Below are 72,089 nucleotides of genomic sequence, written 5' to 3' on the forward strand. Positions count from 1 at the left end.
TGCCACAGCATTCAATTCCATCTGCAGAAATGTAGTATTCCTAATGCACAGCTAATTGAAAACAAACCTTTTACACACTTTCTCAAAGCAAATATGGTAGAAGCTATTAAGATAAATGTTGAAAAGAATAAGTACGTACTTACAAGTGATAATATTTTGTGCACAGATAATCAGTGTACCCTGTGAATGTGCATATATGTATCATTTTACACGATTTTGATATAACACGGTTTGAAAATCAAAAATTGCATATACAAGTATATTTCTTTAGAGATAAGGAACCAATCACCTATTTTTGCATATGATCAATGTCTTTTTTACATGGTTGTTTCTGGAACCATTTATTTATTTTATTTATTTATTTATGTCCAAAAATAGATGACTGTCGACATAGAAGGAGAATATATAAAACGCATCTTATAAGCTAGAAAGGCGTAAGAAGGAGAAATCTAATCAAATTACACTAATATCTAATTAATTAGTTCTAGGTTCTTACTTATCAGGACGAGAGATCTCGATCTAGCCAGCGCTTATTTTATTTATTATTGTTCCTCTCCAGTTACATAAACCAAACTATACCAACTTATTTAATATACAATTATCTTCTTTTTAAAATTCGTTTTTAATATCATCCTAATCGGTTAATTCTAAGAAAAGATATTAGTTAAATAATTTTACTCCATTACTATCGTCACAAACTGCATAAGGGGGTTCGCTCTTCTTCTTGCTTCTGCTATTATTTGCATATAACTCAGCGCCTGAATTTCATTGTCGGCTCGACTGTGGCGTTCTCTCTTTGTTTTGAATATGTATTGGTAAGAATATAAAAAAATACGCGTACATAATAGATGAAGAGACCTCTAAAATGTAATGAAATGTAAATGATTATTCAACCTCTGATCTTAGGTATAGGAATTTTGAATAGGGAATATCCAGAGCCATTCTTATACTTAAAAAGTTTACTGTGTTCCAAATATACATGTTCGAACTAGCTTTGGCTTATATTTCCATTATGCGAAGCTTCAAGCCTAAGTATACGAAATATTTATAGTTTGGAATCAAAAAAATTTTAATTATACCTTTTTAAAAACTTGCAGACTGAATAATATGCAGAAATAAATAATCTTTTTACTCAAAATTATAAATTATTCTATTCATTACAATTTTCTAAGGCTACGTTTTTAAATACAACTTACTTTAGCTTTTTTATATAGCTTTTAACTAAATTTTGTTTTTATAGGTATATCTTATCTTCATAAAAATTACATATAATAAATGTTTTTATGACGATTTTATACAAAGTATAAAATTTCACAAAAGCTCCTACATAAAGAAAAAAGAATTGTAACTGTTGAGCGATTTTGTGTCGTTTAGTCTTTTTCTTTAGTTAGTCTTTCTTGATCAACATCTTATTAATTAGAATCTGGTTAGACAATTGATTAATTTAAAAAATAAACTAGCTTCAGGTTATGATAGTGAATTAATTTGGTGCCACTGTGCATCAGAAAAAATTGGGCGTTGCATGCGTAAAGGTACGCACTGGGTAAAAGGATATATTGTAATCAAGCTTGTGTTGGTTTTGTTTGTTGTTGCTTTTCGGCTGAAGGCTGAATGACATGGACAGCAGTCAGGATGGCAGGCAGCAGGCAGACTGGCAATGGGAGCAGGAACTGACTGACTGGCTGACGCTCTGGCAGTTAGTCAGCAAGACAAGCGAACATCAGCAGCAGCAGCAGCAACAACAACAATAAGAACAACATGGACATGAGCTGATGGATGGCTGAAAGCAAGCCTGCAAAATGTATGAATGACATGGCGCTTTTGCAACCATGCAGATAGCCAAGGAACGATGGCCCGATGCCCAGACCCGGGCTCGGGCTCGGGCTCAGGAGCTCTCGGACCGACGCACGCAATATGTTCAATGATGACCAAACACAAACACGTAGCACAGCTATAGGTGTGCGTGAGTCGTGAGGTGCGTGACAGGCTTACTAAAGTATATGAACAAGTTGAACAATACACAAATATTCATTTAAATGGAGACACATACATAGGTGTAGTTATATAGATATATGCATATTTTATATACAAATAATAGACTAGCATAGAAAGTTGGAGAGAGTTAGGGTAGAAGTGGGTTCGGTGCTCATCCCTAGACAGAACCAAATGCTCGATAAGAGTTGGCTGGTCACTCAGTCCGCAGACATTGGGGAGCTACCAAGTTGACTGACTGACGGACTGACTGACTGGGTGAGTGAGTGACTGCCTGCCTGCCTGCCTGTCTATTCGTCCGTTTGTCTATCTGGCGGCCTGTTTGTCAGCCAGCTGCATTTGCATATGCTGTGGCTGCGGGTTCGCATGCAAAATTGCTTTATGAATTATAAACAATGCAGCAGCAGCAGCAACAACAACAACAACATTGGCAGGAGCAGGAGCAGGAGCAGGAAAGTTCGTTAGGTGTCTGTCTGTCCGTTCGGTGCAGTTGCCAGTGGACGGCCGGTCGGCAGCTGCTCCCTCAACATAGATAGTATGTTATGTATAGTATATGAGTGTGTATCGTGTGTTCAGTTGCGTGTATATTTGTATTTACTGACAGCCCTGCCTCATTGCGCTGACAGTGATTATGTCGCCAAGTGACATCTATCAGCAGCAGTTTAATTTATTGCTGTGGCTCGCAACTCAACCGATTGGACCAATGTGTGTGTAGAGGACTTCATGTCAAAGACTACTACTTCGGCCAATACTTAAGGCAGTCGAGTTTTCGTTTTATCGTAAGCAGTCCACTTTGTTGTTTGTTTGTAAATAAGTTCCAATGTTGACTTTTTCTACCAACTGGCAAATATAGCCATCCCTAATAACCTAAGTGGAACGACAGCATTTTTTACAAGTTATAGTAAGTAAATACATTGTACAAATATATAAGCTTGTATCTTATTTCCTATAATACTGCTATTTTTAAAATGTAAGCATAAGATTATAGTTCAAATGGATTTCGTGCATTTTTCCCATTTCGATTTACCCTTTTTTAAATAAAATTTTAAACGTATTTCTTTTTTCTATAAAAAATTTTTAACAGAGAATAACTGTTACCCAGATGGATATATTATAAAAGCCCAGTTTGCAATATAAGTAATTATATATTATAATCAAAAATCTATCATTCTTATTACACTTCAATATAAATATGTCCTTCTAACCCTATAATTTTCCTTAACAATATTATAATTCAAATGGATTTTTATATTTCCTGCATTTTTTCCATTTCAATTGACTTTTTCTTTTAAGCAAAATTCCGTTTTTATTTTATAATGTTTCAATATAAATATATCCTCCCACTCCTACAATTATTCTTTTAATTAAAAAGAACATAGAAAACTCAGAAAATAAACGATTTTTTCAAAAGAAATAAGCAGAACTGGTTCGCAATTAGCTACTGAAGTATTCAACCCAGTTCACCTAGCCCATACTATATACATATATACTTATGTATAAGACTATAACTTTCCATCAACCTCTACCTGTCTGCGTGTGCAGTTAATTACATTATAGCTCAGGTGCCTCAGATGGCAGCATACTACGTTCAATGTAAATCTTGCCACAGGCCTTTGCCGCGTTTTCGTTGCCCTCTTCTACAACATCAGCTCGTATATATACCTATGTATATAGTACCTAGCGTGCTTAATTGATTAAACAGCTACTCGCTTGTTACTATAATACATAAATTTTCGTAGAGCAGAGCTACTCGTAGAAGTATCTAACGAATCGTAAATAAATCAACTGGCACGGCAGCGACAGTTCTTGCCTCTGCAACAGATACATAAAGTGGCAAAGTGTGTCTTTTGTCGTATAAATTACTTTATCAAAAAGTCAATTTAGTTGGCGTTGACTGTTGGCTGTTACTTTTAAACGGGCAGCAAGAAGTGACTCAAAAGTGTACTCAAGAGATGGAGGGTCTTCTTTCCAGCTGGCCGATAATGGAATAAAAGTAAAACATATTTTTTGAACGATCAAGATGATGATTATTGTGAGTGTAGAATAGAATATTGGCATTCAGATATTGTAGTATATAAAATGTGTTATTATATAAATATATATATTTAAAACAATTACGTTGCATAAATTATTTTCCAATTAAACCTGTACATTATATACCAATCCATGATAGCCGTATTTTTGCAGAAAAAATGAACTCAAATAAAAATAAATGAATCAATTTAAATATAAATGCAGATATTACTTGTAAAATGCAAGTGGAAAGTGGAAGATCTAAATCTTAAATAAATTTTTAATACGAGAACAACTTCTAACCTATCCATTTTAATATTTGTTTTCACAAAACATAAAGCTTTAAGGAAGCATGCGGATTTGAATCTTTACATTAGAAAGGAAATGTATATTTTGTATCTAATTTTACATTAATGCTAACAAATTGACTAATTTTAGAGGAATTTGAACCCAACAACCCAATAGCTGCCAGCTTCAACTGAGAAAAGCCCCTCTACCTATTCCTTAGTCATTTCTAATTTTTTCTATTTTCCACTGAACATATTCAAACAAAGAAAATCTCTCATTGCATTTGAGGACAATTTCTGAAGAAAAATATATACAAGTTGTCTGGGAAAATTAGAAATCATTGCTTACATGTAATTTTACAAGCACAGGATCAATGGGAAAGGTGTTCGTGCGGGAACAAACCAAAGAAACATTTGCACAAAACAAACGACATATTTGACAGGCAGTGTTGTCATTATCCTTTGTCGCACAGCTACTAGAGTCAGAGGACCTGCTGCTAATTTGTCAGGGGGCAGGATGCATGAAAATGCAAAATCGATAAAAACAAAAGTGCCGCAAAAATTATGAAGAAATTTTCTCCTGTCCTCAAATATTTGCACATTTTGTGCCCCGATCCGAACCGATCCGTTTAAAAATGAATGAAACGAAATTTTTGCAGTCGCAACGTTTATCAATGTCGTCGGAAGGCGGTCGGACATTGGTCTTTGGACAGCGGACGGGTCAAGCCGCCTTTGAAGTTGTGTGAGTTACCATCGTCATGCCCTTGGGTTCGAGGGATCGAGTACCCTGCTGTTTGTCTTTCAGTTGACAGGGCAGAACCGCTTAGCAATTCTGTTTATTTTTTGCTTCTAACTATTGTTTCGATTCGTGTCATTTATATAAGTGCGCAAGCTATATGTATATAGAGTTCTAGGAATAGGTTTGGGACTGTTTTTGCGAATCGGAAGTGCTGATCACATTGGCTCTTTAATGAAACCGCCTTTCAACTAAGTGCGAGTATTTAAGCGACACTTTTGGGCGTGTGAAATGGCCAGGAACCAAATATTATGGTTTGACGCATGATTGAGCAGCAATGTTTCAGTTTCAGGATTAGTGATATAGTAATTCTAACATCACTAGCGAACATATATTCACTATTTGATATGTGTGCATTAATACTATAAATAAGCTTGAAAGAGTGTAAGTCAATATAAAGCTGGAGATAAAACAATTTTCTTTCTTAATTTGTTCAACAGATAGAGTCCATAATAAGACTCGATTCTTCTCTGAAATAATAATCACAATTTATGTTCACAAATGGCATCTTTCAGTGGCTCGGACATACAGATTGGACTTGTAAAATGTTGAGATACATACAACATCTCTTCTAAATTCTAGCTACAGCCTTATCCACACTATCAACATTTTCACTGATGCGTGTAATTACTTATCTATCCGTTCTACCCTTATTTCGAGTTCGAGTCCCCTTAATATAAATTAAATAGAGCTGCATATTGAAAGCCGATCAAAAACTTTCAGTCATGCAAATACACTAATGCTCTTTAAAGTATACCAGCCGTATAGGGATATATGCCAATCATTCAACACACTCCCGACTCAGGACAAAGTTAGACAACAACAAATCATTAAAAAGAGATGCACACACACACACACACACCAGCAGAGATCTATCCGAGGGTAGTGTGCTGATAAATGCGCAGATAATGCGACACTTGAAAGCCTTCAGGCTGAAAAAAAAAAGAAATCCTGCCAGGCAACGTAGCTTAATGGTATTGTTAAAGGATTTATGACATCAAACATAAAACAGGGAAAATGGGAAATTTATTCCGCAAGCAAATATTTTTGTGTCGCGCAACGCGAGCGATTTTAATTGTTTTCACAGTTACAATTCAAAGTTTAATATTGAAAAGAGGGTTGCTCCTGTCGTCAGTCAGTCAGGCAAGCAGGCAGTCAGTCAGTCAGTCACTCGCTCCCTCACTCAGCAACTGAAAACCGCGCTTAAGTGGCGTTACTTTATTGCGCTGCTTATTTTGTTGTTGTTGTTGCTGTTCCTGTTACCCTTCTCAGGGACTCTGGCAACGTTTTTGATTTTATTTCAAGTGCGTATGGCAAAAAATGAATTGAAAGGGCAACGGGAAAGGGTATGCGGATGGGGGAAGGGGCATAAGGAAAAGGGGTGCGCTTTCTTTACAATTTTTTAAAGCACTGCAAAACTTGACACAATGTTGCCGGCAAAGACGATGACGGCCTGAGAACCCTCTTCAAGGATATACGCCACGATAATGCCTCTTCAATAGCATCGCAAGTGCCACACACACACACACACTCATGTCTATACTTATATACCTTTTGCATGTATGTGTACGTACGTAAGTGTGTGTTGAAGTGAGTGTATATCATTAACTCGAGTATTGCCACTGTTGTTGTTGCTTGGTAAGAAATCCTATTTGAGAATTTTTCAAGTGGCATAAAAAGCACGGATATTGCTTAAAAGCAAAAATGCGTTTTAATTTTATTTTTTATGCTCAGCAAAGGGATGTGTGAGTAACGCTTTGTAATGTATATTCCTTGATTTGCAAAGCTTCTTTTTTCATTGTCTTTTCGTACGAGAAACATTTAAGTAGTGTAAATATTCAGCACATTTGTAACATAAGGATCAAAGGGTATGTTAAATAATTGAGAACGGTGTTGAATACACAAAAGACATTTTGTGGCAAGCTACAGCGAAGTGCAATCGCAGAGATAAAGATCGCCTTTAAAAAGATATATATTTACAAGTACATTTCTAAGCTAAGTCAAAATGAATATGCTCTGACCGGCCAAACTGTTCGCCTAAAACCGTACCTGGTATTTCTAGATATGTACTTTTAAATTCATTCGATAAAAATAAATATATTCACTTTTGATATTATATTCGATTGACTGAACAAGAAGAAAATATAATTTTTAAAATCAATCAACTTATATATGTATTTCTTAATAGCGCCTAAGAAAATTGTTTCGATAAAAATGAATATATTTATTTTTTATATCATCTTAGATTGCCTGAAGAACATAAAGAGATAATTTTTAAAGCAATAAACTGACTTACAAATGTATATTTGTAGTTAAACCATACTTTATATTAAGGATTTGTGCCCACATCTTACTAGACATGGCACGTGCAACTAACTAAGTATAGTTAGGTTAGTTAGGAAACCAATTCGCCCAATGACAGGAACTTTCTCAACCCTAAACCTATACTGTTGAGGATTTTTGAACACAACAGAGCTGTCCCTTTCGAATTATTGCTCAACATGAAAGCTATTATTATTTATTTATAATTTCAATTTTAAATTTGATGGATAGTTGCCACATATTCCACAAATTTATTTGAGATTCACTCATCTGCAGCAGCATTAGTCTGTATCGATAAATAAACGTTTCAATCACAGCAAATTTGCAAAACATGAAACCAAACAACCCAACCCGAAATTCAAATTGGACAACAAAAAGGCAACAACAACAACAAAGAGCGTTTCCGCCTACACGCGTCTACACACCTTGCTACACCCAAAACAATCAAATATCACTCATACGCCACATGAATTATTCATATGGCAGCAATGTACGACTTAAAACAAAGCCAGCAACAGCAACAACAAATGCAAAGGCATTCATAAAATTATACAATTACAAAATATTAAAACCAAATTATGGTTAATAATTTTCAACGCATATAAATTGAAGAGGGCAAAAAAAAAAAATGAAATAAAGGAAGAGAAACATATTACGCGTATTTATATGCAAAATGTATAAACAGCAAAGCAAACCCCAGGTCCCCCTCCCCCCCTCCCCACTCCCCCAGTCCCCGACGATGGCGCATCAAAATTAACAACCTTAGACCAACCAAAACGAAAGTCGAGAAATAAAGTGCCGACAAAGAGAAGCGCGCCGATCATTTTCCATATATCAAAAACCCATAAAAAGGGGCACGTTTCAAACGAAATTCATTCATTTTTATGCATAGACGCGCAATGCTATAAAAACCTGAACATTTTCATAGCAATACTTGGTGTTGTTTTTGTTTTTGTTTTTGCCATTGCTTTTGTATTGTTTTTGTGGCCGATGTCGGTGGCAATAGCGATGGCGATGGCGTTGCCGACAACAAATAGTTTACGATTATTGCAGGTCATTTTTGGTAGAGCTACATATATACTCGTAGGTAAATATATTCGTAGCTGGAAGGCAAAAGACCATCGGCTATCAACAAAAATGCCATTGGCTGACACGATTAGTGAAATGGCTTTGATCTTTTGCCGACCGACCCGACTTATATGCATTTCTAATTAGGGGCAAAGGCAAACGCACCCATACACATACTACTATATATACATATATAACAGAGTGCTGATAATCGTCGAATTTATCACCTGTGAACTTAGAGCATAGACAATAAACACTCTGAGGTCTTTAGTTGTCGGCTACTGCCTCTGCATAACTAGTTAGAAGATAATTCATAATGTCAGACACATCGGTTATCTGCGCATTTCGAACTCTAGTTTCTGTGGCACTTTTGTAATTAAGGTACTCCAGACTTTTATTTTGAAAATAGTTATTTATATTGTGTATACTTTTTTATGTATTTGGTCGCTGTGTAAGTTTTCTGTATGTAAAGTATATATTTGTGTTAAAAAATCTTTTTTCCAGTCATATTTTTACGCTTTTCTCTGAGCCATTTAAAATAATTATTTATACAAGAATGAAGAACAGAAACTGAAGACGGAAATTATATAGCAACAGTATAATTAAAGCATAATAGTATAATAATAAAAAAAGAAATAATAATATGAAACATAATAAAACGTTTCTAGAGAAAAACACATATTTATTTTGGTTTAAATTGCCAATCTGTATAATTCTCACGACATCTAAAGCTCACAAAGGCTAATATTGACAATCCTTGTATGGCTAATGTTGTTAATATACATTTAACAGCATTGCACGTTATGTCTTTAATATTAAAAGAAGAGAATCCATAACGGAATACGCAAAACTAATTTTTAACTTGACTCTTAACTCCTGGATTAAACTTAGGACCCTAATTTTTATACACAGAACCATTACTCGAAAAGAGCCGAATTATTTGTATGACAAAATTTCATTTACCTCTTCAAGAAGAACAAATAATATAGTCTGCATAAGATATAGATTATCTTGTTCCGAAAAACACTTTTTTATATTTGCTGTTCGTCTGTGGAACGAGTTACCGCATGGCTTAAAAACAATCAGCAATGAAACGCATTTTAGAAATAGAATTCACGCGCACTATCAAGAAAATACCTAAATGAAATAAAGTAAGAGCACAATATTAATACATTTACACTTAGTAGGCAACATTTTTGGTCAGATTATAAAATAATAATAATATTAATAATACGAACCAAATACACTTTAAATTTATGTATAATTAAAATGTATCTAATATAAATAGGTTAAGTACTTGAATTTTAATAATATCTAAGGAAATTTAATTAATGTGACTAGTGCATTAATTTATAAGAATCATTCTTGTAGCACTTGGAATAAATAAATAAATAAATAAATAAATAAATTGTGTAGAGCCAGATGATCGTAATAAAATGAATCCGTATCATAACTTTAATAACCTTAAATAATTGTTAACCCTAAGTACAATGTATTTTAAGAAAAAACAAGTTTTGTTATGTAGAAGAAATATTCTGAAATATTCTTTAAGTAACTGTTAAGCTTAAGTACATTCTATTTTGTGAAAAAAACATGTTTTGTTACGTAGAAGAAATATTCTGAAATATTCTTTAATTATTGAAAAAGAAAATAGCCCTTTCCTGGGCTTGCCAAGCTAGCTAGCAATAAACTGGGCAAATGAACTTTTTCTGAATTCTATAAAAAACGTTTTTTGCAGCTAGTTGTGCAGTGCAATTTTCGGAGTTCATGTCAAGTCCAACTCAAGCCGTCTGAGCTCTTGTTAAAATTTACGCTCGAATGCGTGCAAAGACAGTCCCCATCAGTTGCTCCACCTGATGACTACAATCACATGCTCCTTATATAACTTCTTTTTTAGCTGTTGTTGTTGTTGTTGTGGTATTCATTATAGCAACTCATCATTGTTGTTGTTGTTGTTATAGCCGCTCATGTCAAAAGTCCCTGGCTACCCGGCCCCATAGTTATTGTGCTTGTCATATAAAGTTGTGTGTCAAGTTGTCATTTAATGTCACGTCAATCACTTCGTTTCCACGTCACAGGTTTTTCATTCGATGGCAGTGGCAACTGCAGTATTTGGTGGTGGTTGTTGCTATTGTTGTTATATTCGTTATTGTTGTTGTTGCCACATAGTTTACTTCAAAAATGTGTTCATTGAAAAGCCACTGAGCAACATTTTTTTCTCAAAACTCCGCTAATTGGAGTGCATACTCGTGGATGGATTGTACATAAAAAGCAAGCCAACATTCATCGTCAATTTTGTGAAAACGAAGCGTCTAATTGTACTAAAGTGGGTGACTTAAGAGTACTGAACTAGGGTTACTTTTAAGAGACCCCAGAGGGTCAAAGTTCAGTGTGTGATCTTTTGCACCAATTTGTACATTTTATGACAACTTAAGATCCGTGCTCTTTTGCCGCTGTGTAATTAAAATTATTTTGTTAGTTTAAATATGCTCCCTCTCTTCCCCACTTTATTCCTCTCTCTTTTGTAATTTATTAAAGCCTTTAGCCCTTCTGACTTACTTATGTATATATCTTTTAAGAACCAAAATTCTCGTACATATTTTTGGGTAGACCATTGTTAAGAAGATAAACTATCAATAAAATACAATTTTAAGTAAATAACCAAAACCCTTTTTATTTTTCAGAAAAAACCTAATGCTTTTCTTTGTAAAAGCAAGTACAAACGGAGTTAAATTTTAATGTAAGTATGTTTCTTAATTATTCAAATGCCTTCTAGACTCATTTAAATACGTTTTGTTGTTGGCGATGATTGTGCTTACAATGGGTTGAATGTAGGTTCAAGTCAAGCCAAAAGGTTCTTATTCTACTTATTTATCGAATTTTTGCCATATATTTTGAGTTTTTCATAAATACTTATTTATTTTAATATTCATGTTAGTATGTAATTTTTCAAACTTTATATATTATTCAATGTTAACATTTTGCAATCAATATTAATGTTTGTAAAGATCAAAAACTTATTAAATCCATGCACTTGACTCCTATCTTTTTTAAGTAGTCTACCATATCTATGAAGAACATTAATTTAATATCTTCGTGTTTATGCCACAAAACAGCTTAAAACCTTCTTAATTGAAATCCTAGAGTAATTTTGTTTCTATTTATATTTGATATTGATTTTTGCCAAGTAGATGTATTATAGAAAACTAAACTACGAAAAATACGTTAAAATGTAAAGTAAAAAATTGCTAATCAATTTAATAGTTTGTTGTTGAGTAAACTTTTAAGATGATAATTGAATAAATGAATTATTGAATTCAAATTAATATACGTTTCCAACTATAATTAACAACATTACAAATTACATTACAATATTAATAAATATTTTTTAGACAATGACATGACATCAAATCAAACTTAATTTGAATTAGAAAATTTATACATATATCTGCTTAAAGGATTATAAAACAAATTGTTTCGACGATTTTAATAATAAAACCCTTGAAAGTAATAAGCAAATCTGCTTGAATAGTCATTAATAATTCTTTAAGAAGCGAGCAACAAATATGACAAAGCAACTTGCCTATTTACCAGCGACCGAAACTAATAACTCATTCCGACTATTCCCAGAACTAAGTCTGGCCAGAAAACGCCATTGTTATAATTCGCGAAACAATATGATTGTCGCATAAAGAATGCATTTCAAACTATGTATATTTTTCGTCGTTTGGTTTTTGAAAACCACACGCCTGCCTGCTCTTTGAAGTCTGTGCGACGTCGTTGTTCCTGAAAATGCCCAAAAAGGAAATCAGCTGCCAATACTTTCAGAGCGTATTTGTGTGTGTGTGTCAGTGTGTGTGTTAGCCCAGATCTGAGATTCAGGAGGAGAGTTTAGCCTGCGTTGACATGACAAAAGCACGTGATGTCAACAAAAAGTAAGAGAAATAAGAAAATCGAGTAAGACGAAGACGAACGAATGTCGTGCGACTTCAAAGTCGGTCTGTGGGTCTCTCTAGCTATCTACAGTAGCTGTCAAAGATATTTGTATTTCATTTTGATGATAGCATGAAGGCCAGACTGACTGACTGACTGACTGACTCACTCACAGACAGGCAGACAGACAGACAGACAGGCAGAGAGACAGACGAGCGTGCCTGGCCTCTTCCTCTTGTTTGGGAAGAAATATGTCGTTGAAATTCAAACGAACTTGAGCCAAAACAAACAGCCAACAAACCCAGTAGCTGCAGCCTAAACAAACGCAGACCAATCAGTTACAATAGTCGTTGGATTTATCCTTTATTTTTGCAGCTGAACGCACAAAGTCGACAGCTCTTCTGGCCCAGCAGAGCCCAAACTTCTTTGGCTGGTGATTTAAAATAAATATTGGTAGCTGTCACATTGACAGCAAACGAAATGTGATTGTTCCTTGATTGTTGACATTTTGTGCTACTGTGCGAGACAGCAGCAACAACAACAACAGCAGCAGCCCCAACCAAAGGGATTCAAGATATTAAATTGTCTGGCGGCGTTCACGTCTTCGTCGCATTAATAAGCAAAGCCATGGAACCATACAAGTAGCTCTCTGCTTTTCAATTGCCAAAAAAAAAAAGGGAAAAAGAAAAAGAAGAGCGACCGAGTTCCCCGGCTAGTCGCATAACAATGAAAAATTTCAAGCTGTTTTTAAATGTTTTATTGGTTTTTTAATAAATGTGTGTGCGAGCTTGTTTCAAAGGAGCCGCCGTCGTCGCGCATGCGCACTCAACAAAAGCCAAAAAGCCGCCACCGTTACCGCCAGTTACCGCCATTTGCCGACAGCGTCGCATTCTACCAAGTTACGCGCGCCCCGATCTAAAGCCAAAGGAAGATATAAATCCTCAAGTGACATGAGTCAAGTTCTTTGTGCGCTTCGTGCAAAATTCTGTGCTTGCCTCTCTCTCCCTCTCTCTCTGTCTGTCTCTCTGTTACTAAGTATATATCGAAAGGGGCACAAAACTGTTGCAATGGATTATGTTTGCTTGATTTATGTGACAAAACCGTTATAAATTATTTTAAATTAGCGAGGATATACGATGCGGAATACTCGTAGCAACGAATGCCAGCGCCACTTTTTAACCTGGAATGTTACTTTTTGTTTATGGCAGTAGTTAGTAACATTTCTTGCCCAACTAATAAACAGAATTGAAAGACTGATGGAGTGAAATATTGTAGCTGGAAACGTACTGAACATTCAGATAAGGCGTTGATTTTATTATTCGCAATATTGTTTTAAATATTATATGCTTTCAAGCCATTAACAATGTAAACACGTTTTATCTTTTAATCAAACGGGTTTTCCCGATCGTTGCTCAGTTAAGTGTAACAAAATTATTGGAATATTAAATTAATTAAATTTGCATTCAATTATCTGGTTTTTGAATATGTTAATTCTTTAATTTATGGGTGAAATCTAATCTTAAAATCAGTAATAACTAAATTTGTATTTTGTTTCCAATAGTTCGCTTCCTAATTAATTAAAAAAATTTCGATCTCTTGACTTTTGTGTTTCTTTTTGTGGCATATCTCTTCTAAATGCAATCGTTTGTTATATATTTTATTCACATATTTGCTTGAGATGTCGCTTTTATTGTACCCTTTCTGGTTATAATTATTATCTAATTATGCCGTGCATTTAAAAACATTTAAAATAAAACGGGGTTTCTCGATTGCATCTCAGTTGCTCTGTTAAGTGTAACAAAATTATTGGAGTATTAAATTAATAAATTAAATTTGCATTTAATAATCTTGCTTTTGAATATCTTAATTCTTAAATTTATTGGAGAAGTCGCATCTTAAAATCAATAATAACTACATTTGGATTATCCGACTCGATGAATCTTAACTGCTCGTATGTTACTAGCAACATATCTTTCCAATAACTAGCTTCATTATTATTTATATAGTTTTCGTTCTCTCGACTTTTGTATTTCTTTTTCTGGCTTATCTCTTCTAAATACAGTCGTTTGTTATATTTTACTTCCTTGAGATGTCGCTTTTACTGCCGAACAGCTTCTTTATAGTCCATTTCTTTTGAAGTCTCATTATGTCGTGCATTTAAAAACAAAGACATTTACATCTTAATAGATTCAATTTCGATATTCCAACCTTGAAGGCAAACATAATATACAGAAAAACATATCGTGATGTGATCACAAGTCTTAATATTTTGTTCTCGTTATTCTCGTTTCCGCAGCCGCTAAAATCGTATGCTGCTCTAATCAAAAATATCAATAAGCAGCCATTCGGAATAAATCAATAACCTGTTTTGAGCTGTCAAATAGAAATCTGTCGATGCACACCTTTGCTAACACATGAACTGATTCTTCCAAGCCATAGTACATTTTGACAGCTACCACTTCTTCCTAAACAGCCAAACAGTTGGCAAATAAAATGACAACCTTGCCCCCCAAAAACCCATTCATTGAGTGTGTAGCTTCACGATCCGATGCTAATTGATTCTCCACACACAGTTTAAAAATTGCTCGTCCGAACTGTTACTTTTTAAGCATGTCTGCTAATTTATGTGAAATGCATATTCAAAATAGTTGCGGGTGGTCTGCCACTTCTCGCAGCCTTAAGCTTAAACGACTTTCAACAATCATCTCAGTTTGCGGCCGGTTATTCAAGTTGATCAACCGAGTTGACTTATTAATGTTATGGCTTTAAATTGATTTTCACGACAGCTCGCTAAGTGTTCAGTCAAATCAAATAGAATTTTGAGGAGTCCGGGAATACCAAAAACTGCTGACAGCTCCAAAAAGAAAAAAAAAGGTAAACAAAAGTAGTTGTCATTGAACAGAGTTTCTAAGAAGAGCTATTGAAGTCAATAGATTTGATTTACTTAGGCAAGTTAAAGATGATTATACGACGATCATATGAAAGAGTTTAGAAAAACTATTAGTATGTCAAGAATGTAGACTGCGAGTACTCGCTAAAGCCGCTAGAAATGAAATCACAATTTATTAAAAACCATAAAGCAACCTCTAATGCATGGCTGTGCAGTGACAGCACATGACGCATTATGCCAAAAATATATAAAACTATTCGTACATATTAAACACTAAATGCCACACCCATAAGCCAAGCCTAAGCCCTTGGGGAAGAACACAACATACGCGTACTCGTACACCCCAAAAAAAGAGATAAGTACAAAACGTTGGCCACATTTTATATGGCTGCGTGCAGGGCGTGCTAAGTGTAATAGAAATAGTTATTAAAAGCAGTCAAGGCAGCGACGACGACAGCTGCTGACTATCACAGTTTATGGCTCTGCCTTTACATACAAACATACATACTCTATATAGTTCTAAGCATATACTTATAAGGAGTTAGACAGAGAGAGATAAAGCTTGTTACAATTTATGTGCATGGCATGGCACATATGATCCATGAAATGTCATAAAACTGCAATTGCGGCCAAAAATTATCGAACATTTAGCAAAAGCGCCCTGGCCATGCTAGCAATGGGTGGTTAGTTTTTATGACCCACAGCAGCCAAAAAGGACCTTTTGTTTTTTACGACTTTGCCACAACAGACAAGGGACGAAGATGGGAAACTATGGAGCTTGTCGCAAAGCAATTCACACGTACAACATTACAGACACTGATACACTTTTAATAAAGCATACTCGTACACAGAGCCATGACACTCCCTCCTGCGGCTTTTGGCACAACGCACGTCCTCTCAGTTCTATCACACAGCAGCTTCCATCTATGTTTATTAGTCGACAGACAGACAGACAGACAGACATATGTATAGTCTACTATATACTCGTAGTTCAAAAACGACAGGAAGCCGGAAATGATGCACACTGAAATGACCACCATATTTTATTTAGGCGGGGCTGATAAGTGGCCAGCTCTCTTGTGGAAATAAAATTGCCTTTTCCTCGCAAGTGCCTGGATGTGTGCTCTAAGTGCGGGAAACATGTGTGTAAATGAAGTGTCATTTGCTGTCAGCAACTCATTTGAAGTTTTGGGCTAAAAACCAGTGGGGAGGATTCCCCTAAAAATACAACGTCACTTCTGTGAAGACCTGCACTGAATTGAAATTTCATTCGAAGATTGCCAAATAGAAACCTTAAGAGATAAAACTCGTCGTGTACAGTCTTCAATAAAAGGAATTCGCGTCTAAAATGGATCTCTAGTCGTTCCAACACGATACAGAAGCAATGCCGCCTTAATTTTATAGAAAGTTTATATTCATACTTGGTATTCGTTGTGGTAGCCCACTATTAGAACTTCTCTTCTTCTTCTAGTGAGACAAAAACAAATATTAGTTTTATTAAAGTTGTCAAAAACTTAATGCCAAATGACATCAGTATCCTGAGCTCCGAAGATTGAACTGGAAACCTGTACTGAATTGAAATTTCCTTCAAGCATAGCCTAACTTTAAACTTTAACTTTTCTCATACAGTCTTCTTTAAAAGAAAGTCTCGTATAATATGGATTTATAGTGGCTTCCTACTCACAGCCATTTTTACAGAAATTATCTTTTGAGAGCTCATACTTTTTGGCAAGCCACTAGGTCTGCTGCTCTTATAAGGTCTTCTCTTCTTATTCTGTTAAGCAAAAAGTAAAATCTATTTTTATGTAAGTTGCCAGCAACTTAATGATAAATGACAACAGTATCCTAAGCTCTGAAAATTGAAGTGAAAACCTGTTCTGAATTGAAATTTCATTCAAGGGTAGCCAAATAGAAACCTTGACCTTTTTCACTCCGGTCTTTATTAAAAGAAAGTCTCGTCCAAAATGAAGAAGCAATGCCTAATTAATTTTACAGAAATCCAACCCAATACATCAATTGTTCTTCTTCGTCTGATGAGCCAAAAGTAAATAATATCTGAAGTAAAGTTGTCAGCAACTTAATGTCAAATGACACCAGTATTCTAAGCTCCGAAAACACAAACCCAAAAGCCAAATCAATGCATTTGAAGGGCCTGTCAAAAATGTTTAAAAATTCCAGCACCGTAATACTAAGGTGAATTCGCTATGTGTGTGTGTGTGTGCGTGAATGTTTGTGTAAAACAAAAGTTGAAAATTTTGGTGGTGAAAAAAAAATAAATGTTGAAGAAATACGCAGGCAAAGGAAAACCGCAAAATTGAAAATACATCAAAGTTGTCTGCGGCATAAACACAACTTCGGGCATGAAAACAACAACAGCAATCATAAAAGAAATATGGTACGCACACACGAGCCATATTCAATAACGAGAGATGTCAAAAAGCCATCATAAACAGATGACATTTCCCATATAGAGTGGCGAAAGTAAAATTTAATAATAATACGAATACAACAACGACAACGACAGCGACTACGATGACTATACTATGACGACGAGTCAAAGTCGGGCGGGCTTTTCATCTGACTGCTGCTGTTGCTGCTGCTGCTGCTCTTGTTGTTCTTGTTGTTGTTGCTGTTGTGATTATTATTATTGTTGTTGTAGTTGTTGTAGAAGGCAACACGTCAACAACGAAAATTGACACGCCGACATAAACACTCGCCTTCGCACATGGAGCTCTTTTGGCTCCTGTGTGGCACCACCATGCGGAATGTATAGCAAAAATGTCAATATGTAGTTGTTGCTGTTGCTTTTGAAAGCTAGCCAAATTAATTTCAATACAGAGCAGAACGGCGCCAACAGGCTACACTGGAAAAAAAAAAACAACGAACATTTGAAATGGAACTCGGGCAAATGAAAACGAGAATCTATAGTCCGCCATCTAGAGAGCACTTCAAATATTTTTAACTGGCTTTTTGAAATATAAATATCACTACTATCGTTGAAAGCTATGTTATCATAATTACGGCAGATATTATTCGGCATATGTTTATGAGCTTTAGATAAATCGTTTAACCGAAATACTTCTCTACTTTTCGGTATATACTATAAAGTTATATAAGGAGCCCTCCCGACCAAGTGTACCTCAGCAAACTGAGGGACTATCTCTACTTCATCAATTGTTCTTCCTCCTAAAATTTACTTTAGTGCTGTTGTGCTTCAGCTTCCAAATATTTTCAGAATGTGAAGCTAAAGAAAACGTTTTCAATAATACTCAACAAGGTATCTACCATCTAACAAGGATCAATCTTTATCATGATAGCAACGCCATAGAGACAGCTGCATTTACTTGACCAATTGCAGAAATAAATAATATTATGTTTAGCTTTTCAAGCAAACAGACTCACTTAATTAACCAAATCTAAGTCTCTGTTATTAAAATAATCTAGATAAATAAATAAGTAAATAATTTATTCAACAGCTTTTAAATACAGACTCTAGCAGACTTTGAAATTCCATAAAAAATTAAAAAATATACTCTCTGAACAAACATATCTCAATTCATTGCTGCAACTAGGGGCGCTACTCAAGTCCTCTATTACCTTGTAAAATCATAGATTAATAATACCATCTATAATCAAAACAAATAACGAATCTCTTAAATGAGTTCATAAAAATATTAATAGCTTGCTCTACAACTCACCTTCAAATTAAATTATAAGAATGCTTTTATCTGTTCATAAATATTATTCTACCTCAAAGCAACTTTCTATTGTAAAACTTGCGTAAAAAGAAATTTTGTTCAGTGCATAGCTACGGTGTAGTATTCTAGAGTCCCCCCATTCTGCTTAGCAACTGACTTTTCACACATGAGTGGAAGTTGTAGGGCAGTATGGGTGACCAGACAACACCATCTTGTTAACAGCAAGCGGCGGCTTTTTCACAGCTAGTTAGTAGTTAGTCATTGCCATCGTCGTCATCACCATCACCATCACCGTCACCATCACCATCGCCATCAAACGTCATTCGCGTTTGAACGTTTTCCATGACATTTTTGACAAGTCACCCACCGCGAACACCGAAAACACTTTGTACCTCTCATACTCCTGTACTCGTATATGTTCATACTGGTGTGCCCGTCACACGTTTATCACGACATTTCTCTATTAAGCTGGAGTAGTATTGGACTCTTGTGAAATAAAATATTTGGCTGCTTGTGGATGGAAGTGATTGTATATTTGCAGGTGATATTTCTGATGCAACAATATTGATGCCTTTAAAAAATCAATTTCAAATCTGTCAAAGCCCGCTTCAACGGCTCGCGTGTCGAACAGTTGGGTAGAATTTTGAAATGATTATTTTATATATTTCAGCATTTCACTAGCTGTGACAGGCTTCTGCCCTGTGACTGATGGATTTACGTATTTTTGTCAAAACAATAAGGAAGACATATATTAAAATATTAAAAAACACAATTTTTCAATGCAAATGACGATGAGTCTGTTTTAAATTTAAATGTCTGTTTTTTAAACAAATTAAATTAAAAAAATTCCATAACAGTTCTTGACATGCAGTTTAGGTATTTAGAAAAGCAATGCGTATTGCCACAAAAAATATGGTTTACACTTTTTTCATATCATTCATAATTTCGAAGCATTTTTTAAATAAAAGAACAATACTAGCTTTATTAAAATTTAACAAAATATTCTTTCAATATACGGAAAGAATATGAAACAAAATTATAAACAAACATTTTTATTTGGCGAAATATTTTTTAAGTCAATCAAATTGCAACTACATAGCTAGTTAATTTTTAATAACTTAAAACTTAACTTGCAATTTATTTTAAGAACATATTCTTTAAATTTATGAAACTTAAATTGTACAAGAAATAATAAATATTTTAGAATATGTAACCTTATTATAAATATAAACAGGGTAGCAATAATAAATATTTTAGAATATGTTACCTTATTATAAATATAAACAAAATGACTTTTAAATTTTGTTTTACATTTTTTAGTCCTTAAGTCATAACCCACGCACAAATCACTGAGGAAATCCATTTGATTCCTTTAGAATCAAGTGGCCGAGATGCAAACATATGTGTGCATTAAAGTGTTTCGCCACATAATGCCAATTACTGACCTCCTCTATGCTTATAAATCAAGCCAGTGTCAAAATCTTTAGCAACGAAAACGTTCGAAAGCCAAACTGTCAGATAGCTGGCAGCAGCAAGGCCCGCAGCAGCTACTTACTGTCATGAAAACATCAAATTTACTGTCGAAACACATAAAAATATAAAATTTGACAGCTAGCCAGTGAACCGTGGAGCCACAAAAAGAAAAGAAAAGAAATACAATAAAAGGCAACAAACAGAAAAAAAAGATGAAATCAAAGCGAAGATAAAAGCAGCTTGCAGGAAGTGAGTTGAAAAGTGCGCAGGTCGAATGTTCAGGTTCTCCTGGTCTCTTGGGTATGCGTCGCACAATCCGAGAAGATATAAAAAATACATTTTATTTAGAAAATTGCATTAAAATTGTCATAAAAGTAGAAACGGCTGACTGGCGAGAAAGCGGCAACCCAAATCAAATATAGAAGCTGACAAAATGTGACAATTACTGAGGACAGGCAGAGCCACATGGACGGACAGACGAACGGACGGACAGACAGACACGGTCGTAAAGTAAAACAATAAAATTTGTGTACACACTTGCGGGCACAAGTGGTCCCAGGTCTCTGGTCTCTGGTCTCGGGCCCGGGTCCCAGGTTCCATGTCCCCGACAAAAGAACACCGTAGTCCAGTAGTCACAAATTAGATTTTGGTTCACACTTTGATGTGCGGTCATTCGCTTGAGTGGCTTAATTATTGAGTCATTAAATGACATGATTTTAAATTTTGTTGCCTGCAACTGTATTTCCACAATACACACTCGTATACACTAGAATTATGGCCAGATGTCAGACAGATCCCTCTCTTTATGGGCCACTTGAAATGTATTACAAACACCTGATTTCGAAACGTATATAAATTATTTAACTATAAAAATAAAATGTCTTAAATGTTATCCCATATCTAGATACCTTGGCCCTGCCATAAAAACAAGCTCGATGAATTAAAAAAAAAAAAACTTTTTATGTTTTCGAGATTATTTTCGACATTTTTATGGCATTAAAATCAATTTTCAAATCGTTACTCTCGTAATTTATGCATGCCGGATGTCATTTATATATAAGTATATAATTGTTTGTGTGTGTGTGTGTTTTGATTATTCCCCCCAGTATTGTTTGTGTGCTTTCGCCACAGCAGTTTTTCAGGTGGGCGTTACGCCTGCCAGTTTATCAACCTGTTTCTGTCAGCGACACTTTATGGGAGTGGGGGCTCAATCTGAAAAGTGTGTAATACTCGTATTTACTAGCCAATGAATGAAAATGGTTTTGTTTGAAGCGCTGAGTATAGGCGGGTCATAAAACGTCACAATTATGTCACACAAAGCAAATATATGGTCACTTTTATTCACCGTTACACTGTCTTATCTATCCCAAAAGTATATAGTATTTTCTGACTTTAATAGCTGAGCTATCATTGTAGAAGCGTTAACGCCGTTAAACTATAATGAGATTAAGTTCTGTTGCTGATAACAATAAGTAACATGAAGTAGCTCAGCTTCAGTAGCTGTGAATTCCAAAAAAATTCCAAACTACCTCAGATAAGGTAGTCTAGTTAATACAATATTTATCGGTAGCATAAATGTTCCATAACTGTTCCTGCGCATATATTGCATTCATCCAGAGCTAGGCCGCTTTCTGGACAATAAGTTTGGAAGAAAATATGCTCCTAAATATCGCCTCTACCTACTGAAAAAAGTCCTTGTACTGAAGCGTTAATAAACGTTAATAAATCCGCAGTTGGATGTAGTTTAAGCATAAGTTCTTGCAGCGATACTACAATAATAGTTCTGGTGCTATTTCGTTAGCAGATCTCGTACATAACTCTTCTTCTGTTTGTCTCAATATGCAATTGTGGAGTTATTTCTAGAAAAAGAGCTTAAACAATAGCAATGGGTTGTGCTTCTAAATCCTTAAGCTCCTTTGCTTAACCACCTGCTTAAAATTGCGCTTCGCCAATAAGAATTGAATAATGAACGGCTATTTGCAAAAAGGGAAGGCATGACAATTCCGACCCATGTCAAAATTGAATAAAATGAAGGAGACGAGCCCAAATGACATAAATGTCAAAATCATAATTGCTCACATGGCAAGAAAAAAAAAATGGAAGCGCAAAGAGAAACGAATTTGTTGGCACGCATGAGTACAAAAGAAGAAAAGCCAAATGCAAACAAAACGAGAGAAATAAAATAAAAAGTGAAATAAAACGATTCCACACACAAATGAAAATGACAAACGACAACTTCAATTATGGCGGAAAAATGCACGGACATTCTCATACTCGTACCTAAATGCAAATACGAGCAGCAGAGGAAACCGGTCGCAAATACTTAACTACACAATTTACAAAAGTGCAAAAATGTTCAACCACAAAATCTGCACACACACTTACACACACACACACACACACGCACTCGTTGACACATGTAAATGCGTGCTGACAGCACGAAGGAAATATGCACACAAAAGCAGAAAAAAGGAATATAAAAGAAAACTGTCAACAAAATTAATGTCATGCGTGCAATGCAATGAAAAATTATGGGCCGGCTTTATGTCAATAACAAAGGCCACAGCGACGGCGACGGCGACAGCGACAGCTTCGAGGCAAAAAGAAATCGACATGGACGAGAAAAAGAAAAGCCCACAAAAACCAGAAAGACAATGATTGATTTGACAGGACGACAATAACAACAACAACAACAGCAACGTGTCACTTGGGCGTTACTTGGGGGTGCACGTCCTACATCCTCTATTGAGGGTCATGCAAATAGTCCAAAAACTACAAATAGAACCTGCTGTCAATGGCAAGAGTGCAAAATTTATAATGGCCTCAGGTTACCAAGCACTAATGAAGGCAAACATGCCAATTTAACCCCAACAGCACCAAACATTTGGCACACAGTAGCCGATACAGGAATACACTATATCAAGCCAAGCTTAGGCAGTATATGAACAGCTGAAAAAATAAAGCAAACTCTCATCAGAACTGTTTCAAAATCTGCAAGCAATTTGTTGTTGCGTAGCACATTTATTTGGACGCCTAGTTTTCACTACTAAGTCTAATCTTTCAAACTAATTAATTACTATTAATTTTATTCCTAGCTTATGTTAATTAGCAGCATTTTATGTAAATAATTTGGTCATAAACTGACTTCATTGCTGGCACTACATTATCACAAAACAATCCCTAATACTCCTTCTAATCAAAACAATCTTGCATAATATATAAAAAGCCAATATATTTTACATAACCTGATCAAGAAGGCTTTATACAATAAGTGGAGCAGATTCTGTTGTAAACGTGTCGATCTTATATGGATAAAAATAAATTTATAGTTTTGAAGAGTTCGACTAAGCCCTGCAGGTTCCATTCATAATATTAAGAATTTAAAGACCGGATAAATTCTTTGATTGAAGATAGAGATAGAAGACAATCAGATCAAAATGTCGCAAAATTGAAAAATTGTGAACAAATAGAATTGAAAAATGTAAGAACGTCTTAATTAAATATGACAACGATCGGAACATTCAATTTTTAAAACTGTTTACTGTCTTAATCAATAAATTTTAGAATATTTGTAAGTAGAAGAATTCTTAAATATGAATAAGCTCGCACTGATCATACCGATAGCAAGTTTATAAAGAAGCAAATAAAATTTAAATTGATAAACATAATTTTGGCATCTGAAGCTCGTCCTACTTACAAGTAATTTGTGTTCATACAGACAAACAGACGGATGGACAGATAAACATGCCAATATCGATTTATTGAGTCATGCCATTGAACACAGTATAGAAATGTGCTCTGTAAGATCTTTTCTAATTCAATTTTCGAGAATTCTGGTATAGTATATATTTGAACCCTTTTGAGAAAGGGTATACAATAATACACACATATGTACATACATATGTGTATTGACAATATGAGCAGCGGCTTGTGTGAACGCCAAGAAAATATTATTTTCCACCATTTGTCAACATTTGTCAAATATGTCAAATTTGACAGCTCACGCAGTGGCGTTGTCAGCTCCCTGTCGCACTCTTGTTACCGCCTGCCACCCACCCTTAACCCATAACTTAACATACATCACATTTCGCCCCCTTTCAACATGCCATTGTTGTTTTTGTTGTTCTGTCTGGCTGGTTGGTTGGCTGGCAGCAAAAAGCGCCTTTACGCAAAATTAATAACATGTACAAACAACAACTGAGCTAAAGTACATTTCATCGCGAAAGGGCGCTGAAAATCCAGAAACAAAATACTTACGTACATGTGTACACTCAGCGAAAAAACATCGATGTATTCATATTAGGTATATATTAGGTTTAAATGTATTCCTTTCTTCACACTAATTTCAGTTGAAGTATTAATTCAGTATTAATACAATTCACTACAATTTTCGAGTGGTTCTTTGTTCTAAAGTTATGTGAGGACTTGAATATATATCAATAGTATGTACATGGCTTTTTAGAGTGCTAGTGTTAAGAGAAGTGAGTTGCTTCTTTTTTCATTAAAACTAAAAAAAAAAACGGGAATATAAATTAAAAAGTTCGAATAACAACTGTCTAGAAACCGTCTAGAAACCGTCTAAGAACTGTCTAGAAACTGATCAGTTATAGACAGAAATAAAAGCATTAGATTCCTGAATCCTTAGAATTCTGACACGAATCCGTCCTCTCTCAGTTTCTTTTAAACCACGATTTTCAAATTAGTCTAGGTTCTTAAATAAATACTTAAAACTGCTTAATTGCAGTAATTTCTATTGAAAAGACGTATTGCTGAGCTCATCCATTTATTGACGCCAATCGTACTTGATTTTAGAAGTAAGTGCTCGCATTTTTTCCGGGTGTACTTACCTATATATAAATTTAAGAGTAACGAGGGTGCTGCTGGAGGCGTGCGCCTGTCGCCCGAGGACAGATTTCGGTTGTTGCATTTGTATTTTTGAAAGGACGAAATAAAAAGTTATGCGTCTGGTAGAGCTGTCAGCTTTGAAGCTGTCAGAGCTTCTGTCAACAAAAAGGAAACTGTGACTAACCTTTTACAACAAATTTGCAACAACAACAAAAAAGTTGGCGACAAGTTACTCCTGTAACAATGTTTTCTGTAATGTGTATATAAACTTTTATATTAGCCCCAAGATATCCACAGCAAAGATGCAGAATTTTGTGATTCCTTTGCCATATATCTCTACCGTAGACAAAAGCTCTTCCTATATGAACATTTTTTTGTAAATATCAAACTTATTAAAATAAATACCAACATATTATAGGCAAAATTTGAATATTTCTTTGGTTAAATGTATACCTCATGCTCTCAACTAACAGGACTAACAAACAATAACTCTTTCTATCTTGCTACGCTTGAAATGTTTTTGGCTGTTTTACGGGTTTATTGAAAAACTCGGAATAACTAATCTGTAATAGTTTTAAAAGCACTGTGCGGCTTCATGAACTAATTTGTATATTGTACTTAAAAAGGAAACAAAACTATCAGACTACAATCAAGCCACTCAACAGCAGCACAGCCTGCTTGCATTACAGTTGATGAAGGCAACCCTAGAAAGCAGGGTTAACCCAGCATCTCTTTAACAAAAATCCACACTCACAATAGTAGTAGACTTTATGGCCTGCCACACATATCAGATTTCAAACAGATTTCAATTTGATTTTATATGCCTCCGGCGATGGTGACGACAGCAGCGGGCACGGGTCTCTCGCCAATGTCTAGTGTTTGTCAAGGCGGAGAATCGGAAACAAAGGGGTGTGTGCGTGCAGAGCCTGGGGGTGTTTCTGTGGCAAAGCTGCGACCGACTCTAATTGCCGTGAATAAAGCGATTTGTGTTCTCTGTTGTTTACGTTTGGTGTTATAAATTTTGCTGGCTTTTCGGTCAGAACACCGCATGCCGCATGCCTCATGCCCCATGACGTACTACGGGTACGACATGAAATTGCCTAAAAATTATTTGCGCATAACAAGGATAATCATAAATCTGGCTAATTGCAGTTTATCGGTGGTCCCTGGCCCTCTGTGCATTGTGCACTTCTGGTGGTTGTTGTTATTGTTACTCTTCTAAGGGTAAAATTGAATTTGACGTGCCATTCACATGCATTAAATCTCAAATTTATGAGCTAGGCCAACGACGCACTCATTTCGTACCATTCTGCAGCCTTCAGAATGATGCACAACATTTGATATGGCGCACTAAGTGAATAAATTGTGTTAATGACCTATTGATATAACTTCAGGCTGCAGAGCCCATGGCAGATGGCAGATCACAGATTGACAAATGTATGACACAAGCCTCTAAGTCTGCTGCACATAATTAATGAGCCTTGGCAGTTCTAAATGACCGCTGTCTAGTGATATATAGGATATATAAAATGAAACAGATAATGCAGAAATCAATCATGAAATGCTCAAGCGAATCTCATTTATTCATCGGCAGATGCACTCTTGAATACAAATTTTTAATAATCATAGCTAGAATAAAACTGCAAAGAAAGATTGAAGAAAACTTTAAACAACTATATATCAATATTATATAGGAATGGGTGGGTGAATACAAGACTTCTTACATAAACAGTGCTTTTTGTTGGATAATGAAAAGAAATAAAAAAAGGCGACTTCAAACTGACTAGAGTTTGTTGAGAAATAATTCATAATATTTGAAGCATTCATAATGTTCTACAAGCTATATGCTTAGTAGAAAAGTGCTGTGCCTAGAGACAAATTGGAAGGCACACAAAAACGAATATTGCACTGGTCAGCTGAATAAAGAACTAACGAAATTAGGTGTTTCAAAATCGAAAGTGATTAGAAAAACAGAGTGTAAGTGAATAAGTGAATCACGTTGTTGAAACTTCTTCAGCACTCTCTAAAACTCACAATACTTAACAATTTGCTAGAACATTATTAAACTCTCATTACTAGGGCTAGCATGTTCTTCTTGAGAATGATTGTAAAAAAAAACAACCAAGTAGTTAAAATGAATCATGTTTGTGAGTCAACTCAAATACCCACCAACATTTACCAAACATTGCACATTACTTTTAAAGGAATAACAAGTAAATAATATTTGAAGCACCTACTGTAAGGGTCGTACATAGGCAAGACCAATTTCAATGACAATGGCAGTGAATCCACTTATTGCGCGCCCATCTCTAATGTAGGGAGCTGGAGAGACAGAGTAAGAGGTAAGCGGTAGGAGCGTGGAGCAGGCATGGAAACATGCCCATTTCCCATAGCTGTTGAAAGCCAACTAAATTGTCGGCAACCAACAGATTTCTTTTTAATGAATTTGAAAATTGAAATGAGCAACGCGGGCCCGAGAGATGCCCCATGCCCCATACTTGTTGCTGCTTGTTGGCTTGGCGCGGGCGCAGTGCCCCAAAGAGCGATCGTGTGCAGCAATAGCAGCAGCATTTGTAGGTATCATGCTTTTGATCTTTGTTGCGTTTGTTTGTATACAATTTGATGGCTCGTGTTGATGGATCGTAAACGTAAAATGATGTTCGCGCTGCCTCCACTGCCTCCGCTGTTGCTGTTGCCGCTCTTGCCGCTGATGTTGCTGCTGCTGTTGTTGCTGTTGTTGCTGTTGTTGCTGCTGTTGATGACGATGACGACGATGATCAACGCAACGATGACGGCAACAACACAAAGTGTCTTTGATCATTTGCCGCGCCAGTTGGCAGTCAAAATGTTAATTTATATGTTGCCTCCACCTACACGCCAGCAGTTGCTCTAACAACTTTACAAACATGTTTGAGATTTTTATTACTGTGTGAAATTCTCAGCTCTTCCGTATAAAAATGTGGCAAAGAAAAACGAAAGGATCAAACAGATTTATGGGTGGGCGGCGAGGAAGAAGCAGCAGCAGAAGCTTACGTGTGTGATTGATGCCCCATGCATACCAAAACACAAGCAGTAGCAACAACAACAACAACAACAACAATAATAATAACAACAATAAAAACAGCTTTTCATTTCAGACAACTTGTCCGATAACCAGTGAATCGATCAAAACCACTTGAACTTGAAGCCTGATCAAAGCAATATCCAAATTTTTGTTTTCTCTATGTCAGCACACGTATTTTATGGGCTGCAGATAATGTGTGTCGTAATTCCCGACGAGCATCTAATGTCTGAATCATTTTTAAGTACTTATGCCATGATCATGAGAAACGCCATTTTGAACTTTCGAGAGAAAAATCGTGTACAGATTTGACGACTGAGGTAAAAAGCTGCACGTGGGGGATTTATCTGTCTCTAATAAATGGGAAAAATATCTTAATTAAATTGTGACTGATTTCTACTATTTATTAACTCTCTCCAGTTGAAACAGATACTATAAATCATTTAAGAATTCCATACCCAAATATAACATAATTCTTGAAAAATGTCACTAAAATCATTTAGGTATTTAGGCATGGTAGACAGGGATAGGTCCTTGACTCACTTACTATAAGCAGATTGGCCAATTATAATGCCTCGTGACTATTCCACTTCCATCAGCTTTTCCGCATATATTTAGGTCCACCCAGAAGCCTGAATTTTTTTTAGATGGAAATAATAATTTTCTACATACTTGAGATTTATAAAGTTTTCTTTTTGCATATTCTTTCCGAAAGCGCCTAACTCACTAGACATAGATAAGTATGGACTAAAAATATTTTAAACTCGACCGGAATTATTCTAAATTCATTTCTTGATGTCTGTATTGAATTTCTTGTTTGTTTCTTGTATTTTTTTCTTTGAGCCTTCTTCAGAAACTATATGGTTGATAGACCTAGTTTTCATTCTTAACTCCCATATGATATCGCAGCATAGGCTACTTATTAAATAGAATTGTATAGCATTAGTAGTATTGTCAAGATTAAGGGTGTTTAATCGCAGAGCAATGCTGCTAAATAAGCCAAATGTGTTTTCAAAAAGCTTTAGGGCTAACAGAGCAATAAGTCGTTCATATCTTAAAATGCCCTTGCTTACTATTATACTATATATAGAATAATATATACATATGTTTCTTTTTTTATTTTTATAAGAATTTGTCGTAAGTAGTTGCGAATCGAATTAAAGTTCATTATTAAACTCAGTTTCTTTATTTTCATTTATTTCTTGTTAAATTCTTGCATTCCGCTGCATTATTCTTGCCATACAACCTTTATATGAAGTCTTAAGTTTTACGCTTTATTCATTTTGATAACAACAATATTTTGATAGCAGACAAAAGTGGGTTTATTTAAAGTTAAAATTGAAAATAATTAATTGACAATGCCTGAAATAGATCGAGCAACGACGGAACTCAGAACATTAATGAATAACATTTTGAGCAGGCCAAAAATCGAAATCGCTGGTTAACAATTCCATGTAATATTTTGAAGGAATTAATAATAGAACTAAAAAGTCTATAATCTTGGAATCGTTGTCAACAGCTATTTGTTGGGCTGCAGCTAAATTGAGAGCACTTTTTAACTAAAAACGCATCGGAAATGTAGGCACTTATAGTATTATTTTCATAGAAAGACTGTCAAAGGTCTAACCGACCAACCCACTGAGTACATCTTCTTTTCGATGGCTCCGACAGCCGCTAAGTGCTCGAAGTAATAAGGCAGAGTTCTTGGCGACTACCGCGAGCCACACATGCCAGCGAAAAGGAAGCGCGCCAACAAATACTCAAGATAAATTCTCTCACACATATGGACATGAACGGCAACGGCAAAGGCAAAAACATAAGAAAAAGAGGCACAACAGGAGGAGGCATGCCTGCCACATACATACAAGTATAAGTCTGTAGTAAAAAGAAACATTTGTCTCGCTTAATTTAAACAGATTTGCGAGATTATTGTCATGCCGACGTTAAAGCAACAATTTCAATTTTGCCACAACACAGAAACAACAACAAAAACGAAATGGAACGGAACGAAGGACCAAAAGTCTCCCAGTCGAGCTGCTCCATGGAGGCCCCAAACACACACATACATACAAACTCGTATAGATTGAGAAGCCGCCAGTGAAGGCGACTGAAAGCGACAGGGAGACGGAGACAACCCGCAGTTTTCAGCTGACAACGCAAAGAGACGCGAGCGAATTAACAACATCGTGGAAGTTTCGGACACGGGTATTCGGCGGGGGCTTTTGAGAAAGAAAGTTGCAACAGAGAAGAACGATGCAAACGCATGCGAAACTTGACAGCCGGCAACTTTTAATGTTGCCACCATCAACCCAAAAAAAATAAAAATAAAAGCGAATCTCATAAAAACGCGGCAGCAACTACAACTTCAGTTCCAATTGGAGTGGGTTGTTTGATTCAAGAACGAATTTGCAACGTTGTGATTTTTTTTCTACCCGAGCCCGGGCCCGTCCTGCCCGGCTCTGTCACTCTGACAGACAGACATTCTGCCTTGTTGTGTGTGTAGCCCCAAGAATGCACACAAGCCATATTTAAAATGCTTTGAAGTCGCACCGACTACGCGCCAACAAGGTGTTACTTCAGCATGGAGCGAGAGGAAGATCCGACAACCACTCATGCTGAATGTTATACAAATGACACGATCTGTGTGCTCGATCTTCAGCTCCAAAGCAGCCGCAGTCTTAATTGTCGTAATAAATGAATGAATGAGTTAACTGTTTGTTGTGGCCCAAGCTCTTCACAGCGTCACTATCGGACTGACTGACTAACTGACTAAGTGAGTAAATGAGTGAGTGAGTAGCTGTCTAACTGCCAGCAAGCTACTCATTTCAGGAAGTCACTTGCCCCATTCACAGCTGCTGTTAGTTGTTTGTCGCTTCAGCAAAACAGTTGCCTCAGTTGCCAGTTATTAGAGCCACTTGAGTCGGCTCCCATTTGCCTGCTAAATAGATGATAAGTAGATATACCACTTCTTTAAATCAGTTTTCAATTTGCACAATTATATATGCTAGTCTGTGTTCTACCGTTTCAAAAAGTCAATCAACAACAATTGCTGTTGTAGAATTGGAATAGCATCTAGTTGGTTTAAAGATGATACATACCCCTACTTTGCCTGCTAAATAGGCATATGTTATAGATGATAAGTAGATGATAAGTATATACTACGACTTCTTTAAATCAGTTTTCAACAATTTCTTTTGCAGAATTGGAATAGCATCTAGTGTGTTTAAAGATGATACATACCCCTACTTTGCCTGCTAAATAGGCATATGTTATAGATGATAAGTAGATATACGACTTCTTTAAATCAGTTTTCTACAATTTCTGTTGGAGAATTGGAATAGCTTCTAGTTGATTTAAAGATAATACATACCCCTACTTTGACTGCTAAATAGGAATATGTTATAGATGATAAGTAGATATACTACGACTTCTTTAAATCAGTTTTTAATTTGCGCAATTATATATGCAAGATAGTGTGATTGTTGTGGCTATCGTTTCAAAAAGTCAATCAACATTGTAGCATTGGAATAGCCTCAAAGTGCTTGGCTGAGTGCTCAGTAAAAACCCCACAACGAAATCGAAAAGCTTGCCCTCTTCACTTGACAAAAGAAATGGTCTATTTGGCACAGTAAATAATTCCAGATGGCCAGCAGCAATGCCTTATGTAGCACCCTGATTGGGTCTTGAACAAAAATGTTAATTAATTAATTATTACCTTGACGATGACATTGATAAGGAAATTTTGGGCATTTTATTTTACTTTAATAAATCAACAAATTGTGCTGTTGCTGTGCAGAACACTATAAAATATTTTATATTATATTATAATATATTATAAATATATAGCATAATAATTTGTTATACAAGTAATTATAAGAAACCCCGCTAAAGATTTACGCAGGCGCTTTCTATATAAATACCAAGTATATTCTGAACATTTCTTTGGTTTTTACAAAACATATTTAAAAACGTTTCGTCCTACAATTGATTTTTTCTTCGATCAGACAAATATTTTATTAAATATTAAATTATTAAATCGCCCTTGCAGTTACGGTTCAGAATAACTCGATATTCCTGGCTGTTTTTTTGCATACAGGCCATATTTCCTATACTTGTATAACATCAAATTTTTCTAATGAAATATCAATAAAATATATAATAAAATAACTATTGGCTGATTACTTACAACTTCATCGAAAGACATTATGATAAATTCCCCAAATTCACTAAAAGTTGAAAAGATTGACGATAAAACAAGTAGTCAAGTAATCAAGACCCATACGCATTAAGTATTGTAGGTGAACTTTAAAGCAAGCATAATTACTTTAAAAATTTGTTTTGCAACACTAAATAACACACTTATAAGACTAAATCGTGCATCAATAGCTTTTTCGGTTCAATCAAAAAAGTAGCCGTTGCGTCTTTTCTCAAGTGGAGTTTTGTGATTGAAAACATACACCTTTGAGTAAGAATAATTCGAAATTTTAACAGAAGGTCAATTATTAAATATTTGTTTCCATAAAGCAAAATGTTTCATCACCGTGCGTCCTACGCTTTGAATGGCTTTAAACGGCAGCTACTGGCGATGAATAGTTTTCGTTACATGTGTGTAGAAAGTAAAGTCCAAGTAGCTGCCATTGCAGGAAGAAAGGTACAGGAAACAACTCCAAAAGATGGTTCTAACAAATCTGGACAGAAGAAAACATTTCAACATACCGAGCGTTATCTGAAGTTCAAGGAGAAGCTGCGTTCGGAGGCGCCTTTATCGTGTCTGCCCGAAAACGGTCTGCATCCGGCAGCCGAGAAGGAACCGCTTGAGCGCTGGCCCAATAACAAGAATCCGTATACAGGTGAAATCGGTGGTCCGGCTGGGCCAGAGCCCACACGTTACGGCGACTGGGAGCGCAAGGGGCGTGTGACAGATTTCTGACAATGTCGAACAAGAGTCTTTGGAGTGAACCCAACCCACAATTCTGATTTATGACGCCCAGACAGCTGGAAAACAAAGGCAAACAGTAGTTCCCCTCCCCCTAAGAACCGTGTTAACTGCCACAGCACGTAAATTTGTTACAATTCCCCTGAAAAATCATATAAAACAAAGTTTTGGAACGGTAGCCACCAGTGCGGACCCTACACCTGAGCCAGAAGCATAAACAGAAACAGATTCGTCCATTCTACGAAGGCATTACATAAATTTCCATTGTATTGTATATGTGATTTAAGTTTACCTTTCGTTTTCTCTCCCTGCTGCCTCATGTGGTTTCCAGAATTTACGCATGTATGGCTGAACAAATAAAACGCATCTACGAGTATACTATATTGATGATGATCCAAGGAAAGAGCCAAAGAAAGGGTTCCTAGAACACTAGTGTGTACAAGTAGTCTTATTTTTATTTATTGTCTTCAGGATTGTGAATCGTGCCTAAGTCGGAAAATATTCGAAATGTGCAACGAGCACAATTCCTTTGAAATCGAGCGACGCTGACACCCAAAACACATGGCACTGCCTGCGGTTGACAGTTTACGTGATTTTTATTACAAAATTGTTGTTCGCATCCATGTGTGTGTTTGTGCGAGTGTGTATTTAATTAAGTATTTTCGGTAGAAGGGGTTTTAAAGTGCCATAAATTTGAGTGTGCTAAGTGGGCAGCATGGAGAACACTTTGTTTTCGGGCGCATTTCTGTGGCCAAAGAAAATTGGGAATTTACTGCTTGATTAATTCGCAGCTGTGCCTTCTCCCCCTTCTCCCCTTCTCCCTGACCTCCATCCACCGTATCCAACGTTTGTGTTGACAATTTTATGGATTTATTTTGAGTGTGTGCTTCATAAGTTGGGGGCTCTAAGGTGACGGTATAAAAATAGAATCGGTTCAACTCTAATGGACATTTGAACTAGGGTGATTAATATGAAGACATGGTGGATTAGAGTCTCCTTTTGAAAAACTACAAATAAGGCAAATGCCATGAGCAATTTATTTAATGAACGATCGTAGTATATAACGCCAGCAGCAGAATTAAATAATTTGCTATTTATATATAGAAGATCCATCCTTTATCAAACATACTTAGCATATTTTCAGAATTTATCAGAAGAAAGATGCTCATTGCCTATTTTAGTTTCGATTGAATTTTTATTATTTATAAAAGTTATGCTTCATAATTTTTATTTATGTTATTTTATTTTTGTCCAGCAATATTTATAATTCCCTAGTTCCAAACTTAACAGATTATTTTTAAATTGAATATGGGTTAGTCTTCGAGGTGGCACTCCCTCACTGTTAATTCAAAATACAAAATAACTGAATAAATTTGATTTAATATTTAAAACCTAATTTAATTCATCTATATCATTAAGTTGGACTTCAATAACAATTTAACTTAAAATATAAAATGCAAACAAATAAAGCTTAAGGCCCTGATAGCCAGGCTATAAGCACCTGTTAGCCTATAGCTTTAACTATAAGCTAGCCCCATAAATAAATAAAAAAAAAAAGAAAATATATCTGTATTGCTAGACTAGCATATAAATCGTTTCCCTTCAGCGAATATATGCAAGCTGAAAACGTGTTTTCTTTTTCTGAATCTATTATTATTTTGATTGGAGTTTTTAATGCCTGTTAGATAAAAGTGTAGTGAAAAGTGTTATAGCTATATGTGTAGCATCCAAATCGAGATATCTATCTGCTTGTTGCAATTACTACTTAAAAGCTGATTCAGAAAATATTCTATACTTATATTCCTTCATGTACAGGGTGTAAAATGTAGAAAAAAATAACATGAAGTATGACAATAATTTACACAAAATGTCTGGATTATTAAACTGGGGGCTATAAATCACATTTCTGCCGACATGCAAGAAGCAAGAAGAAGAAATTATATAACCATACCAGTTGTAAATTCTATACATAGCCCGAACAACCACTAAAAATGTTCCCGACCAGAAAAGTAGGCGAAAATCTTTAGGGGAATCTCTCAAGTAGGCGCGAAATTGCTCATAAAATCCACGAAGATGGGTCAAAATAGACGACGCGACGAGGAGGCCAACAAGTACGGGAATCGGAATCTCTTCACAGCCGGCATTCGGGGCACTAACAAACCGGAAAAAATCAAAGGCAAAACAATGATCAAAGCTGTCATTACAGATCTCGGGGCGGTCTTTGATCTTTTACCGCAATGTGGCACCGAGGCATAGTTTTATGTTTTGTTTTTTATTTGATTTTCACTTTGTTCTATCAATCAGCGCCTACTACTTGCCACGATGCGACCAAGACGCGAAACGCACAGCAGGCAAATGTCAGAAATGGTAACCAGACAGTTCAGACAGACCAGGCCAGGCCAATGGGATAGGGCGGCAATGAGATTGCTCTGCTATAAAACTGATCTTGAGAATTTCGTGTGTATTTTCTAGTGCGCCTTTTTTTACTTTTCACGCAATAAAAACACATCAGCAACAACAAGCAACACCCGACCGAATGAACAATAACAATGAGATAGTCGAAAGATAGAACAACACGTTAATTTCGTTTAAAAATAAAATAGACGAAATAATTGCTGCAGCCGGCCATTTGATGGATAGCCGTGTGAGGCTGCTCGATTAGTCAGAGCACAGATAGATGAAGGAAATTTTGCTGGGTAATTGGGCAAGATGTGTTCATTACATTTCATTTCGCTTCTCTTGAAGGTACATTAAAGCGTGTTGTGGATTTCCTGGAATTTATGCGGATTTTTCGACTTCCAATTCTCTGCCTCCAATTTGTTGTTTGTTCGATCTGCTACTGCTGCGGTGCAAGGTGATTGATCTTTTGGTATGTGATGCTATAAATTAAATAGTTGATAATGATGTGTGGTGTACATTGTTGAGGTTTGTAGGGCACTGAATGCAAACAACATCGCCCAGACATGCTTAATGTTTAAAATGCGAGATCTTTCAAAGGATAGAGTAAAGATTAAAATTGGAATGACTGAACACAGAAACAAGTTCAAGATATCCATTAAAAGTAGTTCCCTCTTAGTGGTATAAGTGTCTATTTTTAAAACAGCTAGAAGCATAATGGATTTTAAAATAATCAACACATATACACACATACATTATTTGTTAATCATCATGACAACTGCAGCAGTTTTTAATCTAAAAAGTTTTCACGGATCATAATGCATGATAAATTACCCTAACAGATTATTGTAATATCTCAGTAATTGAAGCGTAAAAGACTTCTTTTAAAAGAAAAATATCTTAAGAACTAGCCTTAAACCAGAGAAAACACCTCCAGAGTAACAAATGTATTTCTTTTCTTAGTGAATGAAATTATAATTAATATCATAATAACAAATGCTAATGAAAATAAAAAAAATTAATAATTGTAATGTTTAATCTGAAAAAAGTTACATTTGTACTTAGATTAGATTAAATTGAATTAAATTAGAAATAAATATCTACTGCCTAACGTAATTACTTAAAAGTAATCTGATGTTAGGATTAGGTTTAAAAATAAATAAATATAATACAAATAAAAAAAAAAGCCAATTATTTCACACCAACCTGCTAATTAATACGAGAGTGCATAATTCAAGCCCATTGGAGGTTGATAAAGTCCAAAAAATCGTAAATAAATACCAGGGATATTATTGTGAGCGCTAGAACTTTATGTGTGCTGTGGGTTGTACATATATAATCTAAAACATGTACATATTTATGGATGAAATTAATTATCTATTTTTTAAAAATATTAAGACAAAATCTTTAAATGAACTTAAAGGATTCAAATAAAATGGAATCTTTTGGCAAGCATCAAATATCAATTTATTTAATAATTATTAATAACACATTGAAACGGCACTAAAACGGTGTAAAATCAAAATTTCTCAAGATTGAAAAGCTATACATTTTGTCTTGGTAACCGAATTTTCGAGATGACCATACTCTACCAACTTTTTGGTATCAATTTACATAGGAAATACTTAATATTTCTCTAGGTGTAGGTATTGCAGAAAACATATTACAGCATAACTAAAACTATATTGACAGAACTGTTTGGGAAGGAAAGAAAATTGAGAATATTTTAAAGCAGGGGAAGAAGTTTCATAGCAAAGTCTGATTAATCCGAGAAATATGATATTTCCGCACAATTCGCCAGCAATCAGTTATTGCCTAGGAACTGTTGTTGTACAAAGCCAAAAAAAATATGATATGGCCTGGCCACACACAAACAATCCAATAAACGTGTGCCATGTCATTGCAAAATAATTTTTCACACACACACACAGAGGGGAGAGGGGGAAACACAGAGAAACACGGAAAAATAAGAAAAATTACGAGCACGAAACATGGAAGGCTGGACGGATGGACGGACGGACGGACGGAAAAATCTACAATATATTGCCAACTATTATATTATTGTGTGAACGTGCACTGATTTCGCTTCGAAGGCTTTTGTCCACGTACAATATTTTTCACTTCCTGCTTGCCAGCCAGCCTGCCTGCCTGCCTGCCTGCCCACCCGAAATGTCTGGAATTGCCGTCGTCTGATCCTGCTGCTGCCGCTGCTGTTGTTATTGTTGTTGTCATTATTCGTATTGTTGTTGTTACTTGTGTGGCACCTCGACTGAGCGACTGGCAGCGGCAGCGGTAGCGGCAGTGGCATCGTCTTATCGAAGCGTATAACATATATCATTGACACTTTGACATTGGCACTGGGGACTGACTGGCTGGTTGGCTGCTGCCATAACACACACGCCTGCTCCCCCGCCATATCCTTGCATTATATCCTTTGGTCTCGACCATGGCATGACCGACCGGATTTTAGTACTTTTCAAAATGGCACTTAATCATGGCAGCCGCCTGGCACAGGAAAATGCGGAAACTGGCACACACACCACGCGTAATCGCATGTGTTCACGCTTGAAAGGATAACGACGCAAAGGCGAAGGCGAAGGCAAACCTCCTGCTGCTGCAGTATCGACCACAACGAAATAAGATTAATGACTTGGCAAAAGCGACTGCGTGTATGTATTCCTTCCATGTACGAGTATGTGTGTATGCATGTATGTATGTATGTGTGCAAACTAAGGCAAAAGGATATGCTGCGAGCATTGGATAAATTGTTTGCTACTTGGACTGTCATTAGTCGAAAAGTTTGTTTGTTATTGTGTTAAGTGTTATTTGTGCGCACGTCCAAGTGTCAGTTTGCTGCTTTCTTTTTTCCTTCCCCCCTTCCCTTCCACCACCCCTCTACCCAACATTTCGTCCTTTTTGCCTCATTGTTTGTAGTTCAATGCTGTTGGTCCTTGTGTCGTTTATCACTTTCGTTTTGCAGCCAAACACACACAATTCGCATGTCATGTTGTGCCGCAGAATCGATGACCACAAAATTTGTGCGGCTTTGGTAAAAATTCGACAACGACATCAAACAACGACCCACACCCCATTTTCTAAGTTGTTTTCGACAATGTGTGCGTCTAATGATCGCTTGATGACTTGAACTTTAATAGTTTTATCAGATCGATTGGGATTGGCCTTTGAATTTCGTTACGAGAATTCTCGTAGAGGCGTTCTGGTGGAAAACCTGGCCAATGTGACAAAGTTGGGCTTAAACAATATTCGAGTGGCTTTAGGCATTTGATTAAAATTTATTTTAAAACCATTGTTTGCTTGTTAAGGAAACACTATTGTGTTGAAAAATATTGCAGCGTTTTTTAAAGAACGAAGCCTTTGCAAAATTGCTTACAAATCGGCTGTCAAGTTACTAATTTATTTGTTTTTTGTTTCATTTTTATAAATCAAGCAATTGTGCTGTCAATACAGATAATATTAAAGATGTTTTATATTGTGAATCATATAACAATAAATATATAAACTATTATTACGTTATAAATAGGTAAAAGATAAGAAAGCATTTAATTTAGTCTTATTTAGTTACATATTTGTTGTTCTACAAGTATTTATTTCAATTATTTTTCTTCAGCATATAAAGCGGTGTCTATAATGAAAGTTTAAATCACGGTTAATAATAATTAATAATTGACATTTCTGCCATCAGTCTTTATTCTGAAGTAATTTCTACAAAGCTTACCCGTTTAGATAGTCCCTTCCTACTTAGAATATAGTTATAAATATAAATAAATGATTCGAAATTCTTAAACTAATATAGGTTAGTAATAGATTAGAAGTCCAACAGGTTAGCAGGTCTCCAGGAACTACAGGGTGCGCCATCGGTATGTAAATATTGAATAACTTTGTCATTAGTGAACCCATTGACTTTAGTAGACCAGTGTTGAAAACCTCAGTTCAAGAAATTGTACAGAACCAAATTAAATAAAAATATCTCATACTTAAAAATCGGTTGTTTATTTTCAAAGATATTCAATGTTTACATACCGACATAAAAGATGGCGCATCCTGTATATCTGGTAAATATTTAGTTGCATAATCAGCGCACAATTGGATTATGGGGCTAATCTTTCTCTATAATGGCCCAACTGCTCCGGAATAAGGTCCTTTTAAAGTTTCTTAATGTAGTTCCTTAGACCCTAAAGCCATCTGTTCATACAAGTATAGAAGAAAATGCAAATTTTGAAAACTTGGAAAACTTATTTGCATCTACATATCTACGTTAGCCATTTATTTATCAGAACAGAACCTGAACATGGTGTTGGGCAACATCTGACGAATGTGATAGAAAAAGCTACTGCCATATACATATAGCCAGATGACTGCCAATGGCAACCATAACAAAATGCAATAAATTCATTAGCGAAAAAGGTTAAAAGATGAAACACAAACTGTGTGATATACTCGCTTGTACTACTATATAGTATGTGTATGTGTATGTGGATCGGACAAACAGCAATATACAACAATTTACAACCTAAATCAAATGCAGTTGAATGACCAACACACACGCCATAAATCACCGGCCAGTCGAGCCGAAAAGAGAGACGCGCTCAGCACATGTGCAGCCATTCAATATTTTAGAGCCAACTGAGCAGCTGGGGGGGATTGAAGGATGCTGAACAGCCGCCACGGAAAGGAATCGAGGAGGATGGCAACCAATGCAATATGTTATCAAATAAAAATGTAACAAGCGACGACAGAGAGAGGGGATGGGGGAGAAACGGGAAGCAAGCAGGGAAAAGAAATGTGTTGCACAAATTTATTAGAAACCTTAACTAACGAGCAATATCCTTACCAAACACACACAGACACACAAACACACACACGCACACACTGAGACACACACGACACATGGAGTGTGTAACTGTGGGTCGGAAAATCTAAGTGATGTGTCAAATGTTAAGACATTACAAAGCACTAAAGGCAAGCAAGGACAACAGCAATAACAACAACAAAAGCAGCTACAACAGCAGCAGCAACAGGAAAACAAATCGAACGTGTGCCCAATGCCATCAATCTTTTGTTTTTATTGCAAGCAACAACGCCTTGCCCTCAAGGTCCTTGCGTAGCATTTCTTATGAACGAACGGTAGGACATGTGCGACTAACTGACTGACATGCCCTTCTTCTCCCAACTCTCTCTGGGCCCGGCTGATATGTGTGTGTGTGTGTGCGTGTGTGTGCGCCCGACATTAACTCGACAGGATAACAAATCTGTTAAATGTGACAAACGAGCTGTGCCGACTTTGACAGCCTTGTAAGACGCAAAACGTTTCGTCCTCGTCGCCTTCAAGAGAAAGCCAGTCTAATCGAAGCAAGTCAAGTCCCTGGGTGTGTCTCGGACTCCGACTCTGTCTCCGAGCATTGTCATTTTTCATTGACATTGACCTCTCCTGCTGATTTCATATTGTTTCACCCCGACACAGAAAGACCGCAGTGAGTGTCCGAACCGAAAATCGTAGCACAGGCGTAGGTGTGGACCCAGTCAAAAAAAAAAATAAATAAAATAAAGGAAAGAGAAAACTAAATATATAAAATGGTTAAAGTGCCCCTAACGATGATTTCATGGTGGTCAAAATGTAATAAATTTTTATTGTCGCCTATTATTGAGCGATAGTGCGCTGCAAAATTTATGGCCTCTTTCTCTAACTCGACTGCCCTGTCCTACCTCTCTCTCTCACACACACACACACACTCACGCACAGGATGCTGTACCAGCATGTCCTTCTTTTGTGTGTGTCTGCTGCCTTCATTGTGTATGCGTGTCACAGGTTGCGGCACCACGGCTGCTATTCTGCCCTATTCAGTCGTTGATATCCAGCTGCTTTAGCCTCGTTTCATGACATTTTTATTAACATCCTTACTGACTTATACGCTAGATACAATAAACAGACATCAGATAATTGAAAAGGCAGCTGATTCTTAACCTTGAACCAGCAGCCTAATGTCTGCAGTTTTTTGTATTCGAACTGAATGTTTTTTGGACTTCCTATGCGGCAATATAAGTACTTGTAGTATAAGTGAGTTGCCGAAATTACTACAATCATCCAATCAATTGGTTCTTTTTCAATTAATCACCAGTTTTGAGTAACATTTACAAAGCATTGATATTGACATGCTTCAGAAATACATTCGTATTCACTGTTTACTTATTGTTATCAATTTTTCATTCGCTCAGAGATCATAATCAAACATTTTGACCCTAAGCTGATACCATTAAGTTGAAACTATAGCCTACAGATACGATCTGGCCTCACAATCGTATCATAAACAATTCATGAACAAATGATTACAAAACAAACCTTAAGAAGCTCTCGAATCCGATGTGCTCGATTTAGGCTTATAACCATAGGAAGAAATATGTTAATTATCAAATCGTATATAGTTGTGTATATAATTTTACATTTTTAATCATTTTGATTCCATATAAAATACGATTTATTTTAATAAGGAATGTTTCACAAATTTTTAATATTTTTAAACATAAACTCATATATTCAATATTCATTCAGCAAACTACGATCGAATTAATTTTCTAATATATATATAACTCTATATATATATATATATATATATATATATATATATATATATATATATATATATATATATATATATAGATAATATATATATATCATATATATATATAGATATATATATATCTATATATCTCTCTATATATATATCTCTATCTCTATATATAATATATATATATAATGAGAAAAGTTTAACCACAGAAAAACCAAAAAAAAAAAATTTTGCACAGCTAGTGCTATATATATATATATATATACTATATATATATATTATATATATATATATGTATATAATATATATATATTATATATTATATATATATATATATCAATATATAATGAGAAAAGTTTAACCACAGAAAAACCAAAAAAAAATTTTTGCACAGCTAGTTTTCTAGTTAGTTTAATTTTTGTTTTACCTCTCGAGCTAGATATAATTTGTTTCAATATACTTGTACTCTTCATTACGCCATTTATTAAAATTACGGTAATCTAAGCTATAGGAATGGTGCCATTAAAAATAATATGATTTATTATAATGAAAATATTTTCGTTACAGCAATGAATGAATTAATGAAGATATACAAAAATATAAATATAAGTATTAAAAAAAATTCTGAATTTTTAACCATGTTTAACCAAATAAATTCAACATCCTTTCGCTGCTTAGAGTTGCTTAGAGTCCAGTGCATTGAACACTATTCTGTAGTCTAAAAACTATTGATGAAGGTGACTCAATCTTCCACTTTATATAGAAATCACATCCAGATACTACAGATGGCTTCAATGTACGAATAAATTAGCATTTAAAGAACCAAAATTTAATCCATATGGCAGATTAACATAATTGTCTATACCGTAACATTCCCTTTGTTTTTCTTAACGTTTTCTCCGCACGCCCAGACGAAAAATTTGTATTCATTTTTCACACCAAGTGTCATAATTTATATCATCGTTTCCACACTAAAACCAGTCTACACGATAATCCTTTTTTCTTTGCTTTCGCGACGCCTCATAAACAATATTAAATCCCGTACTGAATTATTGTCTCAACGCATGACTCACACTGGCCACATAAATAATAAGAGCAGCATAACATCTCTGAAATATAAACAGATCTCATCTAAAAGAAAAACCTGATGAGTCGTCCGTGCAGCAAAATAAGGCAACAGACAGCACACTCGTATTGCCCAAATCCCATAAAACTTTGTTACGCCTTCAACAAAAGTGACACGGCCTCCTCATCTTCAATGTGCCATGACGTTGCTTTATTTTTGTCAGCAGCCAAAGAAACGCTCCTAAATAGAATTTACAATGCGGATAATACGAATATATACGCAAGTATGCAGCAAGCTGTCTGCACGCCGCAACGTGACACGCAACATTTAAAAATATGACAGTTTTAATTTTCTACGGAACCTCCTTGCTTCTGGCATTGCCTACCCGGAGTTCTCAGTGCTCGTTCTTACAGTCAATCGGCTTAGATACTATATGTGCGCTTTATTATTTCTGGAATTTCAAATTTATGGCATTCAGTCGCTTCTGCAAATGATGCGTAATACAACATGTTTCTATCGTTTCTCTTCAAATGGAGCGCGACAAATTTTTCTATTCTTCAATAAAAATAATACAGAGTTTAAGGAAATTTAGTAGAAAAGTTTTGAAAAAGATTAATAACTTTGAAGGATCGAAAGAAAACCATATTTGTTTACAAATATTAGAAAAAAAAGAAGTAAGTTTTTAATTTAACAATAAATATAAAGAAGGGGAAGTTCAGACAGTTGTTTGTGTATTTATGACATAAAATGTTTCTTGAGACTTTTTAATAAAATTATAAAAATAAATAAAACTCTATAAATTCCAGAATGTTCATTTTAATTCTAGAATTTTCCTAAAAAGAACACTCTATTCTGAACATAAATATCATAACTAGAATATATTGTACGGGCTTCCTATTTTAGATTGTATTATTGTTATTTCTAATCAAAATAACTGCCCTTTAGCTAACATATTTGGGAATTTAGTAATTACAATACAAAATTAATTTAGAAAAGCATTTTATAAACATGTAATATAGTATTTAAGAACTCTATCCGCTCACTATAATTTAAGTGGCATAAAATCATTATACATTATAAAGGCAAATGGAACTACAAAGTTGATTTTCGTGGGTGAAGCGTTTAAGGAAACTAAATGTTTGGCGATTTTTTGCTCATAACAGAATTTCAATTCAAATATCATTAAAAATTTTCAAATATTTTCCAAAACATTTACGCAATTATTAAATTCAACATTCAAACTTGAAATCAGTAGCAACAATTCAAACCGATTCCCATTTCGGTATATTCAAAAGTAAAACTGAAAACAATTTATAACTCTATTTGAAACGCAGACAACATATAAACTATCACATACATTTTTTATGTCGAATAATAGATACGTACAATACACATACTCGTATATACTATATATTGGTACAGAATCGTATCTACTAAGCAAATTCTCGCCGCTTGCCAAACACAAAAGGAAGGAAGGAACTTGAAAAAGGTTTTTTATCGCTTGCCCGCTTTTCCGATTTCCTTTTTCGCTTTTTTTTTGTGTTTTGTTGTTGTTGTTGTTGTATTTTCTGTCCCGATTGGTGGCTGTTGAAAACGAAATTCAACACAATAATTTTGTAACAATTTGCAATATGTTTTGTAGCGCTGTCTATTTGCCTGTCCGATACCCTTGTCTATTTCCCTCCACCCCTCCGGCTCGTCGTCTCGGTCTCGGGGCACTGCATACATTGATTTGTCGCATGATTGTAAATTATTGCTTTGACCATTTTGTATGGCTGCCAACTGATTTTCAATGGGGGGTTTTCCTACTTTTTTTTTTGGCAGTAAACCATTTTTCAAACCGGAAGTTTGCATTGTGTAATTGTTTATCTAAACGCTGGCCCAAGAGAGGAAATGTGGGCTCGTAATATGTTATTGTTGTTGCTGTTGCTGTCGCTGTTGTTGCTCTTGATGACCAGCAGTTTTTGTAATATCTTTGAGCATTATCGTACTATTTGAAAATGATTTATGTGACACTTTTAATGGAGCAAATGGCAGGGTGCTTCGATAAATCTATTGCTCTGCGAACAATATGTAGTAATAGTTTTTAGTGGAACATTGTCATTAATGCGAGCAGAGTGCGTTGCAGGAATAACACTGGCCAACAAGTTTTATATTTTGGACATTTATATGCCCCTCGAACGGGCAACCCCACTTAACAAAAACTTAAAAAGAAAGTTCTTCAAATGGTACACTGAAAAATTACTTAGAAGAGTCTGCTATATTTGATTTATATGGCTTCGATTATATAAATGGAAATATATATAAATAAATTGTAGCTTACTGTAGCCTCTGTCTGCTTCTAAGAAACTTAGCTGGTCAGCTTTAAAGCTGTTATTTGTTCAGATCCCAGAATTCAGAATTGTGAAAAATATAAATGTTCACCTAATATATTATACATATTAATGTTAAGATGAAGAATTGGGCTGGAAAATTATGAATAGTACATTACTTATGTATATACAAGTATGCCAATAATTCGTTTTATTTAATGAGCTTGTATGTTGTCTTTATATCAATAGAATGCCGTTTAAATAGATGGCTAAGTTTGGGGCAATTTTTGTATAAATTAGGAGCTACAAGTATTGTAAAATTAACATAACGTTCAATATTAGTGCAATACCATAACAAGTTACTGGAATAATTTCGACAGTTAGTTAGTTTCTTAGCAAGAATTGTTTCTTAGGCAGCAAGTATTTTAGTGAGAAATAAACTTTTAAAAATAATATATGCATAACATTTTAATTCGATTACTTAAGAAACAGCTCGTATATTCTGACGGATTGTCCTAGCTAGGAACCTTAAATTTAATAATTGTTTACAGTTTTTCGTATTGGATATGTGGGTGTTTGAGGAATGACATTAAAGTGTAACAGTGTAGTAGAACCAATTTAATGGTCGAAGTAGAACAAGCCGATGTCACTAATTTCGGCAGCGGTCTGCGTTTGAACGCCTGCTGACCAAAAACTGCGACTGCACAATATGGAAATTGACTTCTATTGTCATTTTTATTGCCTTCACTAATGGTTTTTGGCTTGTCATGGTGAATTATGGTTAGGAAAACACACGCACGTTCAGCACCAAATAGCACATGGTAGGTGTAGTGGACAACCCTCACACACACACACACACACATACGACATATGTATTAAAGGCGTTCTAGGACAACTACCCGCCTGCCTAGCTGAGGCACAAAGACATCGTCGCAGCGTCCAAGTGGGCTTGCTGCCTGGCAGGAGTCAAACGAATTTATAATTTATGGTGTTCCATTTGCTGCAATTGACCGTGAATAAACGAAGACTGATTCTGCACACGCACACACACACACACAACACACACACACATTCAAAGAGAGAACGAGACGTTAGACCGGCATTATTGTTTTCATATGGTTTCAGTTTGTCAGCGGCAGATGCAGATGTATTTTCCTCATAGCCTGCTCTCAGATCCCAGATCAGCAGGCGCAATCGGAGGCGTTTGCTTTTGAGAAATATGCAGCAGCGTAGGAAATCGGCAGCCGTTTTAAATAATTTATTGTTTTCCATCAAAAACAAATACTTTATTTTTCGCCTCTAAAACAAATCCATTTAGCATGAAAATTTTATTGCTGCCGGCAGCGTAATTTACTAACAAAGTCAAAAGCATATAATCAGGTATGGAGTGGTTTAGGTTATAAAACTAAATATATAACCTTATTTCTATATTGCTTTACATTCAATAAATTCAAAAAAAGATAGCTCTATAAAGAAACCTCATTAAATCTCTATGTTTATTTGGAATTTTTATTTTAATTTACTAAACTTTTTATATGTACTTATATAGTATGTTAAAGAAATCTTTCTTTAAAGTTTTACATACTTGTTGATAAAGTGTTCCTAATTTAAAGTTTCCAATACAGTTTTCAGAATAATATTTTGTTTGGAAATAAATAATAATTTCTTTGGAAAAAAATGTACATTTTAGCTGAAGACTGAGTTCGTTTTGTTAAAAAAAATTTGCCTCTGAATGAAATATGGATAAAAAGCGTTAAACGAACAATAAATTTCAGGTACATGGGGAGAAAATTTTAGGCCTGCCACTCTACCTTCGTGCTTTAGGGACGGCGGTGAATTAGAGGATGAATTGAAGCCAGCTTACTATATACAAGTATGTATATATATCAGAACGCAGTTTAATAAAAGTGAAAACGTTTGAAATGAAAAAAAATTCTGCACCTATAATATCCTAAAAAAAAGGGGTAGTTCATCTGTTATTGTTATGCTAAACGTTTTTCAAAACAACATTCTACAATAATATTTCAAAAGGATAAACTAAGTAGGTAGTAGTAAAAATATAGAGGATATGGCTTCCTCAGGAGCTTAAGCTCATAATCAATTAAAGGTAAATCTATATACATTTGATTATAAAGGGTTCCATTTTGAATTCAGCAGATGGCTTCACTCAGAGTACAAAACTAGTTTTAATAACAATAATCAAATCAATAAATTATCAAACAAAATAAATTTACAAACAAATAAAATATTTTTAGCAAACAAGAATTAGGTTGCCTCATTTCTTTCCTTTATAATTTTTTAAACATATTTATTTATGTTGTTTCCTGTATGTTGTAATTAAAGTATTGTTTGAATTGTTGACTTGATTTGAAGAAATTAAAAGTGAATTAGAAATCGAGAAACTGCCGGAAATTAAAGCAAAATTTCCAATTCCACCTAAAACCAACATCTAATGCTTTGTTTCAAATATTTTAAATATGTAGTTAAAACAATTGCAACAGTTTTTTATGTCTTTGCTAAAAGACTGCCACATTATCTTAGTATTAGTTTTTTTGTTTGCTCCACTAGCTGGCAAGCGACTTAAGCAAATTGTCATTCTACGCATTAGCTACCCTTTACAAGACTAAAGCTCAAGCAGACAAACCAAAGAATAGAAATTGCTGAGCAGTACTTGTAGGGTTTTAGCGCTAATTACACTTCAGGCCGATATATAGTGCGACCATGTTGTGAGCATTTGAAATGCAAAAGGAAGCCATAGTTGAGAGGAACTTTTTAGCCGCCAATGCGTAAAACACACAGCCATGGGTGTCTGTAAATGTCCAATGTGCTGTCACTTAACAATGTGGTCCTAGCATTATGCAGGTCGGCACAATTGACTGTTAATACATACTGCATACTGGTGCAGGCCACAATTAAAAGTCAATTATGTGGAGGCCTGTGAGACCATTTAGAGCAGCTGACGAAAACCACACATTGCTATATCATTAAAAAACGAAAAAAAGGAGGAGGGGAGGGCTGCAACAGCCTTCTTCTTTTGCAACAAGCACTTGAAGGCAGGGCGACGCCTCTTTTGCAACTATAATGGAAAGGAAAAAAAAAATAGTAAACGGCTCATGAGAAATGAGTTGGCGAGGCCAACAACTGACAAGAGTGTGAACATCAGGCTGCAGGCAGCGTCTATGTCGATGCTGTCGTTGTCGATATTGTTGTAGTTGTTGTTGCTGCTGCTGATGTTCCTTGACGACAGGAAGTGGCAACGACATGGGTAGGTGTGACTGTTTCACTCGTCGTCGGGAGCTCATCGAAGCGCATGTGACTAAAGTAGGATGAGCCATGGAAATGCCACAAAACATGTTAGGGGGTGTAGACTAACTGCCAACGCTCTTCTGCTTACTGCTTACTGCCGACAGTCGACTTTTACTGCTGCTGCTGCTGGTGTCGTTGTCAGCTTAACATATGTCGGCACATCGTTGTTGTTGTTGTTGTTTTTTCGGTGTCTGAGTCTGACTTCACTGCGCTAAGTAAGTGAGTAAGTATGCGCTAAAATTCAGTCAACCGCATTAAGTATTTAAGCACTCAACACGCTCTACAGACTTGGTAAGCATCATGGCTACGTACGAGTGTGTGCTTCCCACTGCGTACCTCTTTGGCTCAAAGCGAAATCGCTTGGTAAGCGTTTTTCCACAACAACGCATACACTTTGAGGTAGCTTTTCCCGCTAATGAACGCATTAGGCAAAAAGGCAAGGCGTCACAAAGCAACTACACTACACTGCACTACACGTTGTTCGGATTTATGTACATTTCCCTTCTCTACCAGCCATTTTATTAAGCACTTTACATGCTGCATTTGCCTTTTTATTCACTTCCAAATAGGGTTTATGCTTTTCGCCTAACGTTTTGACAAGCCATGTATGTGTTTAAAAAGAATGGTTTATTATATTTGTTAAATAGTTTAAAGAAAGGCAATAATAGAATAAACAAGAATCCCTAATAGGGCTTTTTAAATAACTCTCTGGGGTACCATGCCATTATCATTTATTTTTTAAGCATTGCTACCCATAGTTATTACATATTATTTCATCTGAATGGTTATAATATTATATCACTAAAGATTTTTCTAAATAAAGTTCGAGAGCAGTTGGAAAGTTGCTTTCAAATTTTCAGAAAAATATCATAATTAATCATTGTAAAGTTGTTTATTTCTCGCTTCCCTTTACTAACATCGTATTTATTTGGAAAACCCAAATATTTGATCTTCTAATATTGTCAGGTTTTAGAATTATATTATGCAGAAATTTATAAAAGAAAATATTTATCTAAAATGTTCCTATGCGATATAATCAAGTTACTACTATTGTAAGCAATAATTGTATAACCAGCGGCTCGTTAAAAGATTTATTTGTTAATTGAAAAATATGGAAAATTACATTTAAAAAAAGGATTGAAAAGAAATAAAAAAACATTGAAAAAGAACTGGGAACTGGCCACAGAAACAGCGTAGATTTTTTAGAAAATAGAGAAAACTTATATAGAAATTATTTTTGTGGTAATTTTTAAACAAAAGTAAAGCTGGAAAAGATTATATAAATACATCTATTTATTTTTTTCGAAGAATAGAGTCCTTGATGGATGACTTGTCGCAAACAGCTTATCGTATCTTGAAAATATAGCAATTATTTACATCTCAAATGGAGACATACATAGCATTACACTTTAATTAAACTAAGTTGATCCAAATATCTATATATTCATTTGATGTGTGACAACGGATCTAGTTTTATAAAAAAAAATCTACTTTTTAATAATTGTTTTTTTTGGAGGAATTGAAAATTTTGCAAGAGCATGCCTTTTTTGGTCTACCTAATACACTTTTTTGCAGTCTTTATGCGTTTCTTTTTTGCATTTTGTACCAATGCTTGGAATGTATAGTATTACAGACATATTTAGGTTCCGACTCGCTTTGGTTACAATTAGAGACATGCTAAGGCAGCCCACATACTAACTACTACGAGTGTAAACCGGAGCCCAGCTATGTGTGCAGGCATGCTGAATTACACAGCGTTTGATGTTAAGCGGATTTTGTAATTATCCCCTTACAAAGGTACGGCTTACAGTACGGTTGTGTGACTGGGCTATGTCGATGGGTTTTTAGGGTTAAGTATTACGAGTACAAGCCAAAGTGCAGACAAGCGGCAGCTGTTGAAATTTGTGTTGAGGCTCTGTTGAGGTTACCATGAGCCGCTTGCTAATTATAATTGAATTATTGAGTTGCTAACAAAATGCCTATGGCATAGGGAACCATACAGGTGATATTGCATCAAAGCTATGATGATGTGAAAAACCAGGACTAAGCAGATGTTATAGGATGTTATGATAAGTGGACGCAGAAAATACCATGCTGCCTAGATTACAATACGTAGTGAAAAGCTGTGTAGAAACCAGAGAGATTTTGAACACCTTGAAACAAAAATTGACCCTTATATTTTCAACCCTTTCAAAGGTGAATCTCTCAATGCTCGAATGATGTAACAAAAACTGAATATTTGCCGAAGCTATGTATTCTTCACTGGATTTTATAACAACATTTTATTTATTTATGGTCATGAGCCACAAACTATGAATATATTCTACTGTTTTCGAACTATCTTATCTTTTATTAGAAAGCATTTTATTTGCCTATTTTGCATTTGGTAGCTATTTGTGAACTAAACTAAAAATAAACAAGTTTTTCAAATGAAAACTATCTATAAGTGATATCGTTTGAATGATAGATATCATAGTGCTGTGGCCTAACAAGCTCGATCCGATATATGGCTCTAACATAGCGAAGATGAACATCCTTTATTAGATTCGTCTTAATACTACAAGTAAAACAAACCTCGTGTTTGGTTTGCCTTGCCTCTCAAATCGTGTGTTCTACCACTTTTCAGGCAGGAGTATAAAACAACTTGCAATTCTTTGATGAAATATTCTTAATAATTATCTCCTACGATTTCTCTGTTGAGTATTAATTTTGATATCAAGAAATTACATTTTTGCTGAGATTTATGATTTAAGTTTTCGGAAGTAAACAAACCACATAGAAACCTTTTAATAAAACATTATTGCAATCGTAAAGCCGGTATGAACAAATGACATTCATTTAAGGAGGTATTACGGGTCTCAGTAAAGTTAATAATCACGGACTGATATTAAATAAATAAAACCTTTTTCAATAATAATTTCTCTCGAGTCACAATATCTTCAAAAATGTATTAAAATGCCTATGCACCTTGTTGGAATTAAAGAACTACATTAATAGGCAGCTCACACACTTATGAGCTTGTGTTTTCAATAGTATCCCTAGCTAATACCCTAACAAACAATTGCAAACCGAATAGGTAACCGAATAGGTAACTCATTGGCTGATGATTCCCCAGAAATTACAACTACTAATTGTCATAAAATACATGAAGTGCATTAGTATTTATTAAACGAGGCAGGGAAGCGTGCCGACTCGTAGCGTTCCCCCAAGGCGCGTGCACTTCATGAATGAGGTGCATTATTTTAATTATGCCACGTAGTCTCCGAAGAAGATGACGCGCATGCGCCACATACAGACCCCTCTGTGTCTTGTTCTGAATTTCCACGAAAATTTCATGTAATTATGAGGGGTAAGGTGCAAAGTTACCTAAGCGCAACGCACACCTCTAAATGCACAAATTGGTTGGCGACATTTCATTCTAAATATGAAAAGAATACACAGAAAAAAATTAATGTTATCATATTCTGAATAATTTTCGGCTAGTTTTTTAGTGAAAAAACTAAGAACTGCAATAATTTCAGATTGTTTCCATAATATTAAAAGGAAGATAAAGAAAATTTAAATTTTAAAAGAACAAACTATTTTTGAAAAGGTGGGAGCATACAATTGAGTTTCTTAAGTTAGTCTTGACAAAAAGTAAACAGATTGAAAGATAACTTTTTGATCTTGAAAAAAGACCCTAGTTTTTATTGTCCTTCACTTTTAAACGCAAGTTTCCATTGAGATTATTTAACAATATTTATATATTCTTTATGGTTTTACAATTCGCTCAATACCTCTATATTTGTACATCATTTGTGATAAATAATTACTAATCTAAAATTTAAACTAAGGTATTTGTTTAGGATTTTAATTCAGTCTATTATATCAACAAAATATTAAAAGGAATCCTCCGATATGCTCCCAACGCCTAACACATCAATCCCGGAAACCCTAAGGGTATGTAAAGGGAACTTTGCTGAACAAATATTTGTTCAGAGTGTATGGAAGTGCGGGGAAGTGTGTGGCGCCAAACAGTTGGCTGCCTGTTTTAATGACAAAACTATTTCTATTGTAGAAAAAGTGTCAACGAGCGTGCGCAGACACTTAAGATCCTACCAAGCCGATAATGTGTCTGATAAGAGCACAAAGTCTCGCTCCATAGACAAAGTTCTAAATTGAAGGTACCCCCTCCCCGCCCCTGCGTATTGCTGGGGATACGCAAACGTGTGTGTGTGTGCCGGTGGTTATCATTTTTATGCATTTCATATTTTTTATGACTTCGTGGAAAGGCGCACAAAGCTCATAAAATGTATAAACGCACACAAATTTGTACGTAATTATAATAAAAACCCATAAAATATCCATAATAAAATCTACAGGCGAAATGTGCGTTGTATTCATCATATTATTTTTTCTTTTTTTGGGTATGTTGTTTCTTTATTTGGGACTTTTTCGTTTTCGGCACAAGGAAGCACCAGGCGGGCAGGCAGGCAGGCAGTCAGGGAGTTGGGAAATTTTCCAACTAAATTTATTATTATGACACAATTTTTATGCCCCACCAAGGTGGGTGCGGAGTTCAAAAATTTATGAGTTGAATTTTATTACACGTCTGATTTGTTTATGCGGCAATTTTTAGAACCACGTTCAATGGACGCGCGTGTAGCGCCAGATTTCCTGGCCACGAATTTTTTCTTTACATTTAATTTGTTTGCTTTCATTGTTTTTTATGACAGAAGTAATTGCACGTTGGTCATACTAATGAATGACTGCATTTTGTGGGTGTTCCAAGAGAGTATTTTTCAATTGGTCGACGGAGGAGGGGCTTGGCTTACAGCCTGTTTCTTAATTCGTGGAAATTGGGGAGAGTATAGCCCTTATAGATATACTTGTATAAATATAAAAACAAAATTTGATTTTGTTAGTTCCTTTGAAGAATTGTCAATTTATTCTTCATCGAAGAGAAGTTGCATGATAATTATAACATTGCCAAATAGTAATTATCAATAAATCAATGGGTAAATAATATATAAAATTTTTACTGGGGATATTTAAACATTAAAGCAACATCTAAATAAAAGGCCTTTATCTGGGGTAAGGGACTTAGTGACAAAAGTAAGATTGCAAATTTCTAAAATCATAATTGATATTTTGCTGCTAGTATTGAGGCCCCAGGAAGCTTTTAAATGTATCACATATAAATATATACGATTTTTCTAGAACAAAGAATGCATATAAATATCTAAACATCACCTTAGACTCAAATTAAAATTAAATTAAAATTTAAGTTTTTTCTGGAAAATATCGAACAATTCAATGCCAAGAGCTTTCTAGCTCTTTGAACAATAAAAATACTATATCGAAAAAACTTCTTATCTAAATATTCAATTTGTTTATGAATAAATAATAATAACAAAGCATGTTTTTTAAAGAAAAGCTGACTTACGGAGTTTCAGTTGAAGAGTGAAAAGAAATATAGCCTCGCTAAAGCGTCAGGTATTTTGCGTCAGATTTGTTGTTCTTGTTGTTTTTTTCGCCTTCAACTGAAAAATGAAAGAATATATTTTTTATAGTGAATAAGCTTGTAAGTTAGCTTGTGTTATGGCTACTAACATGATTAGAAGAGCTGTATTGTTATAGTGAAGGATATCGTGATCACATGTCCTTCCCCAATAAAAATTTCGCAGCATAGCTTTATATCTACTATATGTATTTTCTTATTGCTGAACGCATATAATATGGGATTGAACTACATAATACGTATATCATCAATCACTAACCACTTAACCTATCTGGGCTGAAATTGCTCTTAAGTTCAATGGCTAAGCATTAGATTTTATTAATCAATATTGAACTAAACCATCTACTACAGGAAAACAATAGTTTAGTAAGCATATACAAGCACTTAACATATTCATCCATAATTGGGGTTGTAACCAAAGCAATATACACAACATGACAACAAAACAAAATGCATAATCAATATGCAACGGTGCAGCTTCATTAACAATGCTGACAACAGTAACAACAACAACAACAACAACAACGACAATAACAATAACGGCGCATGTGCATAAAGTATGTACAAATATGCACATTGGCTTAATTATCATCAATTTTGAGCAATTAAAATGTCTGCAAATGAGCGGTGGAAGGCTAGAAGCTCTACTTGCCACAACTTGTTAAACAAGCCGCAACAACGACTAAAAACGAGGACAGACGCACACTGAAGACAGCTACGACGTGGCAGACACAGATGAATATGAAGACGACGACCAAGACCAAGACCAAGACAGGAAAGGCAGAAGGCACACAACGACGCTTAATTAATATAAATACAAATGTACAGACAGCAACAAACACACACAATCGTACATACGAGTACTATACACATACAGACAGACCTCGAATATTGTCAAGTGCGTTGACAATTAGTTATAGGATTTTGGTATGCGCTTGGTTAGAGATATTCCTAAGTTGGGGGAAGACAGCGCTCCCGGCGCCAATAAAACGAAAATTTCCATGCGCCACACACAAATGGAATTAACAATTACATAAGAAGCAAATCAAACACTGCAAGAAAATGAAGGCACTTTCCAGCTAAACTAACTGAGAAGGCAAAGAAGCGAAATGTTTTTCGATAAAATAAATTATATTACTAAATTGAATTCCTCTATTAATATTTTAGTCTGCTTTAAAAATATTAATAGTGTATATCGTTTTTAGGTAAGTTATGTTGAAAAACATTTGGTTTTTTAGATATTGCTTAAATTTTGTGCAGATGTGCAGAAATTTTGTTTCCCAAATATTGTTAAAAACATCTTTCTAAAACCAAAGCTTTTCCCTTCAATGGGACCCTCTAACTATCGTTATTGGAGTTGCAGCGTTCGGCTGGATATTTTGATTTATACTTAGTACAACTAAGTCTCTTATTATCAGATCAGTTGATAGTAATAGGCGCAGTGTTTATCAGTATTGTTCGGTATGCTGGTTATTTATTGTTGTAGTGTTGTTGTTGTTGTTTTCAGATCACTTGGTAGAGTGATACTAATAAACGGAGTATTATGAACAATATTGCTCTCTATAGTATTGACTGAGTCTGATTCAACTTGGAGTGGTTCCTTTAAGATTGCTTTTGAAATGGGCGTTACGACTGTATGTGATTGAGTTGCCGATTTATTCTTCATCGTTTTAGTTTTTACTTTTTATGCTGATTTTGTGGCGTAGTTTGTTGTTATTGTAGACCACTTTGTAAGCTGCCATTGAGTATTGTCCTTGGGTAGTTGGATTTTTGTAAAGCCATTTTCCATATGGTCTATATATATTTAAGGTCAATGCTGCACTTGATGTCTTTATCATCATCATGTATGTCGTTCTCCTTATTAGTCCAATAACTAAAAACTAACCGTTGTTACTTTCTAACACTAAGTATACTCTCATTTTAAGCTAATTCATGACTGAATAGCAGTCAACATACATAAAGATTTTCCCTTTTCCTTTAGTGTACGCACACACACACACTCACATGAACACACACAGACCCATCGAAGACGCTGCCTTAGTTGAATGAAGTTGGGCTTCTAATATACTGTGAGGTGGAGTGGGAGGTCTATTGCCTCAAGGCTTTCACTGCATATATAATTAGTGTGGCTTGACTCGTTTTCTATAAGTATGTGCGGTTGTATGTATGTGTGTATGAACCTCTAGCTGGGGTAAATTAACGTGCATAATTACAAAACCCCAAACAAGCATTTTGTGGTTAGCATATTAGATTTTATTAGCTGTTGTCGTATTAGCTTCACTCTATTGAATTGAGAATTGGGCATTAGTTGTGGAGAGTGAGGCACGTGAGGCGGCGGCAAAGACAAATGGCCTGCAATTGTCGTGGCATGTGGGTCATTGAAGCATTTCGGAAAGGTGGATTATGTGTCAAGAAATTCTGAAAATACTTTATTCAAACACAACTCAGCCCGGTGGATAAGGAATTTGTGAATAAGTAAATTAATGTTGAAACAATTTGAACAAACATTTAGGAGTTTTTAAAATGGATTTCACAATTGGCAGCAAGGACATGCTGAGATCATTTTCTTGTAGTTTAAAGACATCTAGAGATGCGCTTCATTTGGAATATAGCATTAAAAAGATTTTAAATTAATTAAATATTGGTGTAACTATTTGTTTAACTATTGTTTTGTATGACCACATATAAAGAACCATGCATATAATAAATAATAAAAGCTACAGGCTTTCAGTTCGACAAAGAATCTTAAAAAAACGAAAGCAGCATCCTTCCTTTCCTTTTCCTTCGCCCCATAACATTTGTAACGGCACTAAAAAATTGGCCAATGTCTATTAGTAGTATAGCGCTTTGCTTGCCCTGTTATTAAGTTCTGCCCTTCAAGTTAAGGTCTAAATGATAGTCATAAAAGCCATAAAGACGCCATTAAAAAAAATGATAGTGAGAAATGTACAACAAAACGTGTTTTAAATCGTTTATGAATCCGAACAACATCAGCGGCGCCAATACGATAATTTATTTAAAGAAAGAGCAAAAGAAAAAAACCACGACTGCCTAATTTTCACTTCCGTTTGCGATCCAGAGGCGTGGCAGGGCTAGACGGCTGTCCGAAATTTATTGACAGACTGACAGCGACGCGCCAAATCATTAATTCTCGTCAAATGTTTGCATAGAACGCGAAGTGGCATCCTTTGAAGTGGACGAGTGTTTCCACCATTAATTCGGCAGCAGCCTTGACAGGCCGGCTCCGCATCATCTCACTACTATCTTACCGAAATGCCTGTCTGCCAATTTGGCACGTAATTTAATATTAATTTGTTAAACTTCATAAAGGCGCCTCCCACAGCAGCAGCGCGAACGCAAAACCGAAAAACCTATCGTGATCCCACATTCTACAGCATTAAAATTCATCAGAGGCCGAGCCCTGAGCCCAACTCCAGCAAAATGATTACCGCTTCATGCTCGTTAGTCGGCTTAAACGTTTTCATTGTTATGCGCGGCGGCAACGCCTCAACGAGCAGGAGCGAGCGACGCCACCACCGACACCACAGAAGGAGCAATGCACTCAAAGAAAAATCAAAGCTTAATTAATGGTAGAATTGGAGCCTTTGAAGCTACGACTAGATGATTGGCGCACAAGATATTGATTCATAAATCAGATAAATAGTGCTAATCGAAAGATCCTTAGTTTTCTGTTTAATACTCGAAATACTGAAATACATTCATGCAAGTATATCTTTCGTAAGATATCAGATCAGATATATAATGTTAGTCAGATCAGATATATAATGTTAGTTGGATAAGTTTTATTTCTGTTGCTGTTATATTTAAATTTGTTTTCGGTTCATTTTGGAATTAAAAGCTTACAGCAAACTTTTCAAATATATATATTTCTTCGTGAGGTTTTCAATTTAAAGTTTCATCAAGTAATAAAATATTACACTGAAATAATAACAACATTAATATTATACCATGATAATAAACAAATTATGAAAAGAGACTCAATATACAATAATAGCAACATCAGTTTGTAATAAGATTGTAAATAATTCAATATTTAATTTTGTTTAATAATTCAATACTTGTGAAAACGTTATTAAGCAATTTGTGTTAAATTTTTTGAATACGAGGGTTGTCCGAAATGTTTCAGCCTGACAATGTTACAGCAGATCCAAGACATTTTTTTTCGCCCGTTTTCTAATGAAGCCCCATCCCCTTCAACCCTTCCAAAAATATTTGCTTATGTCCAATTCGTTGTTCAACATAATCTTTAGACTATCTGGTGATCTCTATTACTTTAATTTAGTCGCATTGGCCTTGGCGAAGTATTCGTAATTTTTACAGTCTTTGATTCCTTATGGACAGCATTCATCTCGTTCTTCGAAAACAAATATCTTATGAGCGCGCGATGTTCAACATTTTCCATTTTAACGAAAGCACTGATATCGACTTAGTTAAACGCTTCTTGAACAATAACTATAATATCGATATGTCTGAAATTTTGTCAGAAACATTTTAGAAGATGCCTGATTACAATACCAATGTTTTGTTAATGTGTCTGTCTCTTTAGAACAAACTAAACTGAATATATTATATTGTATAGAACAATGCTCTGCATATAAGCTTAAAATAAAATAATGAAAATCCTATTTCTGTTTAACCTCTTTCTGATGAATTGGAGACACCAATGCACAATTCAACTGTTTCTTCGAGTGTAGTAGAACAACAATAACACATTTCTGGCCCAACTCTGTGGACCACTTTTTGTGCTGGCTGGTTGCTGGGCTGGTCGCAAGGCTTCTTTTATGTTTGCCTTGATATAATTACGACTAGCTTTGGGCTGTTGTTCCTGCATCGTTGTTGCCGCTGTTGCTGTTGTTGTTGTTGCTGTTGTTGTTGTTGCTGTTGCTGTTGTTGCAGCAACCACCGCTCTGATTGTTATGTATTTTGATAGGTTTCAACGAAATCACCGCTCTAATAGATAGTTGCAGCCTGCGCTCACTTTAATTATTGGGCAACGTTCGACAAGTGATTATACGGTATTTTGATTTTTCCCTTTTTTCCCCCCATTTCATGTCGTGAACGTTCGCAGCCGAGCTGATGATGAAGGCCATCCCTTGCCAATAGTGTGTCTCAAGGGCATACACAGACAGCATGGGCTTTGTAATTATGCTTTTAGTGGAGTTTAAAGGTCTGCCCAGTCTTCTGAGAAAAACTGTGGGCGCTTCATGGCACATTTAACAAGTATATTGATTAGTTAGGTTCCTAAACATAGCGAATGTAATCAACTCTTGCTCTAAAAGTGAGGATCACACAAATTGCTTAACTTAAAACAAAAAACCCATTATTGACAACTTTGTAAGAGCACTTAAGTACTTAAGTATAATATATAATACCTGACATGATATAGTAATTTGTTTTTGTTAGATTTTGCAGATTCTTATTTATAAAGAGACCAACCACAAGCCATTGACCAATTGTTAAACAACAGCTTCTAGTGAGACTATTTGCAGCACTATCCAGTTTCTATATGGATTTCTTTAACTATTATAAAAGATTCTGTTTAATCCGTGTAGTAGTAAAGAAGTCGATAAGAGGTACCAGTCCCTATGTCCCTGTGCTTGCAAATACTTCAAATACGCTTGTCATCTTTCTCCAATTGAGCCAGAGCTGTTCAATATCTTCCGATCTGCAGTATTTTTCTTCTATTTTTCCCCCTTTTCTCTGGAATTTTTATTAGAAAGTAGGGCTTCAAAAGAATTATATTCATACGCCAAGCTACAGTTCACTGCTTTATGGCGTATTTTTTCACATAGTAGCAAAGAGTTTGCTTACTTTCCATAAATAGCCAATTTTCGAATATAACAGAGATAAAATAATTGTTTTAAAATAATGGCTTCGAGTCAAACTGATCTTTTTGCGAATTAAATTCCAGGCTTAATCATAATTATTCGAATTTTCTCAATATTAAACTAAACTTAACAGTTAAATAAAAAGTTATCTAATAATGAAAAAATAAGCAACTAAGTTAATTACTTGCTTTAAATACGAGTGTGCGGGTTTGTTTTATTTCAAAAATGTTCATTTAAAGTGAGGTTTAACCCGGCATTTCTATAACTACTTTAATAGCCATCATAGTTTAAGATCAAGCACAATTTTTACCCCTATACCTGAAGCTTAAAACTATAACATAAGGATATACTTGTATGTAATCGTATCAGTTACATAATTAAGCAGCATAGAGAAGTATTCCAATTGCCCATCTGGATGAGCCAAGTTTATTTAAAAGCAATTAATACAATACAATTAATTAATATTAGTTACACATTCTTTTTGTTAAATAACTGTCACGAATTTCAATGCAACGCAGCCGTCTTCAAGCATTTTAAAACCGGGTGCTTAAGATTAACAGATTTCAATATGGCAGTAGTTTTCAAGGTTCAAAAAAAAAAAAACAAAGGTTATGCAATCCAGCTTAGCCCTGCCAAACCCCAGAGCTGAGCTCATAAACCATCTTCGCACTTCTGTTGAAAATCCACCATTCAGAGGACGACCCACATCAACTACCGTTTAACATCTAGACACCCTAAACAAATAACACGAGCTTAGGCACATAAAACATACATAGATGGATGGAGTGCAAGACTGCAGCAAATTGCATAAGCGCTGCGGATTTTGTCGAGCAAAGGTACATGTATAGGGACAAGTAATGCCAACCCACACTAATATGGGGCACAAGGACAATGGCAAAGACAATGACAAAGATAGAGACAATCAGGCAAGGAGATAGGGTGGAAAAACCGAGGCGAAACAAAAGCGCACACAAAAAAGGACAAAGGACATGGCTGGCAGGCCATAAAACGATTCCAACACGGCAGCGACAGACAACAAGCAACGGCAGGAGTACATAAATTTTGGTTTTGGGTTTTTGTTTTGTCTGGTCGTGTCTCCTTTTGGCTGGAAATGAAATCCATTTATGGTTACGCTTATGGTTCAATTAACACTTTCTATAGCCCAGGCAATAGTACTAGACAGAGGACGCACCACACCACTCCGACTCTCAAAAAATAGTTTACTTTGGGAGAAATTGATATTTTTGTTTCCTTCTAGCTGCAACCTACAGACAAGGGCTAATCATTAAGAAGAAAATACAATACAAGAGGATAACGTGACAGTGAAAGAGGATGTCGTAAATTTCAAGTGTAACACACACAAAATGTCCACAGGGGTGTTCCGAAAAGAAAAATAGCAGTTGAAGTAGAAATGAAAATAATGTCTTTGTGTGAATGTGTGAGCATAAGATATGCGCTTTGTAATTTGCTTCTCATGGCATTGGGCAACTCGTAAATATTATCAGCGGAACCCAAAAAAGCAAGAGGGAGAAGTAATTGAATATAATTCAAGACGCAGCAAGGTGAAAACTCAACTCCAATCTATTCCATTCCACTCCACGAGTGAGTTTTATGGCCTGCGATTATATGAGATTTCGAACCCTAGATATTCTTCCTTTTAATGGCATCACTTTCTACGCATCCAATCAAACGTGCTGGCGATCTGAGTTCTAGATTATGATTAATACCAACTACTACTAGAAGTGATGATGTCTTTGTCTAACTAACAAATTTCAAACGAATTCAACGCACATGTAAATTTTCGTAGACCTCTTTTAATATTTCGACGTGCTCAGACTTATAAATGAAATTGTTCTGCACGTCTGCGATTTCTACGGAAACGCTCGAAAGAGTTACCTATTAACTCTACATTTTCATGAATGAATTTCATTTCGAGTTGAAAAATTCCCAGAAATTGCCGAGGAAGCTCGTAAAAGTCAGCAATGCTCGTAATTCTCTCTGCGCTGTTAAAGACATGAGCAAATTTCTGGGTATAGAAGAACTTGTTTGAGAATTTATCGCTTCCGTCTCGCGCTTGAAAAAAGGAGCAGCATTACTGCTTCAGTGTGGCCTACCACAATTAAATTAAATAAACAATAAGAGCGACAAGCACTCACACAGCCAGATAAATACTACAAGTACTATATACTTGTATACTTGTATGTATATAGGAAATACTCCTCGCACTGGACTCTGAAAGCTGCATGCACAACAGCAGTCCCAAATAAACAAAAGCCTCTCCATCGAGTACGAGACATTGAGCGAGGACAAACAGCTCACAGTTGTTTGCAATGAAAATATGAATGAGCCTGACAAAAAATAAAATACAAAAAATAATGAAAATAAAAAGAGCAGATAAATAAATGCGCACATATGCCGGCCACATACGAGTACGAGTGAGGTCCAGAGACAGATATACGGACGCACGTAGTCGGACTTGTTTATAGTGCCTAGTTACTGACTGCCACGACCACTTGAAAAAATAAACAATGACAACATTTTCACAAAAGTACTTAAATACAGGATCAACAGCAACGGCAACGGCAACAACAACAACAGCAGCAGCACAACAATTGATCAATGCAATTGCAGTTGTTGTGGGATTCCGGTCTTTGAGTGCTCCTGGGGTTGCTGCTCGACAGTTGTTTATTTTCTTAGGATGCGACGTTGATGAGTGGAAAAATGCACAGCAGCGAGCGCGTAATGAAAACATAACAAATTTTAAATTCAAAATAAATAGCAAGAGAAATGGTTCCGAAAAAGAGGAAGAGTTGGAATCGAACTCGGCTTGGGGGTAGTTGACAGCTTTTTGGCAGAGAAAAATGGCGGGCATCAAGCTGCAGAAACGCCTGAATGTTGTCATTGAGATCTATAGTATAGTAGATCAGAACGAAGCTTGAATACACTCTTCAAAACGAGCTTATATTAATAAGAGTATCATGGTTTTTAAGCTATTTTAAAGATAAATCGTAAAATGTATGAATGCCTCCAAGAATCTGCAAGATAGCCGGTTTTATCTGATCATATAGGGCTAGAGAAAATTCACCACTTGGACATCCTGTAGTTGAAACCCTGTTGTTCTGAAATATCATGAATTCCAATGCTCGTTAAAAATAATGTAAAAAGTTCTTTCAAATAAAGTCCAATGGGGAAACCATTAGAGAGAGTGTGAGAGGAACTGAACTTTCCCGCTAGAAAGATGATCTGAATCGATCTTTTGCAATATTAATTGGCCAACTCGGTCCCCAATTTCACGTCGCTAGATTTCTTTTTTTTTGTGGGATTCCTTGAAGAACCGATGTAATGCGAACAATCTCTTAACGATGTAGGCCCTTAAGGCGAATATCGAGGGAGCCATTCATGAGATAGAGGCATAGGGTATTACAAAATTGAGGATAACAGAATAGAAATAGAAAACAGAAATACTTGCTCCTTCAAATAAACCAATAAACCGATAAGCATTGATTTTTATCACTAAATTATATGCACATTATTCAAACTGTTTTCCCCTTTTTGTGGAGAGTCGATCATGTGTTCGTTTATTATTTATTTCTTTCTTTAAAAGCGCTCCTTTTTTTAGTCGAAAACAACAACAATACATGCCAAATGTCGTCTCAGGAAGGGTATAATCAATAACCAACTATGGCACAACGGTTAAAATAACTATTGTGAAGGATATAAGCTTGAGTATAATTTATTCGATTAACATATTAAAATTCTCGGTATAGGTTGCAGTTTTCCTTTAAGTTCGCAAGAATGGGAAATCATGAATTGAAACCAACTTAATTTTTCTTGTAGAGGATCAATCCTGATTCGTTGCGGGCACATTTGATTTGTTTCCATTTATTTGAGCGGAATGTTTCATTCATCGCAGACAATGGCGACAAATCCAAAATACCTTTTCATGAAGGGTACAAATAACACAACCAGGGACAATCACGCCATCATGCTGCTGAGCATTACACGAGACAGCCAATTATGTGCTTATGGTCTTTAGATTTATGTGAGAGTTGACATGCGTGCTCCTGTTTATCCGACAGTTACTGTATATGAGAACGTGTGTGTGTGTGTGTGTCTCTGATTGAATGAATTTGTTTTGACAAAGTGTACATCGAAGCATGGGGAGTGGTGTTAAGTGCCCGATTGTTTTCATAAGATAAGGTTTGCAAAGGTTAGTTTCTACCATAGAAGCTTAGAACAGATGTCGAGGGCCAAAATATACCTACAGGCTGGACAATATTCAAAATCTAGAGCAGCTGTTGCAAAACTAATTCGGACAATGCTTCGGCATTTCCATTAGAATTCTTACATTTTAAAAATGTTCAACCAAATATTTAAATCTATTGATGGAGGGACACAACTAGCTCGTGTGCAGTTTAATAGCTTTATTTTATTCTATTTCAACATGCCTGCAGAAATGGTTTAATTCACTTAAAATAATGTAAATAAAAGTTACTAAGTACTTGGCGACTACAAAAATTGATTAGAAACTAAGGCAAAACATTTACAATAAGTGGTAGAAAGATTATTATTTAGATTATCACTTGTGGGCCGGAAATATATATTGACATACTATATTTAATACATAATTTACATACTATTTACAAATATTTCCTATTTAAACTTTATATTAAAATCGTGTACTTATTTTTCAACTGATGTACTGTTTATTTAGATTATCACTTGTGGGCCGGAAATATATATTGACATACTATATTTAATACATAATTTACATACTATTTACAAATATTTCCTATTTAAACTTTATATTAAAATCGTGTACTTATTTTTCAACTGATGTAGATATTTCGAGGAAATTAGTAATACCTTAATCTACAAAGCTACACTATTTAACATTTAAATGCTAAGACCGTAAACTCCAGGATCATTTAGAGAGACATTAGGATTAACCATCCCAGACCCTGAATTAAACTATGTATTCCATAAACGCAAGTTTCTACTATATTTTCTACTATATATTTAATATTAGCTTGAAGTCAAACCCATTTCTTAGAATTGTTTGTAGTAGTTAGAATGTTCGGTTATAAGTTCGCTGTCAAAGACGTTGAGACTTCAAGACTTTATAGTGCATGAAAAAATGTATTTTTATTGAAAAATCGTGGGTTTCTTCAGAGCTAATATCCGCATATTGAGAATCAAAAATTCCACTACTTTAAATACAATCATCATATGCTGTCAAAAAACGTAAATAGTTTACAGTTTGCAACTAAAACGTTCTAAAAATCCTCTATTTTTAACAAGCCAGACACATAAATATAAAATAATTGCATTAAAAAGTAGAAATTGGATTCAATATTATTAGTTTTAGCTATTTGAATAAGTCCTTTCTATTTTCTTAAATTTCACCTAAAGCTATCTTTTCAAATTCAATTATTAAAAATGAAAATAAAAAATGTGAATTTCAATTTACAATAAATTGTTCAACATCCTCATTTTAAAATCACAAACATATATCGATTGTCAGGTTATGTTCACAATAAATAACAGCAATTGAAACTGTGAGTCGTGTGTGGCCTGAAACGTGAACAAACACGAAGAAACGCCAGCCATCAGTCATATTCAATCATGCATTCAGACAATGCTCCTGCATATATTTAAATAAAAGTCAAATGTTTACACTGCGCTACTCTGCCCTCGTTAGCTTAAGACATTGTGCGCATTGCGTATGCCGAAAAAATACAAATACAAATAAAAAAAAAAAAGAAATAAAAAAAAATAAACTTGTTAAATATTTGCATTTCTTGCCATGCATCATCACATCATTGTGTGTTGCCTCTTCAATCAATAAAATGTCAGAAATGCATTGCAGACACAGGCTACGCATGCTGCCAAACAAACGGACAGACAGTTGAGTTGAATGACGTACTGACTGGCTGGCTGAATGACTGACTGACTGAGTGACTGGTTGCTTATTTGGTTGCTTGCTTGCCTGCTTGGTTGGTTGGTTGGTTGGCTGATTTCTAGCCATGACTGATATATGGCCTGTATTGACATGGACACAGTTCTTGATTTTCATTTTGTGGCTGTTTCCTCTAAATTGTAAGGCACAGTGTGAGATTTTGACAAGTCGAGTGAGCAGAAATGTAATATTTATATTCCATCTGCAAAGTGTAAAAAGATATTATGAAAAGCAGCATCCAGTGCGAAAAGATTTGCCATCTATTATCTAACTGACTGCATATAGAAACAACATTGGAAGGCATGTTTTCTCTGGAGAGGGTTTTACATACCTCGATCCCCAAATGAAAGAAAATTGTCCACCAGACTTGCAAAAGCTGTAGAGCATATCTGTCTATATCTAGCATATCCAGCACTTAGCAGACTCAGAGTCATTGCTATAGAGAAACATTTCCTAATTGATCTCACAGATATGAAGATTTCGGAACTAGAAAAATTAAAAAGCACAAACGTGTGATTGAAAACGGAGCTATAAAGCCATCGTAATGGGCTTCTATCAGGTATCTCTCCAGGCACCTCAAAAGAAAGTAAACTTGACTAAAATGGCTATAGAAATGATATTTTATAGTCATGCAGAACTAATAAAATTATTTGAATTATTTACCTAGTTTCAGAAATGAAAAGCAAAGCTACCAATATTCTGCATTGCAAGTACCTGATTAAAAAAAAAACAATAATGGATGCTGTAGCTTATACTAAGTATGCTACAAAGTACTAATATTATTTAGAGAGTCATAATCTAAGTAATTTGAATAATAACCGTATTATTTGGATCAGTTAAGACAAATAAGAGACCAACAAATGGAACACTATTTTTATTTTGAGCGACCAAATTAATGAAATTTTGGAAACGATTTTTTCCAATTGGTTTATGACCAGAATTTGATATTTCTCTGCATGATTTACTTGTTAATCTTGCACTACAACAAAATGTTAATATACTACATTTATTAAGAAATAATAATAATTTCTTAATAGGCGTAGTATATTAACAAGTAAATCATACAGAGAAATAAAATTCTGGTGATATTATTAAAGATTTAAAGGTTCAAAAGGACAATTTTTCTTACATTTTTTTGATCGAACTACATTTTTGAAATATACTTAGTATAGTCGTATATATCATTAATTAGCTTTTCACATGCAGGAGTGTTATATTTGTGCGTAACTATTTTGTTTGCTCAGTTTTGAAATTTTCCACACTGTCCAACGGCAGCAGCAGCAGCAGCGGCAGCGGCAACCAACATCATGTGTCAATATGTCAGTCAGTCAAGCTGTCAGTCAATGTTTGCATAAGCAAAACTCTGAACGCTACTAGTATGTGGTTGCTCTGATCTCTGGCTCTGCATCGGTCTCGGCCTCTGTCCCTGTCTCTGTCCACTGGTAGCCGTCGTCCCTTTGATCACTGTGATTTGCATAACTTTCTGTGGTGTGCCGACTGTCCGAGTCCCCATCCATCGATGACGACGATGCTGCTCCACCACATGTGTGCAGACGGTGCCTATTTGCCCTTTTCACATAAATGCATACATGTACATACTCGCATGTATGTATGTATGTGTGTAATTTATTTATCTTTATTTTTTTTCAAATTGGTTTGAAAATTGCTGGCGCCTACGTCTGTCGACTGAATTTTGATTTGTTGGAAATGTTTACAAAAATATGAAAATAAATATACGGGAAGTACAAATAAAAATTTTACAAGGGAACACACACAACAACATTGAAAAGTAATTGAAGTTTTTATTCCATACAGTTACGATTTAATTCTGCTCCGACTCATGCATATTTTTGCCATTTTTAGAAAACAATCTTCGAACTTTTCAAAAATTAAAATTCACTTTGGTTTGTTTGCTTTATTTCCATTGCCGCCCACAATTTCAATTTAGATAAAATCTATATTTACCTTTTTTGCATTTCAGGCACATAGAGAAACATATCGATAAATAAATAAATAAAAACAAAAAAAGGGATTTATTTCTCTCACTCAAAACTACAAATACCACAACAAGTGACTGACCATCTGATAAGGGGCATAAGAGCCCCCAACCCATAATAAACAAATTCACGATTGTATTTACCAGCAAATTCATTTCTTATATAATTGAGCTTTCTTTTAATATGCAACAGTGGCACAATTGATTAATGAAACTTCGATTAGCTGAGGCCCTTTCCTGCTCAATCCAGCCCAACCCAACCCAATCCAATCCAATCCAATTCAATGACCCATAGCAATCAAATCACGTTTTGCATGCCTAATTTTTTCTTTACTTAAAGCAATCCGTTTGATTCATAAGTTTGGCGTTATGTGCGACATGCCAAGCGACTCTTTTCGACAGGCAGATTGATTTCGTATGCAAATTTTTACATTTATAAATACTATATACGGTACGCCAGTCATGGATTTCTAGTTTCACAGACATTATTGTACTAGAAGAGCGTTTATTATTATTCTACTATATTTATATTATCTATTATATTTTATTATATTTTGCAATTTCACTAAAATGTCTTCTCTTAGCTCTCTTAAAACATATGCATCTTGCCGGTTCACGCGGCTACATTGTAAAATATTGCAAACACGATCATTTTTGGAAACAAACTTCGTCTTCCAACTCTTTAATATTGACAATATCCTAAGCATATACGAGTATACAAACAATGATTCATAAATCTGGATATCTAACCACTGTCAAAGAGAATCAAAATATTTGAGATTCACCTTGGATTCGATATCTTCATGATACAGATTGTTTATTTTATATTTATTTATATTTTATAAAAAATTATTGTATTGTAATTCGACGCCCAAAGGAAGAACCCAAACGACGGTTCAGACTTAGTTTCAGGTTCCCCATGTAATTTACGCTCATCGCACTTAAACAGGAAGTCGACGTGTTAAAACAGGTGTGCAATCAGAAATGCAATCACTTGCAGATTGGTAATCAAACCTAAAGCCTTTTATTCATGCACACCATGTTTGGTGAATTTAATCGAACAGTACTATATATTTGAGATTCTTTTCTACATACAGTCAGATATATCGTATAATCGATGGCTCTGCTTAAACAATCAATAATGTAACTCAATGATAAACGTCTTTTATTTTTCACAATAAAAGGAAAACAAATATAGTATATCTAGCAAAATAATAACAAACTTATTTACTATTAATTCTATCAGATGGCTTCTTCTTCTTATTCTATTGCTTCATTCTGCAGTCTATTCTTAATTACATTTAACGGATTATGGTATACGAACATACACCACCTACCTTTCTACCCTATTGTTATAAAATGTATCGTAAATAATCAAAAATTATTTATGTACTATAGTATCAAAATATACAGGCATTTGTATTATCAAAATATATAAGAATAGTCAATCCATATAACAGATCAATCGGTGTAGAATTATTGAAAATTAAAACATTCTTATGCGAGACCCGCACCTTTACATAGCTTTCTTCGAGTGCAGTACGTGTATAGCTCCTATAAATGATATTGCTCGTCGACATCCTTTAGTGAAGTGAAGTGGAAATAATGTTATATTGCTTTACGAAATCCGTTGGAGAGGCTTAAGTTTATGAGCCGAAAGTACTTTTCCATTTGTTCATACATTTAGCTGATGAGGGAAAAACATTATACACTTTATAATACAGATTTCAATTGAAGTACTTACACCAATGCCGAATATGATTTCTGACCAGAAACGTGCTCCCAATAGACGCCAATCGGGAACCCAGAACTCTCCTCCAATATTGTAGTGATGAAAATCAATCGTTAAAATACGTTTCCGTTACGTATAAGTTAAGTTTACCGTATTATTCATATAGCTGTTTTTTGTTGATGTAGAGCGTTTAAATGCGCCATCCGTGGAGCAAAACAAGGGAGGTATACCTGAATAACTAGGGCAGCTTCAGATATAAAGTACTTACCTCATTAACAGTTTTAGAATCCAAGTGTGAATTGTTTCAAATGTTTCGTATATAATAAAGCATTCACAAATCTGTATAAAACTATTTAGATTAGCATTTGTCTATAAAAGAATTTTTACTTACCGTAAGGAATTTTATAACAAAACATAAAACTTTATCACTTTCCGCTTAATCTAATTAAATAACTACTTTTTGTTTACAAAATTATAAAAAACAAGCTAAAAAAACACTTTATGCTTAACCTAAGTTCGTATTAAAGTGTAACGACATTACCACTGAAAGACTGGCCAGATGTAAAAAAAAGTGTTTTCACTACAAATTTTGTTCTCGCCGATTTTTTTTAAATTTTTTTTTAAATTTTTTTTTTAAATTTTTTTTTTGTAGGCGTACTTTACTGGCTCCCTTCGGAGACACAACTGAAAATAATAGGAATTTGTTTCAGACACATATTGATATTTGAGTGAGTACTAAACGTAAGCTTGCCTCGTGTTTGAAAAAAGTTTTCAAAATTATTTTTTATATTTGAACGAAGAGCCTTTTGAAAGTTCGGAAATATACAGCCTGATTTAAAAAGAGAACGCTTTTGTAGCTTATAATAATCGGGTAAAGCAGAACGCTAGTGGTTTACAAACCACCAGGGAATATAGGAGTCCATCTTAGTCCAACGAATAAGTAAAGGACGAATATAGATATCACAAGGAGAGTTGGTTGGCAGACGAAAGGAGTTGTGTAAAGAAAATTTAGGCCGTAAGATTCCTAAAAGACGACGGAAGTCGAGTAAAATGTCATAATAATTGACAAATATATTTGTTCGCCCACATCATGTCATTTTTGTAAGCCACTAGCGTAACATAATTTTAAAAACTTTTTTCAAACAGATAGCAAGCTTACGTTTAGTACTCACTCAAATGTCAATACGTGTGAGAAATAAATTCCTATTATTTTCAGTTGTGTCTCCGAAGGGAGCCAGTAAAGTACGCCTACAAAAAAAAAAAATAAAAAAAAAATAAAATAAAATCGGCGAGAACAAAATTTCTTGTGAAAACACTTTTTTTTACATCTGGCCAGTCTTTCAGTGGTAATGTCGTTACACTTTAATACGAACTTAGGTTAAGCATAAAGTGTTTTTTTAGCTTGTTTTTTATAATTTTGTAAACAAAAAGTAGTTATTTAATTAGATTAAGCGGAAAGTGATAAAGTTTTATGTTTTGTTATAAAATTCCTTACGGTAAGTAAAAATTATTTTATAGACAAATTGCTAATCTAAATAGTTTTATACAGATTTGTGAATGCTTTATTATATACGAAACATTTGAAACAATTCACACTTGGATTCTAAAACTGTTAATGAGGTAAGTACTTTATATCTGAAGCTGCCCTAGTTATTCAGGTATACCTCCCTTGTTTTGCTCCACGGATGGCGCATTTAAACGCTCTACATCAACAAAAAACAGCTATATGAATAATACGGTAAACTTAACTTATACGTAACGGAAACGGATTTTAACGATTGATTTTCATCACTACAATATTGGAGGAGAGTTCTGGGTTCCCGATTGGCGTCTATTGGGAGCACGTTTCTGGTCAGAAATCATATTCGGCATTGGTGTAAGTACTTCAATTGAAATCTGTATTATAAAGTGTATAATGTTTTTCCCTCATCAGCTAAATGTATGAACAAATGGAAAAGTACTTTCGGCTCATAAACTTAAGCCTCTCCAACGGATTTCGTAAAGCAATATAACATTATTTCCACTTCACTTCACTAAAGGATGTCGACGAGCAATATCATTTATAGGAGCTATA

At 35.1% G+C, this 72,089-nt stretch overlaps 1 protein-coding gene and 2 long non-coding RNA genes across 3 annotated transcripts in view; 2 read left to right on the forward strand and 1 right to left on the reverse strand.

The window, feature by feature from the left end:
* The first annotated feature begins 32,924 nt into the window (after positions 1 to 32,924).
* On the forward strand, positions 32,925 to 33,697 carry LOC115626486 (succinate dehydrogenase assembly factor 4, mitochondrial). The gene has a single exon (XM_030521870.1). The coding sequence runs from the start codon at positions 32,964 to 32,966 to the stop codon at positions 33,306 to 33,308; it is 345 nt and encodes a 114-aa protein (XP_030377730.1). The 5' UTR covers positions 32,925 to 32,963; the 3' UTR covers positions 33,309 to 33,697.
* A 35,970-nt stretch (positions 33,698 to 69,667) lies between these two features.
* LOC115626515 lies at positions 69,668 to 70,594 on the reverse strand. Its single transcript, XR_003995604.1, has 4 exons — positions 70,407 to 70,594; positions 70,284 to 70,354; positions 70,028 to 70,181; positions 69,668 to 69,970 (listed from the first exon to the last, which is right to left on the reverse strand). It is a non-coding gene; the product is annotated as an uncharacterized LOC115626515 (long non-coding RNA).
* A 729-nt stretch (positions 70,595 to 71,323) lies between these two features.
* LOC115626518 overlaps positions 71,324 to 72,089 on the forward strand; it is a 928-nt gene continuing 162 nt past the window's right edge. Inside the window, exons 1-4 of the long non-coding RNA XR_003995606.1 lie at positions 71,324 to 71,511; positions 71,565 to 71,635; positions 71,738 to 71,891; positions 71,949 to 72,089. The exon at positions 71,949 to 72,089 is cut by the window's right edge and continues 162 nt beyond it. This is a non-coding gene — a long non-coding RNA (uncharacterized LOC115626518). The remainder of the gene's footprint in view (positions 71,512 to 71,564; positions 71,636 to 71,737; positions 71,892 to 71,948) is intronic.

Source organism: Scaptodrosophila lebanonensis, unplaced genomic scaffold (genome assembly GCF_003285725.1).
Source record: "Scaptodrosophila lebanonensis strain 11010-0011.00,11010-0021.00 unplaced genomic scaffold, SlebRS2 tig00000085-arrow-pilon, whole genome shotgun sequence".
In the NCBI taxonomy this organism is placed as follows: Eukaryota; Metazoa; Arthropoda; class Insecta; order Diptera; family Drosophilidae; genus Scaptodrosophila; species Scaptodrosophila lebanonensis.

Excerpts from the sequence above, each read along its gene's own strand:
- LOC115626486 (XM_030521870.1), top strand. The coding sequence starts at position 32,964 with ATGAATAGTTTTCGTTACATGTGTGTAGAAAGTAAAGTCCAAGTAGCT.